This window comes from Meriones unguiculatus, chromosome 11 (assembly GCF_030254825.1).
Source record: "Meriones unguiculatus strain TT.TT164.6M chromosome 11, Bangor_MerUng_6.1, whole genome shotgun sequence".
Lineage (NCBI taxonomy): Eukaryota > Metazoa > Chordata > Mammalia > Rodentia > Muridae > Meriones > Meriones unguiculatus.
This window is the reverse complement of record NC_083359.1, coordinates 59,789,128-59,861,216: the sequence shown is the minus strand read 5'-3', so window position 1 is coordinate 59,861,216 and position 72,089 is coordinate 59,789,128. Positions and strand designations below refer to the sequence as shown.

Below are 72,089 nucleotides of genomic sequence, written 5' to 3'. Positions count from 1 at the left end.
AGGGAAAACAAAAGCAACTGCAACAACAAAGCTTTGCAAATGCCATCTTTAAAGACAAGCGGTGAGTGGTGAGTGAAGACTGAAAACCTGGCAGTGCTGGGTACCTAGCTCATGGAGGTCCACTAGAAAAGTGCCAGATCAAAACGAAGTAATGGAGAATCTCATCCAGCACAGAGTGGAACTCATGTCCTGTGGAGCCTCTGCCTTGCGGAACTCATGCTACTGAGCTCATTTACTGTGGAACTTAGGTCCCTCGGAACTTATGCCCTGCACACACAGCTAAGAGGAAGTGGAGAACAGAAAGCCAAAACATTTCTCCAAAATATACCTGACTAAAGGTTTCTCTTCATTGAGAAAAGATCGTCACCTGAAAATGTAAAGATTGGCACCCGAAATTGTACTGTAATTATAACTATTGATATATCTAACTTACTCATGTAAATATAACTCCTATTTGGTAGAAAGTCAGTGTCTCCCCAAAGTTCTTATGAAGAAACTCTAATCCCCATATGATTATATTTGATGGTGATGCCTTCAGGAGATGATTACTGTTAGATTAAATGATGAATGTGAGGTACCATAATATTACTATCATGTTCTGTCTCCAAGAGACCTTACACTAAGTGAAACAAGTCAGGGAAAAGCCAGCGACTCTAGGATCTCACTTACATGTGGATCTCACAGAACTAGCAACTACAAAGGCAGTTCCCAGAGGCTGAGGATGTGATGAGGTGGGGAAGGAAAGACCCGAGCAAACTGTATAAAGTTTCACTATGGCTACAGCAGTAGCTCTCAACCTCTCTAATGCTTTGACCCTTTAATACAGTTCCCCATAATATGGTGACACCCCAATGATATAATTTTGCTACTGTTATGAATTGTAATGTAAATATCTGATGGGCAAAACATTTGATATGTGACCCTGAAAGGGGTCACGACCCATAGGCTCAGAACCGCTGGACGGGAAACATGTCTTTAGTTATCTATTGAAATCTGTGGTGACCAGTTAGTAATAATGTATTGTGTATTTCAAAACTTCTAAAAGAATACATTTTAAAACATCCCCATCAACTTAGCTGTCCCTCAATGGAAGAAGGGATACAGAAATTGTGATACATTTACACAATGGAATACTACTCAGCTATTAAAAACAAGGAAATCATGAAATCTGCAGGCAAATGGATGGAATTAGAAAAGATTATCATGAGAAAGGTAACCCAGACCCAGAAAGATATGCATGGTATATACTCACTTAAAGAGGATATTAGCCATATAATACAGGATAGCCATACCACAATCCACAGACCCACAGAGGAAGAAGATATAGGCAGTCCTAATGAGACTTGATAGGCTGGGGCCAGATGGTAGGGAGGAGAGCTCACCCTTTCTGGGGACTATAGAAGGGAGATACGGGGAAAGAGGAAGGGAGAGTGGGATTGGGATAAGACGAGGGAGTTGCTACAATCAGGATATATAGTGAATAAATTATAAAAACGAAGCAAAATAACAACAAAATGCTCTCATCAAGGACACACATACACAGGAATGTAGGCTAAAATACAGTTATAAACTTTTAAAATAATAACAGGAATAAAAATAGAAGAGAAAAACAAATGAAGGAACAGAGACCCTCTTTGCTCTCTGCAACTGAGCATGTAAAAAGGACTTCAAGCCAGGAGGGAGAGCCCTCACCATACAACAAATGAGCTGGAGTCTTGATCTTCAACTTTGCAACCACCAGAACTGTGAGAAACAAGCATTTAAACCATCATTTCTCAGTTTCAACCCCCTTTTTTTAATTGGGGGAGAGGGGTTGTTGAACCTTTTACATGGGGTTGCCTAAGACCACAAGAAAACACAGATATTTAGATTGTGAATCATATCAATAGCAAAATTACACTTACAAAGTAGCAACAAAAATAATTTTATGGTTGGGATCATTGCAACATGAGGAACTGTATTAAAGGGTCTCAGAATTAAGAAGGTTAAGATTAAGAATCACAGCTTTAAACCAACCAGTTTACAGTAGTTTGTCATAACAGAAATAAAATATCATTAATAAGAATTAAGTCCCTCTACATTCCCAGATGTAATAAAACAGCAAACCCAATACATAGGAACATTGGAGAGAAAGAGTCCAGGCTCCTGAGAAACAGTTAAAGAAGTGTTCAGCATCTTTAGTCAGCAGAAAAATGCAAATCAAAAGGATGCTGAGATTCCATCTTACATCTGTCAGAATGGCTAAGACTCAAGAGATAGATCATACTGGAAAGGATGTAGTGCAAGGAGCACACTCCTTCATTGCTGGTGGAAGTACAAATTTGTACCACAACTTTGGAAACCAATTTGGCAGTTTCTTAGAAAACTGGAAACAGTTTTATCTCAAGACCCAGCTATACCACTCCTGGGCACAGAGCAAAACGTTGCTCCACCATACCACAAGGACACTTGCTCAACTACGTTTAAAGCAGCTTTATTCTCAATAGCCAGAAACTGGAAACAACCTAGATGTCCTTCAACTCAAGAATGGATAAAGAACATGTGGCACATTTACACAATGGAATACTACTCAGCTGCAAAGAACAAGAACATCATGACATTTGCAGGCAAATGGATGGAACTAGAAAATATCATCCTGAGTAAAATAACTCAGACCCAGAAAGACTCACTTATAAGTTGGTATTATAACTTATAAGTTGGTATTTGGTATTATGGTATTAGCCATAAAGTAAAGAATAACCATCCTACAATCTACAGACCGAAAGAAGCTAAGTAACAAGAAAGACCCAATGAAGGATGTTTGAATCTCAGTTAGAAGGGGAAATAAAATAGATATGGGGGTGGATGGATGGAAGGAGCTGGGTGAGAGAGGGAGAGCAGAGGGAAACAGGAGGGATCAAGCGTGGGAAGGATGGAGGGAAAGATAACTGGAAAAGAGAACTGAGATTCGGGGGACATTTTTGGGACAAGTTTGAAACCTTGGACAAGAGGTTAGGGAATCTCAAGTGGCCACATTCTGTAGCCAGGTAGTACTTCCAGTGTAGAGAAAAGGTCACCAACCCATCCACAAAACCTTCAACCCACAATTTTTCTGTCTCTAAGATGTGCAGGTAGAAAGATGGAGCAGAAATGAAAGAATATACAACCAGTGACCAGTGACTGGCTCAACTTACGACCAATGCCCTGAGAAAGGGCCCACCTTTTCCCCTATACTTGCAGACAGAAGACTACAATAACTGCTCTCTGAGAGGCTTCACCCAGCAGCTGATAAAACCAGATGCATAGCCAAACATTAGGCTGAGCTCAGAGAATCTTGTGGAAGAGGGGGAGGGAGGACTGAAGAAGTCAGAGGGGTCAAGGACACACAAGAAAACCTATAAAATCAACTAACCTAGGCCAATAGGGGCTCACGGAGACTGAGCCACCAACCAAAGAGAATGTGAGGGATGGACCTATGCCACCTACACATATGTAGCAGATGTGCAGCTTGGTCTTTATTTGGGTCCCTTAACACCTGGAGCAGGGGCTGTCTCTGATTCTGTTCCCCGCCTTGGCTCCCTTTCCCCTAACTGGGATGTCTTGTGTAGCCTCAATAGGAGAAGATTCACCTAGTCCTACCTCAAATTGATATGACAAGGTAGGTTATATTCATGGGTACCCCCATTTCTCCTAGGAGAAAAGTGGTAGGGAGAGGAGAGGTGAGAGGGAGAAACTGGGAGGAGAGGAGAAAAGGGGAGCTGCAATCATGATGTAAAGTAAATAAATAGATTTAAAAAGGAGTGAGAGCCTGGCCCCAGGAGGACTCAAGAAGCTGGGGTGGAAGCCAGCTAGCCAGTACCAACTGGTTGTTCCATACACAGCACCGTGTTATGCAGTGTCTCTCTGCCCATCACATCTATCACTTTATCCTTGCACTGTCAAGGCTCCGCCACTTTCCATTTCTCATTCTTTAAAACGTGAAGCAGTTGATTGCCTCCTGTTTTCTGGTGCTGCCTAACATCAATGCTATACTTTTCTTTATCAACAACCCCCTCCCCAAAGGGTAGTTTCCATGTTTGGACATATGTGGAAGTATCTCTTTTCTTCATTTTGCAAGCACCGCCTTGGCTCACCTTGTCATTTCTTTTTCATCCTCTCAGTGATGAGAGGATGAGGACATAAAAGCTCCGGTGCAAGAAAAATTGAATTCCAAGTCCTTTCTTTTCTTCTTACAACCTGTGAGACCCATTTACAGTTTTCCTATCTGAAAATGGAATTAGTAATGGCTGCCTTCTAGTCTAGTTTCAAAATTAAAAGATAAAAAAGTGGATTATGAAGATTCCTTAGACTGTTACCAGAAAGTTCCACATTTGTGTTAGTTCCTTTTCTGTGAAGGAGCCCCACCCAAGTGCATGTGTCAACTCTCTAGGCCTAATTACTTACACAAATGAAAGGGAAGAGAAACAAGAGCATGATTTGTCAACTGTATAGGTGGTCAGCTTCTCTCGGGGAAACAGAAAACGCTATGTCATAGGCCAACTCTTTAGTAAGAGAGTTTGAGACATATTAATCACTAGAGCCAAGAAGACACATTCTGAGAAATGTTAGTGAGTTCTTAACCATGCATAAGAGGATGGCATTTTATTCTCTGGAATATCTCTTGAGCCTGATAAGAGCACAAGGTGGATATTTTGAAAATATAACATCATCATATTTGTATAAAGCATTTTAGAGATCACAGAATCTCCTTTGCTTTTCTATGGCTCTGCCTAGGAGAACAAAAATATTTCTGTTTTACAAAGATTAGATGTTAAAACATAATATTGTTCTTTCTCAGATCAGAAATTTCAGCAGTGGAATGCATTGAGAGATAGGCAGCTGCATTGCTCTGTCAGATAATACAATATATTAAAGTATTACTGTAGTTTTCTTAAATTGTGTTTCTTCATGGCATGAAGAATCACTGGTTAGGCATTTATGTATTCCAGGAAAGGAAAAAATAGTGTACTAGGAAGAACTTAGCACTGGATTCCCCCTTCCTCCGGTTGTTGGGTTTAAATAGCCATGAGCAAAAGCAGGTGGGACTCAAGAACAAAATGTACACAACTGATTCTGTAGGAGACACACTGCAAAAGGTAGCAAGCTGAGAGGTGAAACCACAGCCACTCTGGGGACCATTTGCAGTAGGAATCCTTCAGGGCTGCTAAGGATTCCATGGGTTTATTTTGGCTAACAGTTCATGGGATACAGTTCAGCACAGTAGGAAAACTGTGGCAGTAGATAGCTTTTTGCTTGAATGACATTAGATCAGAAAGCAGAGAAAAGGGGAAGACTAGTGCTCGTCTTGTTTTCCTCTTTCTGTTCAAACCAGAACCTTAGCCCTGGGATGGCACCACTCACATTCAAAATAAGTCATCTTTCCTCAGTTCATTTCTGGAAATGCACTCATTGGCACATGCAAAACTGTATCTCATTAATGTTTGAGGCATTTCTCAGTCCTTTGAAATTAACATAAGATTAATCATCCCAAGCCTACCCCTTAGCAACGTGACACCTGAACACATCCCTTTTAAACCACAATATTCTACCATGCTCCCTGTAACTTCATTGCCATCAATAATGCAAAACACATTCAGCCTAACCTGAGAAGTACAGGTAGATTTGAATAGTCCCTATATTGTTCCAAATTTCAAAGCCTCTTTTGAGATTCAAGACAAATGCCAAGTAGTGAGACACTATAGATAGCTTTTTCTTCCCCCCAAATGTTAAAATCTCTCAATGTAGGATATCAAGCATAAACATTCCCAACCAAATAGACAGGGAAGACTGGACCAAAGCAAGCCATAAACCCAGAAGGCGAACACCAAATCTCACAGATCTACATTCATCAACTGGGGTCTCTGTGGTAATGTGGGGACTCCGGTGAGCTTTTGTAGCTCTACTCTCCCAGCCTTATCACTTGTAAGGCTTGGGGCCCCACCCTTGGGCCAGCTCCATGTCATGCCTCATACATATCATGCCTCACCCGTAGGGCTCACACCCTCAACAATGCAGCAGTTGAGAGTAGAACCTCAAGCTCAGGGTAGGAGGGTGATTTAAAAAAGGTCACAGTCCCTCCCAGCATGCCCAAAGCAGGGGAGTTCCAGTCTGGCAAGCATCTATTGGTTGAAACACAAAAGGGGATGTTGCATTTTGAACTGATTGGCTGTGGGAAGGTGCCAAAACCATTAATGATCTGGCCTCCTTTGTTTGGCTGTCACTAGGGGAGAGGGGTGATCTGGGCTGCTTTTCCTAGCAACTGTATCTCTAGTGGGCAGGAAAGAATGCAGTAAGGCTGGTTCCTCCCCATAGGGTGGCCTAAAATGTCTCTACCTGTCTGGCCTTTGTTCAGGCTTATGCATTAAACTTTAATCCAATAACCCCCCAAAAAATGAATTTTTAATTCTTTGGTTTCTCACTAACCCTGCAACAAACTTCCTGGCCTCAGAAGCTTTCTGGAAACCCGACAAAAGCCTCCAGGACACCCTTCCTTCTTGTTGAATGATTACAAAACCAGCACCACAAAGATGTCACTGCTGAGTCTGGCTGTCAGCTTCAGATGACATCTGGCCCCCTTCTACTATCACTGCAGTGACCTCTGTGTGTTGAGGTTCCAGGACCTTTAAAACCCCTTTCTCAGGAGTTTGTTTTCAAACAGGGTCCTTTGGTGGCATTTTGAGTTCTCCCTTCCAGATAAGGTGGTAGGAGCTTTCCCTGATGTGCGAGGTTTCTCTTTCTCGGTGGTATTCAGTTATGCAGTCACCTCTACTCTGTCTGGAGGTGATTTGTCTGTAGTTTTAAATTAGTCTGTGGATCTTTCCTTACCACGTTGCACTCCCCACACACATTTTTTTCTGCTTTTGCTCCTCTTCTAAATAGGGTTAAGAACAGCAAATTCTAACACAGCTTGAATGCTATAAGGTCTTGACATTTTCTCCAACAAACTAGCCCATTGTATTAGTTACTAATCTCATTGCTGTGACAGAACACCTAACAGAACCAATTTAAAGAAGCAAGGGTTTATTTTGGCTAGCAGCTCGAGGTGGCCCATCCCGGCAGGATGTCACGGCTGTAGGAATGTGAGGCAGCAGGCCACCCTGCGTCCATAGTCGAGATGAGAGAACGAGGAATTCTAGGGCCCAATTCAGTGTGTCATTTTTATGTAGTCCATGACCCCAGCCTAGGGAATGGTACTGCCTACAGTCAAGTGTTTTTTTCACTTCGAGTAACATAACTTAGATAATTCTAGATAGTCCTTCAAGGGCATTCCTAGAGGTTTAGCTCATAGGTGATTCTAGAGCCTACCAAAATGGCAATATTAACCATCACAACTCCACTGCTTACTTGTCAATTTGATACTCAAATATATTAATTTTAATCCATAATTCTAAGGCATTGTCCCCTTGTCCGAACAGGCTCATGGCCATCTCAATAATGCAAAATATATTCAGTCCAACTTCTCCATCTTTAATAATCACAATACTTTTAAAAATATCAAAATATAAATTTCACCTGAGACTCAAGGCAATGTCTTAACTGTGGCCATAAAATAAAATAATAATAAAAAATATGGTTACATAGGTCCAGTATATAAGGGCACAGTGTAACTAGTCTTATTTCAAAAAGGAAGAAAGATGCTGTTATAATGGTGGCAATAGCTGCCTTCCAAAGGGGAAAAACAAAGGCATGGCATAATGGTTAAGATCAAACTCAGACCTTAACCCAACAGGACAAGTCTTGCAACCCCATGTCAGAGATCTTGGCTCCAAGATCTAGACCCTTCATCTTTTGTAGTAGTCTAGACCCTTCATCTTTGCTGCTGACATACAAGTTTCCACTCCTGAAGTGACTCCACTATCCACCTTTAGCTTTCCTTGTTAGATATCCCACGGTTCTGGGATCTCCAATATCCTGGGGTTTCCACTGTAACTTAGGTTTCATGTTCACAGAGGCCATTGAGGGCCTACTAAAATGCGACCTCATTCTGTCACACATGGCCCAGCCTCAGTTGTTACTCAGAACTATGGTACAAGACTCAAAGATCCTCCACAGCCTTTTATCTTTCATGTCTCCAGAATTAGTACCTTGTGGATGCCACTGTCCAGCTCTGCTGCCCACTTGTGATGGAGTCTGACTGCCTTGGAGCACAGTTGCCACTGCCTGCTCTGGGTGCTGGCCATGGAGAAACACTTTCAACACACTCTCTCTCTGCAACAGGAAATCTTTAATAGGATTCTCAGTTCTCTCTTCTTTCAAATGAATTTATGTTTTCACAAGTTGGAGCCTTTGGTGAGTCTTGTTCTTTGGGTCCCTAGGAAAAGACCCTCAGCATACAGGTGGGAGAGCAACCAAGTTAAATTAATTGAAGTGGAAAGACTCAACTTGAGCAATTTCATGCTATATAGTGTGTTTCTAGACCACATGAAGAGGAGATAGAAAACTGGCCGGCTGGCACAATCCCCTGCCACTATGGCTTTCCTACTGTGATGATTGGATTGAAAAGTCAAAGGAGACCCTTCTTTCCTTGAGTTGCTTTTGTCACATATAATGTCATGAGAAATAGTAATGAGAAAAGTATCTCTACCTTGCCAAGCTGATGGCATCAGCCATCATATCCATTCCTTTAAAATTCTGCCTCATTTACATTTCTTATTTTTTATTATTTAAAAAGATTACATGTATGAGTGTTGTGTGGATATGTGCATGAGAGTACAGATTCTCAGAGTGGTCAGCAATATCTGCTCCCCCTGGAGCTTCAGTTACAGTTGATTGTGAGATACTCAATTGGGTGCTGAGAACTTAGAGTGGGTTTTCTGCAAGAGCAATAAGGTCTCTTAACCATGGAGCCATCTCTCCAGATGCCCCATTAACATTTTTAGAACATAGGAAAGTGCAGCCAGATTCTTTGCCAGAATATAATGCTACATCTTCTAGTCCCATTCCTGTTACAGTCCTCGTGCCTATTGGGAACAGCTTTGATTTTCCATGTTAGTGTTGGCCATTGGGGTCTTTTGAACCCAAGCCCACCTCCCCCCCCAGAATAACCCATTATACTTAGAACATTCCAGTGCTTTTTTAGCTCACACCTCTAAACTCTTCCACACGCCTCCCATAAACCTGTTTCAAAAGCCTCGAAACCATGGAGTCAGATGTCACAGCAGTACCCCACTACTCTGTCCTACATTTCTGTGCAGTCATTTTTCCCACTGTGGTTAACACATGCCTGAGAAGCAACTAAAGGGAGGGAAAACTGTATTTTGGCTCACAATTCAGGAGCCATGGGGCAATATGGTGGTGAAAGTGTGGCAGAGGAGCCACAGGAAGCAAAAGGAGGGTGACATTGACACTGTGGAGTGTGCTCATTACCCATGAGGGTCCTTTCTGTGCCCCATTGCTGTGACACTGACTGCCAGACCAGATACTAGGCATAAGAGCTGGAAACATCAACAGCTTTTTGTAAATGCCTCACTGGATTTGGGACCTTATTTCTGCCCATCTTTTCATTATCATCCTCTCCTCTGCAGCCCGTCTGCTCTTCTCTCTTTGTCATAATCACTTGCATCGTGTCTCTCCATGCAGCTGGTCACTCATGACACAGGAGGCTTTGTGCTTGTTCTTCCCCAGGTCCACAGTTGCTGGAACACTCAACCATTCAGTCTATGAATCTAAATTTACCTTTTCAGTGGGGTGGTTTTTCTTCCCATCTCAACAGAAGGAATTCCTTCCAGCCTCTCATCTATACCAGCTGAAATTACCCTGTATCTTTCTTCTGGCTCCTCTCCTGATCCCCACTAGAACAAAGACAATAGGGAATCAGAGATCCAGTCTCCTCCAGTGCTGAGGCAGTACTCATCTCAGCCTTTCACATGCTTACACAAAGTGTGTGTGTGTGGGTTCAAAACAGTTCCTAAAGGAGTTAATGAAGCTGAAAGCTGGCCTATTGCTGTAACAAGGCAGCAAAAAATTTGATTGGCATTCACTTGTCCATCATCCCCCCCCAAAAAAAAATCACTAATGAAAGAAACTGTATTAACAAAACAAAACAAAACAGACAGGATTCCTAGTAGAGAGAGGGAAACACCAACCCACCCTCAGAAACTTCAATGCAAAAGGGATTACCCACAAGATAGAGCAGAGATTGAGGTAATGTCCAACCAATGCTTGGCCATACCATGGGAGAGAGCTAGCCCTTGACACTATTAATAACACTCTGTTATGCTTGCAGATGGGAGCCTAATACAGCTGTCTTTTGAGAGGCTCCACCCAGCAGCAGATTGAGACAGATGCTGAGACTCACAGTCAAATACTGGGCTGAGTGCAAGGGGCCTTGTGGAAGAGTGCGGGGGGTGGGGTGGGATGATACAAGGACCCAGAGGGAACAAGAACTCCACAAGACAAACAGAGCCAACTAACCAGGGCCCAGGGGGGTCATGGGGAGACTGAAACACCAATGAAGCAAGGCCATGTGTGGACTGGACCTAGGCCCCCTACACATATGTGCACAATGGAGAGCTTGGTCTTCATGTGTGTTCCCTAGAAAGGGGAATGGGGGCTGACTCTGACAAGGACTCTCTTACATGCTTTTCAATCAATCCCCCTGGTGGGGCTGCCTTGTCACTGTGGTACAGTATGCTCTCAGTTCTGATACATCTTGATGTGCTGGGATAGGTAGGTGTTGGGAGGCTCCTCTTTTCTGAGGGAGAGGGGAAGAGGGATACAAGGAGGAGGGAAGAAAGGTGGGACCAAGAGGAGAGTGTGGAGGGGACTATGATTAGGATATGAAGTGAACAAATAAGTAAATAATTATAATATAATATAAAAATAAAACCAAAGAAACATAATTTCAGCAGTGAATTTTGGAGGATAAGAGAACAATATTCAGTTATTGGCAAAGAAAATGGATCAGAACCCCATTCCTAGCTATATGAACTGGACAGAGCCTGGTTGCTTCTTAAGAAATTGTAAGTGACATCTAAAGAACAAATCACATTATTGGTAACTGTTTTGACCATTCCTTTGTGCAACAGAAAAGGAAACTTGTGTGCATTGGGTGACAGTTAAGTAATCACATTTAAAGATGATGAACATAGTCACCTCCCCACGACTCCCCATTGCCAAGTGACTGAAACATTTACATTGGCTCATCCTGAACCTCTTATGCAGTTGTAGCAAGAGCATGCCTGAAAATTTAGTTTGTATCTGTTAGGTATCAACAAGTAGTTTGGCAAACGAGTTGGAAGACATGAGAGGGCTGTTCATTTGCTGGCAGAAGCTGGGGTCAGGTTAGAGGACACATAATAACTGGTTCTGACTAAACATTAGTATTGAATATTCTCACAAGAAACCCGAAGTGAAAGTGTGATGTCGCTTACAACAAACTATGCATGTGCCATCTGTGTAGGTTTAGTGGGAAATAATTCCCCTAAAGTATTGTAATTTGCACTATTATCTTTTAGGAACTACAAAGAGTTGAAATTTTCTAGTGAAACTTTGGAGCTTCAGAAGAAAGCTCCAGAAACAGAAGTGGAACTTGTTGTAATTTGAGATTCTCTTTACACTTTTCCTGGCCCTTTCATATTTCCTTTATTTGGTACAGAACAATGCTTTCTGCTTTTAGCTTGATTTTAATTATATATAAGAGTTTGGATGCAGCTGTCTAGTACATCATTTACAGATTGTTCATTGAGACCTACTACACACCAAGAATGCATTTATAATTTGAACGTAATAATAACTTAATATTGGAGGTTCATATAAGACAATACATATAAGACAATACAAGACAATACAGACGAGTAACAAAGATGGTTTTAAACAAGCACTGCACACGAGAAGAACAAAGCAAGGTAGCTACAGAAGAGGAACACATCCAAATGTCTCATCTTTAGGGCATGCTAATGAAGTATAAAATAACAGCCTGTGTGTTTGAATAATGAGAAAAATCTAAGATAAATAGCACCCATGACATAAGGATAGAGTCACACATGGTTGTGTGTTTGCCGGGAGCAAGTCAGCACAGTTCTTACCAGTGAGCCCTCGACATCGCTGACAAGGAACAGTGAGATCCTAGACACAGCACACTCTCCAGAGGTGCTGGGACACTGCATGTGATTGTCCTCTTACCAGTGCTTCAGCATTGATGTTCTAAACCAGATTTGCTAGGATTTTACAATAGCGAGGTTTGGATCCTATATCCATAGCCAACGCTACCACTACCATTCATTCAGGAATTTTGTTGTTCTTTGAATTGCCTTTACCATTCTGAAATGAATGTTAAGCACAACGAACAAAGCAAAAGCTGCCATGACTGTATTAAACAGTGGAGGTGAATGTTTAGCAGAAATCACCACACTGGTCCTGAAAAATGTGAGAAACTAAAGCTGACTATATAACAATATGAGTAAGTAGATAAGAGCCAGCTCATAATTTAAGAAATGTAAAGAGAATTTCATATATAAAGTGAAAACACATCAAAGTACATTAATTTTATGACATTAATTAGCTTCAATCATAAACATGACTCATATAGTTTTAGAGTTGAAATCAAAATAACATTTTCTCTACTAATAAAATCAGGACACTAAACATTTATCATTAAAATTCAATTAGCCCTAGAAGGTTAATAGCAGTGTGTCTGTGGCTAGTCCCATTTTCAAGACCACTGCACATGATGGACTATGGATTTTGAGAATTATAAAAGCAACATTAAAGACCAGCTGAACTGTAAGTGTAGTGGTTAGAGAATCTTGTTTTGAAATCTATACATCTCATGATACGCACGCCCAAAGCATTTGGTAATTTAACAGATCAAGAAGTTAATGGCTCACAATATGTATCAGCCCTGTTTCACAGGCAAGGTGTTATGCTACGTCCTGGGATAGCAGTCATCTTTGGAGGAGGCTTACCACTTCATTGGAGAAGAAAACACATACAAATCCGTGCACACACACACACACGTGTGTCATGTGATGCAATCCTGTGTAACACGTAAAGGCACCAGTAGAAACATTTGTACAGGTATGGCATAGTTAGACACGGACTGTCAGGGACCCTTCTGGGTGGAGCATTTCTTTTCTACTATAATCTTGATTTAGATTTTGCTGGGTGGGAATCATATGCTTCAGAGACAGGTCTACTCTATTTTTCTAATTTTATCCCCAGCTCTTTTTAGCTTAACATTTTACTGCTTACTAAATATTTTCATTGGTTATTTTGAAATGGTTTCATCCTTAGTATGTTTAAAAAAATTTTTTTTACTTGTAGTCTTTAAACATCCTCCTCCTCTAAAAACTCCATTTTTTTTCTTATTTAATTGGAATCCAGTGTTCATCATCATTAACCAATTTCTATCATGACTAACAATTACAATATTCAGAATTCATCAGTTTCCTTTCCTTTTCCTCATGCTATCCAGTTTAGTTTTGATTCCTAGTCTTTGTTACCGGGTTTATTAAGATAAATATTTAATTGAATGGGAAATCCTTTTTCACATTTTATTTAGAATTCTGGAGATAGTTTTGAGCATTTCACCCTATTTCACCACTGGAATTAGAGTTTCATTTATCTAAGAATAATAGATTAAACAATAATTGAACCAATATTTACACAGTGGAATATTCATGGCAATTAGTGATGTGTGAGTATACTAATAGCCTGGGGTATAAAATTGTTCCAGCAATATAATCTCAATTTTGTTAACATAATTACTTATACAAAAATAGGAAATCTGTTTAAGTAGAAACAGCCGTTATCTTTATTATCTATGTTATAATTGATTTTATTTTTCTTCTTATGTTGTTATTTATATATATGATATGATTTTAATTATATATATTATAATTAAACTAATAAATTTTACAAATTTAAAACAAATATCTAGTGGTTTGTACGCTCAGTAATAAAATTTAGATTGCCATGGCTGGCTATTAAGACTTATCTCTGCTCAGAGATCTACCTTGAGATCTGGCTATTCCATTCTTGGGCATAGATCCAAAGCACTCTAAATCCTACTGCAGAGACACTTGTTCATCCATCTCCATGAACAAGTGGTCTATTCACAACAGCCAGATTAGAAACACCAAGGATAAATAGGTGAAGATAATGTGATGCATTTGCACAATGGAATATTGGCAGTTAAAAATGAAATTATGAAATTTGCAGGTAAATGGATGGAACTGGAAAAATCATCTCCAGTGAGGTAACCCGACCTCAAAACACAAATATGCTATATTCTTGTTTATACGTGCTTGTTGCCTGTTAAGTTTTCACTAAGGAGAATGCGATCCACATTGCCACAGAGGATAGGCATAGAGTAAGAGACTTGGAGGAAGGACCTTCCTAGGAAGGGGAAATAGAATTGATAGAGAGAGATGGACTAGAATGGGAGGATAAAAACAGAGTGATGAATAAAGAAGGAGGTAATGTAAGGAATATGTGGAGGACAACAAAAACCACAGGCCATTTGAGGGGGCCGTATTGAAGCCTACTACAGTAGAAGTTCCTTAAGATATATACATGTACAAAAATCTACATGGAACCACCAAATAATGGAGGAGACGAATCCACAAGTAGACTTTCCTCGCCACCAAATGAGACTTCCAGTGCCAAGAATTGGTTATGCACATCTAATTCAGTTGTTGGATGAAGGAGTCCCATGGGACTCCCAAACAACCCAGGCTATAGCAAAACTATTGGTTGCCATCTACAAACTGATGGTAAGGCCGTATTGTCATTGAACATAGAGAAATTGAGCTTCTGCCTACCTAGCTCCGATATCCCTACTGACTAGTGTTCACAGCCCTGGAAGCATGCTACCAAAGCAGAAAGGCAAACACCAAACCATCTACAAATGCTTAAATGTACAATGGTGCCCTGCCAGCAAGATACTCTGGTGCAAAAGCAGCACATTGTTTGTGGAAATAACCTGCCGATACCTGCTGGATTTAAGGTCCAGTCTGGTAGAGCTTACTCCCAACACTGCTTCGGTGGCTAAGAACCTGAGAGTACGGAGGGCAGAGACCGAGGGAAAAATGAACTATTACTGTTTTGCCAGGAATGCAGATTAAAAGAGCCCATGAATAATGCAGGACTACCTCTTTACAGAGTATGTGAAGATTCATGAGTCCCCAGGAGAAACATGGCCCAAACGTTGGAAGCAGGAACTCTAGCTCACATCCCAAAGCCAGTTTGGACCACCACTTCTCCTTTTAAATAGATTCTCAAAGCCCCAAGATTGACCATGTACCATTAATACAAACCAAGTGTCATTTTTGACATGTGACCTAGGGTTATAGAGGAAAGTCTGAGAATAAAGAAAGTATTCTTGAATTAAGTAAGATAATTGGTTTATCAAGGATCAGAACATCAAGTTGAGAGAAGGCTTAAGAAAGAGAAGGAATTAGCAATAATCAAAAAGAGAGAGAGATTATAGGCACTAAGAAACTAATTCCAAGTCACTCTCACTTGAGCAAATAGAACTGTTCTGCCCTTCACAGGGCTGAGTGAATATGCTCCTCCAGCTGGGAATGAGGTTATTATTATTTGGGTCTAGACAGCAAGGATATAGTAGAGTCCTTTGTCAATATGATACTATTTGTAACCTTTATGGTGAAAAGGGACAAATTTCCCCACAGCTTTTAATAAAAGGTGCTCAGAAGTAGCTATACCCTCTTTAGGTCTTGGAATGAAAGAGACTGATAAAAAAAATACTGTAGCCAGTCCTGTCATCTCGTCTGAGTGCAGGGAAGCCCTGGGGCCTGGAAGGGAGAAAGAGAATGCTGGAAGAGGGTAGGTTTTGAAGTGCTGTGGGTGTATGGGGATAAAGAATATGAATTCTGGTTGTGGTGGAACAACAAAGGAAAATGGAGACAATGGCAGAGGGTAAATAAGAGGATGAGCCAAAGGAGCAGTGGGGAGAGGATGGCCCACGGAGGTAGAGAGCACTTCAAGAGAGAGAGCTTTGTCTGAGTCCCACATGAAGAGCCAGAAGGAGGGAAACATCACAGAACTGAATAGAGGGGAAAGCAAAGGGAAATGAGTATAATAGGTTTCACCAGATGGGACCCAGCCCTGAGACAGAGAAGGGGGGCGCATCTAGCCTCAGCCTAGGGAAAGGCATCACACCTAAGGAGTGAAAGGAAAGGATCCTTCAGAGAATCAAGCCTGAGAGTTCACAAACATGGAGTCAGTACAGCTCAGAGCAAGAAGAAACACATCCTTGCACCCAAGCAAGCAGCCACTAGAAGCGAGACCCTGACACTCGGAATGGGGAAGAACATGGCCTGCATTTAGCAGGAGTCAAGCAGCTAAAGGCAACCAGGAAGAACTACTTTAGAGTGAAAAAAAAAGGCGCTTTCTGGGCAAGGGTACTGTCAAAATAAATGTTTTCAAAGTGTGCAAACATGAGGTGCGTAAGGATGATCAAGTGAATGTCCTACCTCCCAGCCATGTCACAGGGCTTGGAGTAAGTGGGAACAAGGGAGGGCTGTTCCTGGTTTTCTAGTGAAGAAGGAGCAGTGGCACCTGGCATCTTCAGGGTGTAGACGCCTTGTCTGTGTCCTGGTTGTGCCAGTTGCTGGCTTTGAGCAGATTATTTTAACCTCTGGGCTTTCACTTTTTTCAATCAGATCCACAATATGACACCTTCTCTGCTGGATTTTTCTGGAGATTGAAAACTGCAATGCACCCGAAGTACTTGATTCTGTGCCCAGCCGATAGCACGATGCTGTCTCTGTCATCTCATGAATCCTGTTAAAGTGTCGTGTTAGACCAGGCTCTGAAAGGCCAGACTCCTGCTTCAGGGTCATTTCTACCGAACTGTACAGCTAAATACGACACCGGGCTGGAAACGTGTTTAGGGAGCCGGCGGGAGAGATCAGAGGCCACCAGACTCTAACATGAAACATAAGAGGGTGATTTTTTTTTTAATGGCATGGGAAAGTATTCTGCTTACAACTCATGTGCACACTCACATGTATACACACATCTATCCACATTCCCACACACACAACAGCCATATATACAATCACACACACACACATGCATAGATGCATACATATACACATGGGGACACACTCATACACATAAATACACACGTCTGTGTAATGCGTATAAGCACACATACACACACGTGCATACCCATAACTGCGTACACATGTTCACTTGTATACACACATGTAATAGGAGGAAAGTCCGAAGTAACCAGAATGTGATCTGTAGATTTAAATATCGGTAACTGAAGAACAGCAAGGCTGTTCTAGGGCTTCTCTGTCTGTGGTGTCTTTGCACATGAGCTGTAGGTGAGTTTTTGAGAGGGGAACGTGAGTCACAGGGCTCAGAGGTGTAAGGTGAGTCCTGCTCTGTTCTGTGGTTTTGCGTACGGATGAAGTAATTTACAACTGTCACAAGGGTTTCCATTTCTCTATGCCCAGGCCAAAACTTTTCTTTTAGATGTGAGAACTGGGGAGGGAGGATAGTGGTCGATTTTACATATGTGAACGAAGAGCTCATGATTCTTAATTTTTATTTCCCAGATAGTTATCAATGTCAAGTTCCTTTTCATTTACTTCTCAGCTATTTGTATGTCTTTTTCGTGGCGAGATGCCCTTTCAAATCTTTCACCTATATTTTTAAAATTACTGTGTGATAAGTGTTCTCTACATGTTTCGGATATTAACCTCTTCTTAGAATATGCTTTAAATGTGTGTTCTCACACTCTACCGGTCGGCCAATCTCTCCACTGGGGTTTCACTTATTCTATAGAAGCCTATTGGTTTGCCACAGTAATTAACAGTAATTTTGTTTCAGTTATGGATCTCCAAGTTAGGAAGAGGCATGTTACAAAGCACGTCTACCATGTTCCGGCAAGGACTGTGGAGTTGTAGCCTTACATTTAAGCTCTTCATTGTTTGAGGTTGTTTCAAGAGATGGGCCACCACTGTACCTCCCAGGCTGGCCTTGACCCCTGGGTTCAATGGACCTGATCGTCTCAGCTTCTCAAGTGACTGGGGATGCAGGGCCATGTGACTGTGCCCAGCACGGTTGGATTTTGGTGTGTGGTATGAGCATCCGTATTTGTTAGCATGATCTTCTACTACCACCATTTGTTGAGAAGTCTGCTCCCTTTCCACAGAAGAGTCTCAACATCTGTATTGAAGATGATCTAATCATGTGTGCTTGAGCTTATATTTTTTCAAACATCTATGACTTTGATAATTCTACTAAGCTTATTTTGTTTCTCCTAACTTGGCAATTTGAGTCCTTGTGATTTTATATGAATTTTAGAATTGTTCTTCTATTTCTTTTCTTTTGTGATATGTACGTATGTACATATGTTAAGTATGTATGTGGTATACATGTATGCATGTGCTGTACTGCTGTGCCCATCTGTAAAGTCACCTGTAGAGGTTGGATTTCGATACTGGGATATCTTCCTCAATCACTCCTTTATTATTATTATTATTATTATTATTATTATTACTGTTATTATTCTAGTATATTATATTAATATATTATTACTATTATTATTATTATGTGTTTCAGCTAAAGTGGCTGGCCAGAGAGCTCCAAGGACCCACTGTTTCAAAGGCACTACATGGTGCTAAGGGCACTTTCACGCATCGTCACACTGTTCTGCCTCATAGATCCAGGGGAGTCACTTACCTGAACGAGCACAGTGAACACTTCACCCAGTGAGTCAACTCCTCTGTGGCCACTTTTTTCTACTTTTTAATTTTATTATTTTTAAAATTTTATATTAGTTTATTTACTTTACATCCTGAGGGTCCCCCTTCCTCCTCTTCTCCCAGTTTCTCCTCCTTCCCCCTTCTCCTCTCTCTTTCTCCCCAGAAAAGGGGAACCCCTCCTCTTCCCCAGCACATCAAGTCACATCAGGACTGAGCATATCTCCATCCCCTGAGGCAATGCAGCCCTGCCATGGGGAAGTGATCCAAAAGCAGACAATAGAGTCCATGTTAGAAACAGCCTTCCTCCTCTGTCCACTTGCCAGGGGCCGTGTAAGAAGACCAAACTGCCCATTGGCTACATGTGTGCAGGGGGCCGATGTCCAGATCATGCATGCTCCTTAGTTGATGTCCCAGTCTCTGAGTTAGTCGTCTCTTTTGGTCTTCTTGTGAGGTTCCTGTCCCCTTCAGGTCCTCCCATTTCCCTCCCCCCCAACACTTCTGCAGAACAAGCAGAATTCTGCCCCATGCTTGGCTGCAAGTCCTGGCATATGTCTCGACCTGCTGTTGGTTGGTGGGTTGCTGATCTCCTCCTTCCACTAGTCCTGCATGGCTAGGAGGGAGTCACTGCAGTCTTCAATACCCCCCTCCCAGTTAGGAATCTTAGCTAGAATCACACCCATATTCTCTCTGGAGCCTACCTTGTAGCAGGCTCCAGCTTAACCAAGAGCTGTCCCTCTCCAGTCTCCCTTCTTCTCAGCCCTCTCCCCTCCCACCCCTATTCTCCCATATTTGATCCCACCTTTATTTCCCTCCCCATTCCATCCCATGCCCAGGTCCCTCTCTCCATCTACCTCTGCTGTCTATTCTATTTCCCCTTCTGACTGTCTAATATCCATTTATAGGTGAACACATACCAAGTGCATCTTTCTGGGTCAGAGTTACCTCATTCAGGATGATATTTTATAGCTTCATCCATTTGCCTGAAAATTTCATGATTTCTTTTTTTTTTTTAATAGCTGAGTAGTGTTCCACTGTTCAAATGTACCACTATTTCTTTATCCTTTCTTCTGTTGAGGGACATATAGGTTGTTTTCAATTTTTGGCTATTATGAATAAAGCCACTATGAACATAGGTGAGTAAATGTCCTTGTAGCATAATGGAGCATCTTTTGGGTGTATGCCCAGGAGTGGTATAGCAGGATCTTGAGGTAGTGCTATTCCCAAATTTCTGAGAAATCACCAGACTGACTTCCAGAGCGGTTGTACAAGTTTGCACTTGCACCAGCAATGGAGTTTTCCCCTTTCTCCACTTTTTAAAAGTGCCATTGGAGGGCAGCCAAGAGCAATTGTGGTAGCTTTGGTAGTTTGTAGGACTCAGAAAACTTTGTTGGGACCACCTTGACAATAGCTCACCAGGAAGTATCTCATGCCTGACACAGATATTTTCATTTAACAACTCATGTCTTCTCTGAATAAAATTGTTCCCCATCCAGGGTACTTCTGTCAAATTTCCTTTAAATTCTTTAAAAAAAATAGGTTACAATTTAGTTGGTTTCAATACCTTTCATATTGGTTAGCCCACTCTCTAGCCTCTCCTTTCTCCCATTCCTCTGTTTTCATCTCCACTTAAACCTTTAGCTCTCATTTTTTCCCCTTCTTATATATCACATGTATTTATTGTTCTCACTAGTTATATTTGATGTATTGCTGATCTCACACACATACATCAGTTGAAAGACGTAGAGAAATCAGTCTCAACCAACTAGGAAGCTTCCTCCCTATTAGCTAGAAACCCTAGTACCAGAAAGTGTTATTCAGGCAGCTGGAGGAGAAAAGACATCAGTGGTTTTGCCCGTGTGCTGATTAGATTTATGCAACTCCATACAAGCTAGAGTCCTTTAGAAGAGAGAATCTCAGTTGAGAAAATGTCCCCGCCAGATCGGTGTAGGAGCAAGCTTGTGGTACATTTTTCTTGACTGATGATTGTTGTGGCCTGGATTACTGTGGGTAGTTCTCCTCCAGTTTGGTGGTCATGGTGCTATGAGAAAGCAGGCTGAGCAAGGCAAGAAGAGCCGTCCAGAGAGTGGCACCCCATGGTTCCTGCCCCTACCCCTGCCTCCAGGTTCCCGTGCTGTTTGGGATTCTGCCCTGAATTCTTTCAGTAATGGCGTGTGACTTGAGAGTTGTAAAGTGACATAAACCCCTTCCTCCCCATGTTGCTTGTGGTCATGATGGTTTATCACAGCAGTAGAAACTCTAACTAAGATGTGAAGCATTGGTCTTTGCATGCTATAATACCAAACATGTCAGTCATGATGATTTCACTGTTGCAATAGTGGGATGACTATTGCAGAGTTAACAAACAATTTTCTGATAGGCTTTGAGGCCTGCTGCATATAGCAAAGAATTCATGCCTTGTCCTGTAAACTTTGTTAAAAGAACATAGCATAGCAGGTCAAAAACCATATGGGGAAACTACCATTGTGGCTTTTGATAAGTGGTTATGTTGTCAAATCACCTCCCCATAGAGTTCTGAGGCTCACATCCTTGATCAGAGAAGCTTCATTTTGCAATGAAAAATAGTTAATAAAGAATCATAACTGGTCGAAGTGTAGAAAACTGTGAGTGTTCATCCCTAAATGGAATAGCTTTATCACCCCCAAGGCTCAGGGAACATCTCAGAAGAGGAGTCGAAAAGAATGCAGCCGGTCCTGATGAGACCTGATAGGCTAGGGTCAGATGGAAGGGGAGGAGGACCTCCCCAACCAGTGGACTGGGGAGGGGCATGGAAGAAGAAGAGGGGAAAAGGGTGGGGTTGGGAGGGGCTAAGAGAGGGAGCTACAGCTGGGCTACAAAGTAAATAAACTGTAATTAATAAAAAATAAATAAATTTTGAAAAGAATGAAAGGAGGATGGGGAGAAGTGCTGTCTAATGCCATCTTCTGGGTGTGATATGGACTTTACGTACATCAATGGCACAAACCTATACCAGCAGAGATGGGGGAAAAAAGAAAGCTTGTCAGCCTGCATCCCCAGTGAAGGCACTATTGAAAGCTATTGGCTGCTAGGGGAGAGAGAATCCTTTTTCCTTGGGTATGTGGCTACTTTTGGATTGTCAGCACTCCAGTCAACGCTAATTAACCTCAGTGGGTCATTTTTTAAAATGAAGAGAAAAGATGGTTTGGAGGGGGGTGTATGAGGACTGACGTCCATGAAGAGAGGATGGTGGGAGGTGGATATGATGCAAACACATCATGTAAAAGTATGGATTTTCAAAAGGTAAGCATAAAAAGCTATAAAACTGCCACTGGAACTTGGGGATATAATTTGATCTGTAGATCACTTTGAGTAGTAGGGGCACTGATACATTAACTACTCTGATAAGGAATCTGTTTCTACTTTGTTGTGTGTGTGTGTGTTTGTCACAATCCTGTTGTGGTTACAGGTGTGTGCTGCCATACCTGAATCATTGTGTAACTTTCACTATATGCTTATGCCATTTACTTCGTTGATTAAGCAGACTATTAAGTATTTTATTCTCTTTTGTATTTTTACATAAAGGATTGTTTCTTAATGTATTTTAAAAATTATTTATTATTGTATGGATACAAACTGTTTTTGCTTACTATGTATTTTACAGATATGCTGATTTTGTATTATTATTTCTGTGGGCTTGGAGGGTTTTCTATGCATAATCTTACATGATGTGCAAGTATAAGAATATAAAATTTTACTTTATGATTTGAAAGTCTTTTATTTCTTTTCTTTGCCTAATTATGGCAACTAGGGCTATTGATACTTATGTCCAAAGGAAACTCTATTTTCCCAAATTTCAGAAGGCAGAAGGGACAAATGGCTATATGAGGTGCCTATTAGCATATGAAAGTTCATGCTGGCCTCAGGCTCCCTCAGTATCACAAGTATCTGTTACACATTTCTAAGTCCATGCTAGCATCCTAACTTCTCACTTCCCTCCCAAACTATGCCAACTCATGGGCTTCCTTCCAAGCCCAAGAACTAATTCTCCTTAAAATGCTGCTATTTGGCTATGTTCTCTCTTTCTTTGGCTCCTTTTTGTCTTCCTATATGTCTTTCTCCTTCCCATCTCTTTGCACTCCCTTTCCCTACATTCCTTTCTCTGTCTCCCTGCTCTGATCTTGCTTATCTCATGGTCAGATCCAGTCTGCTAGCTTTGTTTGGTTTATTAATTTCTTTCCATGTCTCTGCTCTAGAGTCTTCTAGATACCTTTGGCTGGTCTCTCTGTCTCTCATAACTACAATAAATTCCTCACGTTAACCATATCACAGAGTGGTTATATTGCCAGTTTATACAATACTGTGCTAAAAAGAATCGGGGTGAGAGTTTGGGGATTTAACTCACTGGAAACATTTACTTATCAAATTAAAAGTTCTGGGTTCAGTCTTCTGCTCTAGAGAAAAACTGCAGAGATGAGTTTCCTTTTATGGCTGCTGACTTTTACCAAAACCATTTTGAATTTTCTAACATTTAGTATAAGGAGCCTTGCTCTCAAAGCTGCTCAATAAAGTCAGGGGAACAGTTGTGCTCTAGGACAGTTATTTCCACTGGCCTGGACATCAGTCACTATTACCTGGCATCATGGAGCAGAGTTGAACCATGGAGTCATGGCTGTGAAATAAGCAAAATTAACACTGTTAGGAAGGTTTGTGGTAATGGCAACAGGGCTGTTAACACTCTCTTATAAAAGGGGATTGGTGTCAGCAAACCCTCACCTGACTTCAGCCACAGCTCCTTCCTGCCCTGCAGATGTGGGGGTGGTGCCAGAGCACAGAGGAGGTGCAAGTTCGCCTGTGGTCGGGCTTTTAGTGGCACGGCTTTGGTGACCTATTCCCCATGGTGGCACTTTTCTCTGCTACAGCTGCTTCAGAGGCCGCCATATTCTCATGAGTAACCTCAACAACTGATTTGTTCACCAGTCTGGAAGAAAGTGGAACTGTTTTTCTGCTTTAGCATAGCCCTCTTTTGGTTGATGTCTCCTCATGCTGTCTCTAGCAAAAGCAATGCAGCAAATAGTGACGGGCTGGATCACCACGCAATCGTGATTCAAAAGAGATGCACTAAATACTGCATTAGCTCTTTAGCTATGCCAATAGCCTAAAAATGTCTGTAAAAGATTCACTTACACCTAAGATCAGGTGGAGCTTTGTTGCACTGCCCTGTGTTATATAGTAGGGTGATACAATAATATCATAGTGTTTCCTGGGTTTGGCTTAAAATGGTCTATCGGTTTCATTTATTCTAAAACACATGGGTAAATCTCGCCTATAAACCATTACCACAGGAAAAAACACTTTATCAAATTTTGCATCAGAGAACATATTGGGTTTCTTTTACTACATCTACAGTAATTGCCAATGCCTTCCCAGCTAACTGTTTAAAACAATACTCCATCTATCCCATAATTATCTCTGTGGTCATTATGAAGAATCAGTTGTCTGTGGTTGCTTCTTTCCATTAGAAATGTGTGGTTCTGAGCTGTGATCACTGGGAAGAGCTCTAACCCCAGATGACAACTGCAAGTGCCATGGAAGAGTAGGTTTTACCCCAAGAACCTTGTTAGCTCCACCTACCAGCAAGCACTAGCACCCTAGGAGAGGTCCCCAGAGCTACGGCATTAGACCCCTCAGCAAGGCCATCTGCAGTTCCTGGCTCAGGGGCATGTCTTCAGGTGTCTGGATATGGCCCACAGAAAAACCACAGCCCATTTCTTTAAGTGCAACGCCAGAGGCCTTCCTGCTATCCTGTCCATTTTTTCCTCTAGCCTGGTCAATGGAGCATGTACTTCTGCCTATATTCTGCCCCAGGTCTTCCTGATTATACTACTAGTTTTCAAGAAAATTCTCTGTTATTTGGGGGAGTGTTGTTTGTTTTGGTTGTTTGCTGTCTGTTCTGTCTTACTTGTTTTGAGACAGCGTCTCACTATTATTCCAGGCTGATTATGAATACCCTATGTAGACCGTGATGGCCTCCAGATGCGATTTCTCTTATCTCAGCCTCCCAGAAGAACTGTGGATATTTTTAAACAAATCTTGATCTTACAGTTTTGTTGTCCTGTAAATGCCAAAGAAGGGTGTTAAGGCCTTGGGGTATTACTTTGTACTCAAGTGTGAGGCAGATGTATCACAGGAGCTTCCTTACAGTGTTATATTCCAAGATTCAAACCAGAATGTGCTGGCCAGTTTTATGTTTGCTCAGCACAAGCTGGAGTTATTTCGGGAGACAGAATCTTAATTGAGAAAATGATCCTGTCATACTGCCCGTGGCCAAGCCTGTGGTGCACTTTCTTGATCGATGATGGCTGTGGAGGGGCTAGCTCACTGTACCACCACTGTGCTTCTGGTCCCGGGTGCTCTAAGAAAACACTCTGTGTCGGGTGTGGTGGCACAGTCTTTTAAGCCCAGCACTCAGGGAGGCAGAGGCAGGAGGATCACTGTGTGTTTGAGGCCAGTCTGTCTACAGAGCAAATCTATAGAGCAAGGACAGCCAAGGCTACTCAGAGAAGCCCTGTTTCACAAAACAAAAAACAAAAAACAACAAAAAAAGGAAAACAGGCTGAGCAAGCCATGATAAGTAAGCCAGTAAACAGACTCCTCCATGGCCCCTGCATCAGCTTCTACTTCCAGGTTCGTGAATAGCTTGAGTTTCTTCCCTGACTTTCTTTAATGATGGACTGTTATGTGGAAGTATAAAATGAAATAAACCCTTTCTTCTATAAGTTAATTACTGTCATGGTGTTTCATCACAGCCAAGGATACCCTAACGGAGATACAGTACATAGAAACTGAGACCCAAGTGCTCAGATAGCTGAAGTTCTCTCTCTGGGCCATTACGAATTGATCAAGAGCCAACGACTCCTAGTTATAAAATCTGTTATAATCTTATATATAATTATAAAGTTTTGTATCATATTTGAGTATGAAGTTCAGTTTCCTGACGTTGTTCACGTAGGTCTGGCCTTTTTGAGAAATCAGTGACCTGAAAGCTTTACAGGTTGTGTTTGTAAAGTTCATGGGATCATCACACAAATAGCAGCCTATGAATATTTTATTAGCCTCACTGAATCCTCCACTATCTGGTTAAGCAAGTGAAATTCTGCTTATGCACAAACACTGTTCACTTATTTAGTCATTCATCCTGTCAACTAAATTTAGTGAGTGTCTACCTATGCTAAGCATTGCTCTGCAAGACAGTACAGGCACTAGTGTGGGCTAATTTTTTTTTTTTAGCTTAGTGTTTCTGAAGATCCTTGCTAGATGTATTTCATTTGTTATTTATTCTTTACAATTACATATAAAGTAGGATTTCTTTTTTTTCTATTTTTTTTATTTTTAATTTTACTTTATTTACTTTGTATCCCCCCTCTAGTTCCCTCCCTCTTCCCCTCCCAATCCCTCCTTTCCTCCCCCTTCTCCACACACTTCCCTCCCCAAGTCCACTGGTAGGGGAGGTTTTCTTTTTCTTCCCTCTGATCCTAGTCAATTAGGTCTCATCAGGAGTGGCTGCATTGTCTTCCTCTGTGGCCTGGTAAGGCCGCTCCCCCCTCAGGGGGAGGTGATCAAAGAGCAGGCCAATCAGTTCATGTCAGAAGCAGTCCCTGTTCCCATTACTATGGAACCCACTTGGACACTGAACTGCCATGGGCTACAGCTGTGCAGGGGTTCTAGGTTATCTCCATGCCTGGTACTTGGTTGGAGTATGAGTCTCAGGAAAGACCTCTGTGCTCAAATTTTTTGGTTCTGATGCTCTCCTTGTGAACCTCCTGTCCTCTCCAGAGCTAATTATTATTTCCCACTTCTTTCACAAGATTCCCTGCATTCTTCCCAAAGTTTGGCCGTAAGTCTCAGTGTCTGCCTTGATAGTCTGCAGGGCAGAGCCTTTCAGAGGCCCTTTGTGGGAGGCTTCTAACTTGTTTCCTGTTTTCTTCTTCTTCTGGTGTCCATCCTCTTTGCATTTCGGAGTGGGGGTTGAACATTTTAGCCAGAGTCCTCCTTCTTGATTAGTTTCTTTAGGTGTACAGATTTTAGTAGGCACAACCACTCTGGAAATCAATCTGGTGCTTTCTCAGACAACTAGGAATACCACTTCCTCAAGATCCAGCTATACCACTCCTAGGCATATATCCAAAAGAGGCTCAAGTACACAATAAGGACATTTGCTCAACCATATTTGTGTCAGCTTTATTTGTAATAGCCAGAAGCTGGAAACAACCCAGATGCCCCTCAACTGAAGAATGGATACAGAAATTGTGGTACATCTACACAATGGAATATTACTCAGCAATTAAAAACAAGGAAATCTTTTTTAGGTGTATAGATTTCATTATGTTTATCATATCTTATAGGTCTATATTAGTGAGTATATCCCATGTTTGTCTTTCTCCTTTTGGGATATTTCACTCAGAATGATCTTTTCTAGATCCCACCATTTGCCTGCAAATTTCATGATTTCCTCCTTTTTGATTGCTGAGTAGTATTCCATTGTATAAAAATACCACAATTTCTGTACCCATTCCACCGTTGATGGACATCTGGGTTGTTTCCAGGTTCTGGCTATTACAAATAGAGCTGCTATAAACATGGTTGAGCAAGTGTCCTTTTTGTGTTCTTGAACAAACTTTGGGTATATACCTAACAGTAGTATAGCTGGGTCTGGAGGAAGCACTATTCCTATTTGTCTTAGAAAGCGCCAGATAGCTTTCCAGAGTGGTTGTACCAGTTTACATTCTGGCTCTTTGGTCTCCCCACCCCCGAAGGGAGGAGCAGTCCTGTTAGGCCACAGAGGAGGGCTTTGCAGCCAGTCCTGAAGATACCTGATGAAACAGGATCAGATGAATGGGGAGGAGGTCCCCCCTATCAGTAGACTTGGAAAGGGGCACGGTGGAGATGAGGGAGGGAGAGAGGGACTGGGAGGGAATGAGGGATCGGGACACGACTGGGATACAGAGTTAATAAAATGTAACTGATAAAAAAAATAATAATAAAATAAATAAAATAAAATATAATGTACAGAGAATAAAAAAATAAAAACAAGGAAATCATGAAATTTGCAGATAAATGGTGGGATCTGGAAAGGATCATCCTGAGTGAGCTATTCCAGAAGCAGAAAGACACACATGGTATGTACTCACTCATATAGACATATAATATAAGGTAGGATTTCAAAGCTCACCTGGTTTGAAAACTTACCTAACCAGTTGTGCTAATCATAGATCCTATTTTTTTATTTATTTTTTTTTTACTATTTGCCAGACACTTGGGATCTAACTCAACCTAGAATAACCTTCTCAAGGTTGCTAGGATGCAAAGTAAAACGTACTTCTAGGGGCGTGAAGAAAGTCTGTATCACAGTTGGAAGAGCAGAAGAAAATAGGCTATTGTCTTGGTGACATGATGGTAATAAAGCCTCCATTTCACCTCTAGATGGGGCTTCATTTAACTTAACCAATATTTCCTTCAGTTGCATTGCACAAAATGTTCCCCATGCATACCGATTTGACTGACATTTATTGCCAACCAATACAAAAGTCTTAAACCAACAGCTTTCAAATTCTGTGTTAGTGGCTTAGCCACAACTGAGTCTACATGTGTTATATTTTCTCAACTTTGGCCAAGTCTGATGTAGTTCTTGATCTCAAAGAACTTGACTGCTTGGTCTATGGAAAATACACACATGGGGACTGCCTTTCCTCTCTTCAGTCTGAAGGTGTTTGCTTCTTCTATATTGGTCTTTTCTAACTCTGACTTGTCTCGAGTTAAATTAGAAATCTCTCTCTCTCTTTTTTTCATCTTTCTCTGTCCTTTCTCCATTTCCCATAACTCCAGCTTCCGCTTCTCTGGCTGGATGCAGAAAAAAGGAAGACTCATTGCCACACTTCTGAGCCTGAGTGTGTTGACATTGTTTCTGGCATCTGATGCTTGAACTCAAAAAGTTCGCTGCGTGTCAGTTACATTCAGGAGCTCCACAGCCATCCTCAGCCAGACACTCTTCATTGCAAACATAGGCTGCACCTCAGAACCATGGAATTAACCTCTATGATGGTGGTCCCAAATCCACACCTTTAAGGAGGTCTGAGCTCAGGGTTTTCATTCTTCTCTGGAATTTTAAAACAATTTCAACACAAGTGAACTCTCGTAGGTTATCCTCAGAAGCTGTGGAGTATACATAGCCTACGATTGGAGTCTTAGTGCTTACAGTTCCCCATGGGATGGTTGACATCCTATAGTACAGCAGTTCTCTAACTGTGGGACACAATCCCTTAGGGGGCTGAGTGAGCCTTTCACGGGGGTCACCTAAGACCTTCGAGAAACAGAGATATTTACATTACAGTTCACAACAGTAGCACAATTACAGTTATAAAGTAGCAATGAAAATAAGTTTATGATTTGGTGTCACCACAGCATGAGTAACTGTGTTAAAGAGTTTTAGCATTAGGAAGATTGAAGGCCACTGCTAGAGCAGAATAAGTGTTCGCTCCATAAACTGATTAGGGGCATGCTACTTTTGGGAACAGAAGCTGGTACTGTACCCAGTTATACTTCTTATTCAGGAGTATACACAGGAACAGCGTGTGAGTAATGGGTAATGGAAGATAGCATAATAAGAGCAGAATATCCAGGAGGCCCAGTCGCTGGTGTCTAGTGTATCAAGGGTATCAAAGCAGGATTCTCTGATGGAGTGGCTGAAAAGACTTGGGAGAGTCAAGTATACAAAGATTTCCCAGTTTAAATACTGCAGACCACCACATATTCCTTAACATCAGGGATATCAAAACAAGCAAACAAACAAAAAACAAAACATATTATATGCTTGGAGAGGAGAGGTAAGCTTTCCCAAGGAGCCTGTGATGCTGTAAATAGTTGCCATTAGGATGGATACCAGCCCACACACATGTGTGAGGTGGCAGCTGCATGTCCTGTGGAAAGATGAAAACATAGAGGCTACAGGGCATTTCTCAGAGCTACCACACATTTCGTGTTTCCTAGTGATCTTTATTGTTTTTGCAATGCATTTGGGGGTGGAGCCCTGTATGGGAAAGAACACAATGGTCTATGGCAGAAAGAACTGAAATGGACCAAATGGACAAGAAGTTGGGGCTATGATCCAGATTCTAGGCAGAGGAAGAGGTAAAGGCAGAAACAAAGTTGGATTCATTATAAGTTCATTCACGCTAAATTAGAAACATCTCAGTTTATTCTTAGCTCTGTACATGTTGATATCCTTGGTCGTGAATGAGGAAACTAATAACAGTTGCACCTGTTAATGGGTACAATGTGGTTCTGTTCCCTGCAGTGACATATCAGGATGTAGATGTACGCATGCTGAACTCAGCTTATGTCCTTAGTCCTCATGGCAGGCAATTTCTTCCCCCTGACTGCGGTCCTTTCATTTTGTTTAAGATGTACTGTTCTTGAGTATTCTGCAAGCTTAGCTAGCCCCACTAATGAGGCCAGTTCTACCTCTTCTCATCTCTCAACCCAGCTCTTATTTGCAATCTAGCTGTAGATAAGGACTACTTAGCACCCACTTGGCTCACTACAGTAGCCTTCTATGTGAAGCCCTTATCTCCGGGTTTGCCCTTTCTTGCAAGCTTGCCAGAGGGTTGCATTCAGTACCTGACACTGCACCACTGTGCTCCTTAAAGCTCCTCACTGAAGCGCCATCCATTACAAATGAAGGGCACACTTCTGACAACGGCATAAAAGCCCTTTCACGACCACCTCTGAGCTTTTCAACCGTGTGAGCCTTCTCCCTAAACAGGGTCCTTTAGTTTCATCTCCTTCATAGGCTCTGTATATGGACATGGTTAGTGCTCTCCTCTCTGGAAGGATGCCCCTTCTTCCCTACCAAACACCAGGTGACTCCTGCTCCTGCTCAGTTTTAGGTCCCTTAGTTGTTTTCTTAAAGGTTTATTTATTTGTGTGTGTGTGTGTGTGTGTGTGTGTGTGTGCACCCGAGTGTACGCACACTATGTGGGTGCAGGTAGCTACAGAGGCCGGAAGAGTGCTTCTCCAGGAACTGAAGTTGCAAGTGGTTGTGGCCACCAGGAGGGAGCCGGCAGCCAAGCCCGGGTCCTCTGCAGGAGCAGCAGATGCTCTTACCCAGTAAGATGCTTTACCCTGTCTAGCTCTTTCCTAGGTTTTCTAGCCGAACAATTGGAAATTCTAAAAACGTGTGAAGTTTTAACTACTTGAGATTCTTGTTTGACATTTTATAATCTCTGATATCCTCATATCATAACAATAACAATTGTACCTGAGTAACAGTAAACCAATTAATTAATCATTTACCGATATTATGTTCCAAATGCTAAATTAGGTGTTAGGAGAAAAAGATGACCTGAAGTTATTTTCTGTCAGTATGGAAGTCACAGTTGTGACAAATAGAACTAAGAGCCATGTAGGATGCCAAGTGCCATTAAAGAACTGTAAAGCCACATCTAGCTTTCCTGGGGACCAGAGGAAATGAAAAAAAAAAATTGCCAGGCAGAGAGGGGATGAAGACAAACTTCAGGAGGGAGAAGTAGCATATCATATATCAACTGGCCTTGATGCTAATATTTCACTTACTTCTGTTGCCGATAGTACTGATGTTTTAAGGTTTCCACCTCTAGCAAAGTTAGACTTAAATTAATGGGAAATATGCAGGTTAGTGCATAATCAACAGGAGTACTCATTCCATGTCAGGGGTGGGAGTGTTTTCCTGTTGATTCACATTCAGTGTCTGGTGGTTTCTCTTTCCTTTCTCTGTGATCACATGCAATCTTGAAAGTCTTTTTGAAAGCAGCAGTCTACAGAAGTTTCAATTAGCACAATCAGAGCTCTCTAAAGCCTTGCTGATTCCAGTGCTATTACCACACGAAGCTCCTTGTGTTGACTTAAATTCACATAACATTCGGCGCTGATGGGTCTATTTAGGGTATTTGGACATATTTACATTTGTGCTTAGGAAAGCATCTTTCTGAACTGTGACAGCAAACTGTGAATTCCACCAGGAAACAGGGCTTCAGAATATTGGCAAGGTTCTCATGTTCACTGGAATCTCTATTTAAATATCTGTGGGGCCTGTCTTGTGGGACACATATGTTCCTATTAATTGATTGCATGTTAATAAAAATAACAAGTTAACAGTTTTAACACTTTTTCAATGGAAGTGCTAGCATGATAAAACAGGCTACCCTAAACTTCTGTTTCTTTGGATTCTACGTAAGATGAAGAAACAGCAGAGTTTGCTTTTAAATGCAATACTCTTCTGCCATCGCAGGACTCAGGAGACAGAGGCCAAAGGACCAGTTCAAGGCCAGCCTGGGCTGTATAACACCACTGTCTCAAATGAGCAAAGAAACAAGTACAGGTGTCAGTACATGCACACACATACACCTCCACACATATGCATACCCATTGAGTCACTCACACACATGTGTGCACACACACACAGAAATCTATAATTCTTCATATATACCAACTGTAGAATATTTCCAGGAAGGCTCCACTCCTCCTCCTCCTCCTGCCTGACAGTTTTCTTTAACAGACATACCAAACCAGCTTTTTTAAAAAAATAATTTCCATTCTAATTACAGAGACTCTATAGCTACACATATATGAACTCAGACATTCTGATCCAGTTTGTGTCACTTTTTCTCTTCAGCAAAAGGCACAACATTTATTTTCCTGCTTACAACACCAAAGCAGGAGTTTAGTTAATCCGAGGATACTAGGAGCCTGATGCATTCAAGGTCTGCCTGATTATTAACCATCGAAAGCTCAAGTCCCTGGAGTGGTAGGCTGCAGAATACAAGCTATATGACAGAGCAGATATGGATAAGGCAGAATTCAACAAGCTCAGTTAAATAATTGAAGATGAATGAGTAATTAATACACTCACGCTGCAAGATCTCTGAGCTATTTAAATCTTTAGTAAGTGCGCCTCATTACTTCTTAAAGAAGGAGATGCTAGTACCTTCTTGCGCTGGCAGATCTAGGTGGCCTTAAGAGAGGGTGGATCTGAGAACAGGAAGTAGGAGAGCCATGCAGAGTTGATAAGAATGAATCATTACCTTTCAATAATCTGTGCACTCACATGTATTTTTATTTTAGCACGTGACGTCTAATAATCGTATTTTCTTTTTATTTAGAAAAATGAACTTGTTGCCTTGTTGAGAAGCTTCTAGCTTGGTTTTAGTGCTGGAAGATGCTGGCCTGAGGTCAGCTGGTGAGTCCAGAGTTGTAAGCAGCAGATTATTTGCCTGTCCCCTGCCTTCACTGGAAACTCCCACCCTCCCCTCAAAATCGTGACGCTGGTTTAACTCCAGGTGCAGAACCAAATCCTGCTGAAAGTAGTAGAGGATAAAGCATTGTCTGTGCGGGCACTCAACATTGATGGTAATCCTTTTATGGAGCCACCATAATCATCTTTTCACTTTCTAACTCTGACCCTTCTCTTTGCCTGTCTTGGAAAGTTCCGTTGACTCTCTGGTATCATTTCACTCATATTGTATTTGAAGACTCTAGCTCCAATGAGAACTTTCTCCTTCCCTCCTGCTGATCTGCTGAGCCACTGTTCATCATCCTGTACCCACAGTGGACTTCCTGTCAGTGTGAGAATCCCTATCTCTGTGTGTGACTGCTACACTTCTGATCTGCATCCTGGGTGTCCCTCCAAAAGACCCAATTTTGATAAGTTTCTCTCTCCCTACTCTTCATGCCAAATAGAATCTCGAATTGTAGCTAGTTTATGAATGTGATTTAAAATTCCCATTCCTGCTCTAGTTACGAGCTAAGCCAACCCAGGCATCCCTCACACATGTCTCCCTCACTACAGCGCTGATTTTGTGATAATTTTTACACTTTCAGAGCTGTGCACAGCAGCTGCTCCCTACCTCCCACATTGTCCTGTTGAGGTTGTGGGATTCCAAATCACACATCTACCATGTTATACTTAAAGATTTAGCAGCATTCAGGACAGTCATCACCCTGTCCCATTGGGTTAAACTCAGTAGCTTAAAATAGCATTTGTGTATCAATCAGAAGCTTATAGTCTCCTGAGTACTTAATTCAGCTAACATGTGGCTTTGCTGACTGAGGCTGAGCTAGCGCCAGAATGACTTAGGGTAAGCTAAAGCTTTGGCTTTGCATACTTGACCAATAGTCCTCTACTACTTCTTCCGAGCTAGAACCAGCACTGGTGGCTAACCAATGGGAGCTTTTGGCTCTTAAATTTTTCAGAGACACAGTCTCACTCTGAAGTCCAAGCCAGATGCCCAGTTCTCCCCTATGCCAACATTACAGACAGGAATCACCATCCCTGGCTCATTTCTGGCTTTGTGCATGCTGTGCTTGCTAATATGGAAAAAAATACTTTGACCTTTATATTTATATGTGTCTCCAATTTGGCAATTGCCAAAGTTCTGTTTTTGGGTGTAGTAAAGTTGAGTGAAAATTCAGTAGGGTCTTTTGCCATTTAGCATTGTCTGCACAAAGAATGACAACAAGAATAAGGAAGAATTAAAATATGCCTGAGATTATTCATCTCTTCGCATAGAACTGTGTGAACAGAAAAGTCCTTTTAGGATGAGTACATGATTAAGAAATGAAGCTTTTTGGTATGACTGGAAAGGCTTTCAACAAAGTGAGTTATCTCTGAAACACATGGAATCTTTTCATATGTAAATAGAGTAAAACTTGGCAGCTGTACCATCTGCGAGAATGTGAGAGTTCTGGGGAAATGAGTCATTCAGCGACAAATATATGAAACTGTTTCTGAATGCAAAACTATGTGAGCTACTTAAGAGCTCAGGATGTTGGTGTCAGCACTTGCTTCTGGCAGAAGCCTGTCTCAGATTGACAGGGGGCATCAAAAAATTAACAAATACTACAGGCGGTAAAGGGGAAAGCTCTAAGTCTTTAATACCATTATTACTGCTTCTAATAACTGATCCAATGTGGAACCTAATATTAGAGTGCTTAGGAGAGACTCCTTAACTGTGCATCATCCTCTTGGTGGAGAAGAGCCTGAGGTACATGGATAGTGAGCAGTTTGCCAGCAGAACATGTGGAGCAACAGGTCCATGCAGGACAGACACAGCTTGCCAAAGCCCAGGTCTCGTTTCTTCCTTCTCCCGGTGGCGCTGCCTCACTTGTGAGAAAAACTGTGTGCTAACGTTCATGTTTTTAAAGTGCTTGGGTCCCCCAAATAAGCTCGTGTGGTCTCAGAAACTTGTTGATATGTGTTTAAGATAATATGCTTAAACTTCCTTATGGAGAAAATTGACTTTTCTGTTTGTTTGTTTACTTGGGAGGAGAAAGAAGACGAAATCTCGCGATGCGTTGCAAACCGCAGGTTGTGCTCAGAGCTGTCCGTATCGGAGCTGGTGGCAGCTCTCGTCACTTTATATGTCTAGCACTCTTCCCCACTTTCCCTCCATATTTACGTCCTCCAAATCTGAGTCAAGTGAAAATTCCGGAGAGGGAATCAAGAAGGTCACCTTTACTAGATGTCTAGTCTCCTCAATAGTAGAACATACATTAGAGATAGGCTTCCTTGGAATGTTTTAGACTTTTCCATTTATTAAGGGGTAAGTTATTTTATTTTGCAATTGAGAAATTTATCACATAAAGCCGAGAAGTTGACTTGTTAATTTTCCTTATTCATAAAGTTGGGAAATTAAGGAACCAAACGGAATTTCTATTTTCTCTTGCTCATCAAATTTGAATATGAAATTGTTCATTTCTGAGATTCTCAACTGGATACAAATAATGACAATATTTATTAACTTCTGACTGTATGGGAATTAAAATTTATCTACATATCAGGTTTGAAAATCTAATACTAGTAAAAGGTGTAGTGGTGCAAGCCTTTAATTCTGCACTCAGGAGGCTGAAGCAGGCAGATCTCTGTGAGTTTGAGGCCAGCCTGGTCTACAGAGTGAGTTCCAGGACAGCCAGGACTACAAAGTGAGAACTTGTCTCAAAAAAAAAAAATCCACTAATACTGTTAGTGTCCAGTATCCTCAACAGTACCTGTTTAGAGACCTTCCTGGAGGGCAGCTTTGTAGTAAATGAAAGGACCAAACACTGGTGTCACATTTCCAGGATGAAGCCCAAGCTGCCGCTGTTTTCCAGGCAACTCCAGGTCAAGTTCTGCGGCTCTGGTGGCCATTCATGACCAGGGACTTTCACTTTTCCCACACCAGGACTAAGGTACTTTATACACTGAACTAAACAAGTACCCAGCTCTCAGGACTTTAGATCGTTTAATATAGAGACCAGGATAATGGCATGTTAATTCTTTATGTTGGGGATTCACTTCTTTATAAACTACAGAATTTGTCCAGCTATTTGTACTTTCAGATTATCACCTTTTCTTTTAAAAATGTACTTAAAAGAGAATAACATCATGTTACTTTAGTTTAGAAAGGTATAACAATGATGGGATCCATTTCTTCTAAGGTCACTTGTAACATTATTTTCTGTCTATGTTCTCACAAGATTTCAGAAATGTTTTTTGGATTAAGAGTGAGTGTACTCATATGGTTTTCTCATTGACTATTAAATAAAGTCTTAGCATATTCATTTTAGATGTATATAAGAATCATGGCCAACTGTTGATCAGTGTGCATAGATTCTTATGTAAGAAGTAGGAAATAGTAAGATCTGGAGAGGACAGGAAACCCACAAGGAGAGCAAAAGAACCAGAAAATTTGAACACAGTGGTCTTCCCAGAGACTCATACTCCAACCATGCATGGAGATAACCTAGAACCGCTGCACAGATGTAGCCCATGGCAGTTCAGTGTCCAAGTGGGTTCCATAGTAATGGGAACAGGGACTGCCTCTGACATAATCTGATTGACCTGCTCTTTGATCACCTCCCTCTGAAGGGGGAACAGCCTTACCAGGCCACAGAAGATGACAATGCAGCCACTCCTGATGAGATCTGATAGACTAAGATCAGAAGGAAGGACAGGAGGACTTCCCCTATCAGTGGACTTGGGGAAGGACATTTGTGAAGAAGGGGGAGGGAGGGTAGGATGGGAAGGGGAGGAGGGAGGGGCTTATGGGGGGATACAAAGTGAATAAAGTATAATTAATAAAAAATAAAAATAAATAAAAAGAATATAATTATGTTCTCCTTTTAAAAATTATTACATGGGAAATATACCTAATAAAGCATCTTCTAAGCCAATAAAAAGAAATATGGCTGGAGAGATGGCTCAGAGGTTAAGAGCACTGGCTGCTCTTCCAGAGGTTCTGAGTTCAATTCCCAGCAATCACATGATGGCTCACAACCAACTATAATGAGATCTAGTGCATATGCAACCAGATTGATAAATCAATCAATCTTTTTTTTTTTTACTTTTTTAAAAATTAATTACAGTTTACTCACTTTGTATCCCCCCTGTAGCTTCATCCCTCCTCCCCTCCCAATCCCATCTTCCTTCCCCCTCTTCACCCATGTCCCTCACCGAGTCTACTGATGGAGGAGGTCCTCCTCCCCTTCCTTCTGATCCAAGTCTATCAGGTCTCATCTGGAGTGGCTGCATTGTATTCTTCTGTGGCCTGGTAAGGTTGCTCCCCTCTCAGGGGGAGTTGATCAAAGAGCAGGCCGATCAGTTCATGTCAGAGACACTGTCTGTTCCCATTAGTATGGAACCCACTTGGTCACTGAACTGCCATGGGTTACATCTGTGCAGGGTTCTAGGTTATCTTCATGAATGGTCCTTGGTTGGAGTATCAGTCTCAGAAAAGATCCGTGGGCTCAGTTTTTTTTGGTTCTGTTGCTCTACTTGGGGAGCTCTTATCCTTTCCAGGTCTTACTATCTCCCTCTTCTTTCACAAGATTCCCTGAACTCTGCCCATAGGCTATAAGTATCAGTGTCTGCTCTGACATCTGCAAGGTAGAGCCTTTCAGAGGCTCTCTGTGGAAGGCTCCTGTCCTGTTCCCCCGTTTTCTCCCTCTTCTGATGTCCATCCTCATTGTCTTTCTGAATGGGGATGGAACATATTAGCCATAATCTTCCTTCTTGATTAGTTTCTTTAGGTATACAGATTTTAGTATGTTTATCCTATATTATATATCTAATATCCACTTATGACCTGAGTGACCCCAAAAATTCTACCAGGGAACTCCTACAGCTGATAAATACCTTCAAAAAAAGTGGCTGGATAAAAAATTAACTTAAAAAATCAGTAGTCCTACAGTATACAAAAGACAAAATGACTGAGAAAGAAGTTAGGGAAACAACACCCTTCACAGTAGCCACAAAGGACATAAAGTACCTTGGTGTGACCCTAACCAAGCAAGTCAAAGATTTGTATGAAAAAAATTTCCAGTCTCTGAAGAAACAATTCAAAGAAGATATCAGAAGATGGAAAGATCTCCCTTGCTCATGGCTTGGCAGGATTAACATAGTAAAAATGGCCATCTTACCAAAAGCAATCTACAGATTCAATGCAATTCCTATCAAAATACCAACAAAATTCTTTACAGATCTGGAAAGAAAAACTCTTAACTTCTTATAGAATAACAAGAAACCCAGAAATGCTAAAACAATCTTCTGCAATAAAAGATCTTCTGGAGGTATCTCCACCCCTGATCTCAAACTGTACTATAGAGCAACAATACTAAAAACTGCATGTACTGGCATAGAAACAGACTGGTGGATCAATGGAATCAAATAGAAGACCCTGACATTAATCCACACACTTATGGACACCTGATTTTTGACAAAGATGCCAAAACCATTCAAAGAAAAAAAAAAAAAAGAAAACATCTTCAACAAATGGTGCTGGTCTAACTGGAAATACATCCATAGTTATCACACTGCACCAAACTAATGTCCAAGTGGATCAAAGACCTCAATATAAAACCAGACATACTAAACCTGTTAGAAGAAAAAGTGGGGAAGAGCCTTGAACTCATTGGCACAGGAGACAACTTCTTGAACAGAACACCAACAGCACAAGATCTAAGGTCAACAACCAATGAATGGGACCTCATGAAACTGAAAAGCTTTTGTAAAGCAAAGGACACTGTTGTCAGAACAAAATGACAGCCTACAGATTGGGAAAGGATCTTCACCAACCCTATATCTGACAGAGGGCTTATATCCAGAATGTATAAAGAATTCAAGAAGTTAAACCGCAACAAATCAGTTAATACAATTAAAAATGGAGTACAAAGCTAAACAGAGAATTATCGATAGAGGAATATTGAATGGCAAAGAAACACTTAAAGAAATGCTCAACGTCCTTAGTCATAAGAGAAATGCAAATCAAAATGACCCTTAGATTTCACCTTACACCCATCAGAATGGCTAAGATCAAAAACTCAAGTGACAACACATGCTGGAGAGGTTGTGGAGAAAGGGGAACCCTCCTCCACTGCTGGTAGGAGTGTAAACTTGTACAACCACTTTGGAAATCAATCTGGAGCTTTCTCAGACAATTAGGAATAGTGCTTCCTCAAGATCCAGCTATACCACTCCTAGGCATATATCCAAAGATGTTTAAGTATACAACAAGGACATTGGTCAATCGTGTTTGTAGCAACTTTATTTGTAATAGCCAGAAGCTGGAAACAGCCCAGATATCTCTCAGTTGAGGAATGGATACAGAAATTGTGGTACATCTACATAATGGAATACTACTCAGCAATAAATCTTAAAAAAAAAAAGTGAAAATATACCCCAAGAAGGCTACAGTCATTGTTTTCTGATTAAGTGTCAAAATCAAGTTCCTCCCTTTCCTTAACTTGCTTCATATAAATGCCAGTTATACCCATTGCCAGGAGAGATCACACTGTGTTATTTATGTTTTAATTCAATGCTACACATGAAATATGTGACATGAACATTTGCAGAGATGCAGTAAACTTTAGATGCACAATCCAGCCTTAAATGTTAACAGGACATATCCCCCACTCTCTCTATTTGGAAGTCTGGAGACCCCTCAGTTGGTGGCTCTGTAGTTCACATGCACTTCTGGTTTCAGCTCACACACCATGCTCAGCAGCTGCTTAAGCACACTCTCCATACACCTGTTGTAGCTTCCATTCAATTCTTTTATCTTTTCCACTGTTTGTTCTTCTATTTCATCTGAGAGGTGGCTCTGAGAGCCCATTATCTATGAAACAAAAGGTGGGATTTATCTTAACATATGCCAGATTAAAACAGTTAAATTGAATTATTTTATGAACTTCAGTATATTTTTTGATGGTTGTTCTATGGTGTGATTTTTTTGTTTGTTTGTTTTTTTGCCAAAATTTTTTCTTCTGGGAACAGAGAAGATCATGAAGACCCTGGTTGTGACGGCTGAACATCCCTATTAGCATCTTCATCAAGTCATTATTTGACTAAAATCTAATGTAACGAAGAAAGTTATCAATTTAAAGGACCACTACGGTGAAACATTGAGACCTATTCTTTTCTAAAAGGCAATGGTTTGCTTATAATTTATTTCTCTTTAAATCGGTGATTTTTAACCTCTAGGTTTTGACCTTTTCACAGAAGTTGCATATCAGACAATTCTGCATATCACATATTTACATTATGCTTCACAACAGTAGCAAAATTACAGTTATGAAGTAGCAATGAAATAATTTCATGGTTGGGGTCACCACAACATGAGGAACTGTATTCAGGGTCACAGAATTAGGAAGGCTGGGAACTGCTAATCTAGAGTCTAGAAATTTTCTGGTCCCTAAGCTTGAAATAAAACTTAGTACCAGACTTTGGGTCCAAGTTCTTTTCTGTTTATATTCCAGGTACCAGGAGAACAACTCAAATCATCTAGAAATTCTCTGGTCCCTAAGCTTGAAATAAAACTTAGTACCAGACTTTGGGTCCAAGTTCTTTTCTGTTCATATTCCAGGTACCAGGAGAACAACTCAAATCAAAGTATAACTCCGAGAAGCTGCAGTTCTGGAGAGCCAAGATAACTGTAACTCAAAGGGATTGTGATAAAGGATTGTGTGTAAAAAGAAAATTTCACATAGAGTTAACTCTATGTTTAAAAATAGTTGATAACTAGTTAACAAAACAATTCCATGAAATGTAGTTTTTTTTTTCTAAATTCCATGTCTTAAGTAAAATCTTTTTTTTTTTTTTACAATGATTAAGAACTAAGTATTTCCTATATCAGTTTTATTTAAAACACAAATAAGTATTTCTCTTTCGGTAATGGCAAATGGTTCAAATAATGCTGAACACAAATCATTGACTAATACATTAAATATGAACAGACTTTTTTTTTAAAGCAAAAGAATAGAGGTTATATACAAAAGAGACCTACAATCTACAGGCCAATTCAAAAAAGGAAATGTGTTTATAAAATGTGTGGTGAAACCAGAACATTCCACCTCTGCTTTGGAGAGGGTTATCATACAACATTCAGTCAGCTGAAGATGGATTGGTACAAATGTCTATACATAAACTTCAAGTCATTTTTTCATGTGCAGAATCATCCAGGTCTTCCCAGACTGACTGGCAGTCCTGTGGCTTTCTTCCTTTTCCATACTCCCAACAAGGCTACATGAACTTCAACTCTTGATGAGCCGCTTACAACAGCAGTTCCTTAGGAGCCAACAAGACAGGTGATCCAGGATTTCCCTATGAGAAACAAACTGGCCACCTACAGAAAGTATCACAATGAACAAGTCTTTCTTTCCTCCTCCTAATTCTGTACAGTGTCTCTTTTGAAGACTTATCCTCATCAGACTTGTTCCTTTACAAGTCTAAACCTTGAGGTGATATGAAGAAGACCAACATCAAGAAAAGAAAACTCAATCCAGAAATGAAGAAACTGGAGGTATCCAATACACCCCAGTGCATCTTGCCATCCCGTGCAACAGTACAGCCCAGTGTACCGCTCCAGGTTGTAGATAAATACTGGCAGCTTGAATGAGTTCCCCCTGCCACCCCTCCTCCCATGGTTAAAGCACATCAAATAAATACTAGGCAAGAGGAGTTTTCTGGGAGAGTTAGAAATTAAAAAAATTACCAATTTTCTGTCTCTGTGATAATTCAATGCCAGTAAGAGAAAAGTATTGAAGGGACAATTTTCAGTAAAATCTTATAAAAATAAAACAAAAATTCAATTTATTGTCTTACATGGTTAAAAACTGTAGCAGAAATACTTGTGAAACTATTGCCTATGCTCAGTGTATATATTACTGAAGTCAGTGGCTCTCCAGTATTGCAGAGAACTCAGTTCTTGTGTTCTCCAGTTCAAGTAGTCCAAAGCCTGAACACTTGAGGCATATCATAAATTGGAAGTTGATCATTCCATAACATGCTATAATACATTTGGGCTAAGAATGTCATGTAACTTATTTTTAATTAATTAATTAATTAATTAATTAATGTTTTATTATTATTTATTACAATTTATTCAGTTTGTGTCCCAGCTGTAGCCCATCCTCTCCTCCCAGTCCCATCCTCCCTCCCTCTTTTCCCCTTGTACCCCTCTCCTAGTCCACAGGGCAAACAGGATAGACACTAGCAGTAGGAGAAGACTGGGAACAGAACAGGAGCCCTCCAGGGATCCTCTGAAAGACTCTAGCCATCAGGGTATCGAAGCAGATGCTGAGACCCAGACGAATTTTGGATAGAGTGCACGGAAACTTATGGAAGAAGGGGGAGATAGAAAGACCTGGAGGAGACAGGAGCTCCACAAGGAGAACAACAGAGCCAAAAAACCTAGGCCCGGGCGACCCTGCAGAGACCAATACTCCAACCGAGGATCATGCATGGTGAGGACCTGCTCATATAAAGCTGCTCAGTTTCCAATTTGGTTCCCTAGTAAGGGGATCAGGGGCTGTCTCTGGCATGAACTCAGTCACTGGCTCTATGATCACCTCCCCCTGGGGGAGCAGCCTTACTAGGCCACAGAGAAAGACAATGCAGCCAGTCCTGATGAGACCTGATAGACTAGGGTCAGATGGAAGGGGAGGAAGACCTCCACAATCAGTCACGTAACTTCTATGTGCCGATTTTCAAACCTTGCCTTGTGTTGATGCTAATGGTAAGACATTTTAATGCTTGATACTTTCCTTCATAATTGAATCATTTAAGGTGAAGACACAGACCAAGCTGCTGACACCAGGAGACCATGCCAGGGAAGATCTGTAGTAATGCTTTTATACTATGTTTGATGTCACACCAGCTCTGGTTACTTTCATATGTGCATCTTTTATCATTTAACTGTGAAAATGCCTTCAAAGTCTATTCTCAAAGTGATAAGGAGTTTCAATTATTGTCCAAAGCAGAGAGCAAATTTCTAGTCGGATCTACATCTGACTGGATCTTTCCCATTAAATAATGCTTATGAGGTTTAAACCAACCAGTTTCTAAAATCATGGTCAGCTTTGTTCTTACTTTGACTTTAGATGCAGTGGTCATATCAGAGGCACTTACAGAAGATAATCAGACTGGCCTGTTGGTGATAGCTGTCCTCTGGGTTCTAATATGTCACTCTCATGACAGGCTCTGCTAGCAAGGACAAGAACACAGAGAAATGCTTACTGATTTGTTTTCAACAAAGGTCTATTGAGTGTCTACTGTGAAGCAATAGTAGGAAGTCTAGGGAAACAATAGAGAACACAACAATGAATCCATGTTTTCTAGAGTTATGGTCTAGGAAGAATGATGGACAACCACAATAAATTCAAATATGCACTATATCACACAGTGATAAATGCAATGGAGAAAAATCAAGGACCATATTATTATCCTTTGTTTTTAAAAGAGAGGTCATTTCAGATAATGTGGTCAGTGAGAGAGGCTAACAGTTAAACATGAATAAAGAAAGATGTCTAAACAGAAGAGGCCCAGAAAAAGTATTAGTGATGGCCCCGTGGAGGTAGGATGCCCTGTCTCCTAAGGAAGAAAAGAGTAAGTGCAATTATAATAGAAAAGATTTAAAAATGCAGAAAACATAAGCACCAGTCATGAGGGCTGCACCTATATGCATAGATGAGAGCTTAGGAATTTGGTTTCCAAACATTGATAGAAAGAATTTATTTTCTGAACTCATAGCTTAACCCCTGCTAGTTAAAAACCCTACCACTGAGCTATGCTCCTAGCCTGCAAAGGATGATTATTTGAACAAAGAACTTATTGAGAAAGTTTTGTTTTCCTTCTTACAACTGGGACCAAAATCTGAATTTTCATTATTTCTCTACGTATTCCCCCTTAAGATAAAAGTTGCAAACAAAAACATCTAAATTCTTGTGCTTTGTTTTGCAATGAATGCCTTCTGAATAGTATTATGTTAATATTTAATGGTACAAAGTGTATCATATAAATTCAGTTTTGATACATAGAGCTTAATATTTTCTTCTAGCCCTATTTGCAACATGGCATGGTGACCTTTCTGAGAATATCATGCTCTTGTTTTTATTTATTATTTTATTTTGTTATTTATTTATATTTGTATGTACATGCAGAGACCAGAAAAAAATGCAGATCTCCTGGAACTGGAATTACAGGTGGTTGTGAGGCACCAGATATAGGTGCTGGGAATTGAACCCAGGGCCTCTGGTAGAGCACGAAGTCTCTTGACTACTGAGCCATCTCTCCAATCCCATCATGCACTTATCTTTTACTACAAACTGCATACACTTAAAAATGATAGTGTGTTTTAAAAAGCCAGATGTCTTTAAATGTTTAAATAAAAAATTTACTGAAGCAAAGTATCCAGTTGCCAAGGAATCATAAGGAAAGAACACCAGCTTTCTTGTTTCTTAGTTTTTGAAACAGGGTCAGGATACTTTGAGCTCAAGTCCTCTTGCTTCTACCCCCACAGTCTGGGATTACAAGGTTATGTGGCACCAGTTAGAAGTGTCTACCTGTATCCACTAAAAGAGAGCTGCTCCGACAAGTCCATTCTTCATCTTAGCCATTGATAATGTTATTCATCTTAGTCATTGATAATGTTATTAAACATGAATCCATGAGAAACGCATTTCTGCGGTAAGCATACTTTAACCCTTTCAGTTGTGTGAGGGTATGAACCCAGGTACTCAGTATCCAACAGACAGCAACCGAGTAGCCTTTATGCATGAAAGTGAGATTGGTAAATCGTTTGTTTAAGATTTAGTTGTACGTTCAGCCTTGGCCGGACAGCGTCCACGGAAGCCCAGCGGATTGCTACAGTATTCTGTCTCACCCTTTGGCACAGGACCCCACCTGAGCCCCTGGAAGTCAGGGCTGGTGTCGTCCTCACCTTCGACTGCTTCATGCGCAGCTCCTTCTCTCTCTGCATTCGGTACTGGTCAGTCTCGGCCACAGCTTCTTCCTTCGCTTGCTTCAGCCGCTTTCCTTTTCCTGGGAATTAACAGCAGCAGAGGAACTTTATTTATTTATTTATTTATTTTTGATACAGTATCTGCTATGTAGCCCTAGCTGGCCCGAGACCTGCTTTGCAGTCAGGCTGGCGTCAGACAATCTCGGCCCTCCATGTGCTGGCACTAAAGGTGTGCACCACACCTGCAGCTTTCAGTGAAGAGCTAAGACTGGTCTTGTAGAGGACCTGAGCTCAGCTCCCAACTTTCATTTCTAGTGCCTCCAACTGCCTGTAACCTGGTGAATGTTCACACTCACACAGATATACGCACTTCAAAGGTAGTAATAAAAGTAAACATTTGAGCTAGAGAGATAGCTCAGCCGGTAAAGGTAGCTCATTTACCTGCTAAGGAACACAAGTTAGGCTCCCAGCAAATGACTTTTCTTTTAAAGTGCATTGATAATCCCTCACATTTTTAGATATAATTCCCAGCATATCAAGCTTCATTAAAATAATATTCAAATTTCTGTTTTCTTTTCTTCAATTGGTTTCTTTAGAGCATGGGGTGACAACTTTCTTTCACACATAAATGTTAAAGTAAATTATCTACCCCTATACTCACAGCACTAACAGCCAGAGAACATCTTTTAGCTGTCACTTACTGAGAAAACACATTATTTGGTCAGTTTTTTTTTGTCCTGACTGGTGGCCAGGCATCCTTCGGTCCACACCAACTGGATCCTATTTAGCGCTGGCAGATCTCCAAGATCGCTGCAGACTGCAGCTCAGACTCTATCAAATGACTTTCAATTTTTAAAGCATTTTATTGGGATTTTTCTTTCTTCTCATTTGCTACTCTAAAATGTCTGATTAAGCCCCACAACACATCAAAGTAGTATTTTTCTTCTGGTAGCTTTCTCTGAGGGGGACTTGAAAGAGGCTGTAAAGCCAATTGTTTTTAATGGTTGGGAGATTTAGCTAAGTACCCCCTTTCCTTTATTAAGAGCAAAGGTGTAAGCCTTAAGCCACAAGACAAGGTAGATGAAAGTCTTAGACAGACATGGCAGTAGGAATCATTAGTGCCAATTGTACGTTGTAAAGGCTTCGGACCTCATGGCTCTTGGTGGTAATCACACCCTGTTCACGGAGATTCTCTTGTCACATCTTATCACTAACATCAGTGTAAAAATACAAAACATATCAGTATTTTCTTAGTGATAATGACTTGTATTTGTAATCACCTTACAAAGAGAATGGCGCAAAACATCCTTGCTCCCCATCTTAATCCATAATGTGTAAAACTACCAGTCAAAGCAAGGCCTCTAGTACATTTTTTAAAGTGGTAATAAGAGGAAAAGTTCTGCGTGTGCTGCCCTCGAGCAGAGTCGGGCGCTACTCTGAGAGGCTCCATCACACAGTGACAGGCTTGGACTTGTCTGTGATCACCCTGCTGTGGCACCAGTCACCTGCTGGTTCTCACTCGGTCGTGGAGGAGAGCCACAGGGAAACCACTGCTGGCACAGAGAGGTTTTGGATGGGCTCAGCAGCCGGCATATGCTACACCTGATTTAACCCAGTGGAAGAAATGGAGGCCCAAAGCCGATGGTTTAGTTAGAGCATGCATCAAATCCACTCACATTAACCTCCAGCTCGCTTCTCTCTATGTATGGGATGAGTGCCAAATTTTGAAAGACTACATTAAAACATAGTTCCTATAAACTAAAAGAAGTTCGTATTTTTATCCCCAATATACCTTATTTATTTATTTATTCAGTTATTCATTCATTCATTTATTTATTTTTCTACTTTCTTACTACTGACAAAAACAAACAAAAACTTCACATTAAAGATTTTTTGTATGTTAGTATAAAAAGACCAGGATTTTTTATGTGAATAGTAGGTCAAATAAATATTTTACATAAACTTACACTTTAGCTCAGTATCCAAGTAGGTACCCTAATAAGGGGAACAGAGACTGTTTCTGACATGAACTCAATGGTAGGCTCTTTGACACACACACACACACACACACACCCTGCCGAGGGAGGAACAGCCCTGCTAGGCCACAGAGGAGGACTTTGCAGCCAGTCTTAAAGATACCTGATAAACCATTATCAGATGAAAGGGGAGGAGGTTCTCCCCTATCAGTGAACTTGGAAAGGGGCAGGGAGGAGATGAGGGAGGGAGGGTGGGGTTGGGAGGGAAAGAAGGAGCAGGATACAGCAGGGATACAAAGTTAACAAACTGTAACTAATATTAAAAAAATTAAAAAAAGAACTCATAAAATATTATCAGCAAAACATGGAAGGGGCTAGAAACCATCCTGCTATGTGAAATAAGGCACAGATAAACAGTCAAGTGTGGTCTCACTCCACATGAAATATACAAATGCTCCTAGAACCAGCAAGAGTAATGGTCAGCAGCAGCCAAGGAAGTCAGAGAAGAAAAAAGTATGGGGAGAAACTGGATAATGGGTCCAAAGTCAGTTACAGCCAGATATCACAAAACAGTGGTAAATGTTTAAGGTGACATGTGATCTAGTCATCTTCAATTGGTCAACACACAGTGCAGAAATTCCCAGACATCACACTGCTCTATAGAAAGATGTGTTATTTATTATTTTAGTAAAATCTGAAAGTGTATTTAGGAAGAAAAGGGAATCAGATTATCACTACTATGTTTGACAACAGTTCTTCCATGTTTAAAATCAGCAATTCTAGTTTCTTGACTGGTGTCATAGCACCTGAAAGAAACACATACAAGAATTGGAGATTAAAAAAAAATAGGTCAAGTATTTACCCTTTATTTCTTTGGTCCACTAAATGGCCATTTATCATCCTGACATTACACTGGACTGTAACACTCCGCACAATCCCATGTGCATGGCTGAGGCAGGCTGCACATGGGTGCATGCTATGCACGTATGAACTTAACTAACATTGCTGTGTACTTCCGTAAGTGGCTTCCCCTTGAGGAATACAAACCCTCTGTACTATCTCTGTCCCACTTCTGGGAAAGAGATACTTGTATAGGCGCTGTGGAAATGGGGAATTCACTGGGCTTTCCAGCCCCAGAGCACACTGAGCACAGAAGCAAAGTCGTCTCACCCACAGGCTGGGAGTTGGGAGAAGCAACGACACCTGACTGTCCGAGTGCTATGGAGCCCTGGCTTAGCTGTCTTTTTCTGTTGTCTCCTTCTGGTCTTGATGGAGATTTAACAAGGTGACTTTTTTTTTCTGTTCTAAAACCAACTTTAAGAACAGTGTAGAAGGTGCCATATCCCTTGGAATTCATGAAATTTGCAGGTAAATAAATGGTGGGATCTGGAAAAGATCATCCTGAGTGAGCTATCCCAGAAGCAGAAAGATGCATGGTATATTTTCACTCATATAGTCATATAATATAGGATAAACCTACTAAAATCTGTACACCTAAAGAAACTAATCAAGAGGGAGGACTCTTGCTAAAATGCTCAATTCCTATCCAGAAAGGCAAAGAGGCTGGACATCAGAAGAAGGAGAAAAGAGGGAACAAGTCAGGAGCCTGACACAGAGGACCTCTGAAAAGCTCTGCCCTGCAGACTATCAATGCAGATGCTGAGACTTATGGGCAACCTTTGGGCAGATTGCAGGGAATCTTATGAAAGAAGTGGGAAACAGTAATATCTGGAGAGGACAGGAACTCCACAAGGAGATCAACAGAACCAAAAAATCTGAGCACAGGGGTCTTTCCTGAGACTGCTATTCCAACCAAGGACTATGGAGATAACCTAAGACCCCTGAACAGATGTAGCCCATGGCAGTTCAGTATCCAAGTGGGTTCCATTGTAATAGGAACAGGGACTGTCTCTGATATGAACTGATTGGCCTGCTCTTTAATTAGTTCCCCCTGAGGGGGAAGCAGCATTACCAGGCCACAGAAGAAGACAATGCAGCCACTCCTGATAAGACCTAATTGACTAGGATTAGAAGGAAGAAAAAGAAGACCTCCCCTATCAGTGGACTTGGGGAGGGGCATGCATGCAGAGGGTGGAGGAAGGGAGGGATTGGGACTGGAGGAGGGAGAGAACGACAGGGGGGATACAAAGTGAGTAAAGTGTAATTAATAAAGAAAAAAAAAGAACAGTGTAGAAAAGTATCCACACCCTTAAAGACTTTCAATATCAAACAGCTCGTTTGATATTTTCGCTGAAAACAAAACTGAATTATAGTTTTATTCATCCCATTCTAGCTCACTTTTTATCAAAATGTTATAAGGCAAACCCAGCAACACTTTTCATTTCTGGTGACCCAAGAGGTAAGTTCACATTTTCAAAAATCAGATACAACTAAACGAGGCTGAAGATGGAAAGAGCAAACCCTCAAACCAAAGCCAAGCTCGCAAAACCCTGAAACACCAGCACTTTCCATCCAGGGTAGAAAAAATGAGCATCCGAAATAAAGAGAGCACAGGACTGGTCAAGCAGCCACTCAGACACCACCTCGGTGTTACTGGGGCTGAGGGTCACTCAGAGCTTAACTCTCCTGTCCGCACTGTTCCTAGGGGCACAGTTTCAGAACCTACATACACAGCTTCAGAATGGTTTGCAGTACCTTGAACTGGAGCTTGTAATCTTGGGCTGTAAAACCATCATCCGCCTTACACCATGGTACTATGATGCCTCCAGGTTTCTCCATTAGTTTTTCAATCTGTACTGGTGGGGGGAAGCTATTGTTCCACTACTAAAAATGTCATCTTTCACTAGTTAAGAATAGAACCACCAAAAAGACAGCATCTCCAACAAATGGTGCTGGTCTAACTGAGTGTCAACATGAAGAAAAATGCGAATAGATCCATACTTATCACCCTGCACAAAACTAAAGTCCAAGTGGATCAAAGACCTCAACATAAAACCAGACACACTAAACCTGTTAGAAGAAAAAGTGGGGTGGAACCTATAACTCATTGGCACAGGAGACAACTTCCTGAACAGAACACCAACAGCACAGGCTCTAAGAGCAACGATCAATGAATGGGACCTCATGAAACTGAAAAGCTTCTGTAAAGCAAAGGACACTGTTGTCAGAACCAAACGACAGCCTACAGATTGGGAAAGGATTTTCACCAACCCTACATCTGACAGAGGTCTAATATCCAGAATATATAAAGTACTAAAGAAGTTAAAAAAGCAACAAATCAAGCAATCTAATTAAAAATTGGGATATAGAGCTAAACAGAGAATTCTCAATAGAGGAATATTGAATGGCAGAGAAACACTTAAAGAGATGCTCAATCTCCTTAGTCATCAGGGAAATGCAAATCAAAACAACCCTGAGATTTCACCTTACACCCTTCAGAATGACTAAGATCAAAAACTCAAGTGACAATACATGCTGTAGAGGATGTGGAGAAAGCGGAACACTCCTCCATTTCTGGTGGGAATGTAAACTTGTACAACCACTTTGGAAATCAATCTGCTGCTTTCTCAGACAATTAGGAATAGTACTTCAAGATCCAGCTATACCACTCCTAGGCATGTATTCAAAATATGTTCAAGTGTACCAGAGGACATTTGCTCAACTATGTTCATAGCAGCTTTATTCGTAATTGCCAGAACCTGGAAAAAAAATCCAGATGTCCCTCAGTTGAGGAATGGATACAGAAATGGCGGTACATTTACACAATGGAATGCTACTCAGCAATTAAAAACAGGGAAATTATTAAATTGGCAGGCAAATGGTGGGAACTAGAAAAGATCATCCTGAGTGAGGTATCCCAGAAGCAGGAAGACACACATGGAATATACTCACTTACAAGTGGGTATTAGACATATAATATAGGATAAACATACTAAAATCTGTACACCTAAAGAAGCTAAGCAAGAAGAAGGACCCTGGGTAAGATGAACAATTCTCATTCAGAAAGACAAATGGGATTGACATTGGAAGTAGGAGAAAACAGGGAACAGGACAGGAGCCTACCACAGAAGGCCTTTGAAAGACTTCACCCAGCAGAGTATCAAAGCAGATGCTGAGACTCATAACCAAACTTTGGGCAGAGTGCAGGAAATCTTATGAAAGAAGGGGGAGGTAGTAAGACCTGGAGAGGACAGGAGCTCCCCAAGGAGAGCAACAGAACCAAAAAATTCTGGGCCCCGGGGTCTTTTGTGAGACTGATACTCCAAACAAGTACTATTCAAGGATATAACCTAGAACCTCTGCTTAGATGTAACCCATAGCAGCTCAGTATCCAAGTGGGTCCCCTGATAAGGGGAACAGGGACTGTCTTTGACATGAACTCAGTGGCTGGTTCTTTGATCACCTCCCCCTGAAGGGGGGTGCAGCCTTAACAGGCCACAGAGGAAGACAATGCAGCCAACCCTGAAGAGACCTGATAGGCTAGGATCAGATGGAAGGGGAGGAGGACCTCTCAGTGGACTTGGAGAGGGGCATAGGAGGAGATGAGGGAGGGAGGGTGGGGTATGGAGGGAATGAGGGAAGGGACTATAGCTTGGATACAGAGTGAATAAACTGTATTTAATATAAAAAAGAAAAATATAATAAGAAAAGAAGAGAACCATCTATTGGAGTAGAGAAACGGTACATCAACTAGAAAAGACACTTCTGGTAAGCTGTCCAACTGAATGTGTGAGGCCTTTTTGCTAAAGTTCAACAATTTATCTTATGTTCTTCTATACCACCAAGAATGGCTATCTCACCTTCTTGGGCCAGGTCCTCCACAGTGTTAACCCCAGCTTCTATGTGCTTCTGGTAGTTATCTAGTGGTTTGATGGTCTCCTGTTCAATGGTGTCCACCTCTTGCAAAAGGGTCACCAATTGCTCCATCCAACAACATTTTAGCATTTAAATTACTAAAATGCTATTTGAGGACATCTCTTATCTGAGCGACACTCTCCTTTATTTGCCTCTGCATCTCCGGCAGCCCCTGCAGCAGCCAGCCCGTAGCTCCGTGCTGCCTCCATGTTCTCAAGGGCTTCCTGCCATAGCACCTCAGGGTCCAGCTCCATCTCGCACTTCATCCGGCTGCACAACCAGCCAGGTTCCCGGCTATGCCGGGCTCATGTACAGACTTCTACCAGAGATAACCTGGGTTATATTTATATATATATATATATATATATATATATAACAGTTGACTTTATGGGCCCACAGTGCTTACAAGGATACACAGACCTAACAGGCCAAGAGTTCTGATTTGTGGCTCAGAAAGTGTATTCCTGGAAGGCATCATGTTTTAAAACAAGGCTTAAAAGAGTGACAGAGTGGTGTCAGAGGGATGGGCTGCTTTTAGTATCCAGTTATTTGGTGATTCTTGACTACCTCTTATATAAGCAGAGAGCCAGACATAGAGAATGCAGAAATCACAGCGCATACAGTCTTTGCCACGGAAAGGGTGATATTAATCGACATAGTATGGAAATATGTATACGCTGCCTCCACTTCCAAGAAGAGTGTTATCAATCATACAAAATTTCAAAGAATGTACAAGATCCTACTGGGAAAATAAAGACACATAAATCTCATTTCTATTTGCTCTACATTGGAAAAATCACATTTATAGAGATAAACATCTACTCTTCAGCTTATGGAACATGGGGGCTTCTCCTCAACCCCACTCCGTCATCCTGCCTCTTTATGCTAACACTGTAAGCCGGGGGTCTAAAGAGACAGCTTCGTTATGGGCTCCAAGAAGGAGGAGCTTCAGAAGAACCATGGAGGTGCCTGGACAGGACCATCCGGGCATTGGAAAAGGACAAAAGGTCTGTCCTAAGCTAACTTCACCTGCATAAAGTCAGTCGTTTCTACCTGCCTGGCCTGTGGAGCACACAGACCTCTTCTTCATATAACTTGCCATTACTCAAAAGGACCCTGTGTTGTGTTTTCTGTGGAGATGCAGGTATTTGGAGTGATGTTCCAATGTGTAGGCAAAGAATTAAAGAAAATTAACCAAGGCAAGACAAAAGTGGGTCTCTGTAGGAGATGGAGGGTAAAGCTCAAAGGCGGACTCCTTAGTTGTACAGTTAGGACAAGCCAAGAAACTGTGTCCTAAGATACGAATAAGTACAAGAGACACAAAGATATCTCTTTGTTTCTTGGGTTGCTATTTTTTAAAAATATTTTTTTTTCTTTCAGGGAGAAAAAAGGGATTTCTTTTTATATTCTCGGGAGGGAATCAGAATTACACAGTATATATCACACAGAAGACATTGAAAACTTTGAAACTCTGAGTAAGTCAGTTAGAATTTCTGAGTCTTTGTTCTCAACCAGATGAAAATCATTTACTATGCGAAGTCGTCCTGAAGATTACCAAATGATATTCAGGAAGTGCTGGGCAGAGAGTAGTTGTTTAACGATTCTGAATATTTTTAGGGAAGAGACTTTGATATGAGGACAGGTCTGAGGATGTCATTAGAGAGCCTCTTGAAGGCTCTCTCCTCTGAGGATGTCCAAGGATAATCAGAATACACCTATGTCTGCAGTTTAGGAGATAGATGGGGAGCTTAGCATTGAGTCATCCATGTCTTTGTATGTGCTAATTGTGACAACAGTGTTTGGGTAGAAATCAAAGGAGAACACACAATTTTAAGGTAGAAAAATAGCAGCCCTCTTTTAGAAGTAAGGAAAACCAAAAGAGACAAGAGGATATGACTACCAGCATACAAGCTACAGAGAACTGAAGCAAGACATTGGGTTGGTTAGAATTACTGAATATCTAGTGTGTGTCATTCACTAGTGTAAGGGTAGATCTTCGGACACAGCAGTGTAAGGTCACAAGCCTTATTGTCAGTCTGTATTCCGAATGTAACCCAGATCATAGCCAATGTATGTATAACATGACAGGATATGGAACACTATGAAGAACTAAGTAGTCTAAAATAGAGAGAAATGGTGACACATTGTCATTAATATATACATGGTCTCTGGGGATGATATGGCAAGTAAGCATAGGGTTAAGAAAAGTGGTCCTGCAGGGAAAACCTCATCCAGATAGAAGGGACAGCAAATATGAAAGTTCTTAGGTAGGACTCTGGAGTGCTCAAGGGAGAGGTATTCCACCTGGAAAAAACATTCTTGGTTTGGGGTCCTTGTTAACATGGTGATAAATCCTATTTGACTTAAAGAATGCTATTATTTTTCTCAGTCATTAAAACCATTGGAAAAATAAATCACCAGGGAGAAAAAAAACATAACAAAACAAACAGCAATAACATCTTTGGTGACAGTGCTTGTTACCAAGCCTTCATCTGATTCTCCCCCTTCACATCTATTTTCCTTGATGCCTTAATGTACTTTTATTTTGGTCATATTTTCCTTTTAAAATTATAACACAAAATTATAACAAAAATCTCAGATTAAATTTAATTAAATGCTTTTAGGAGACAAAAATATTCTATAGTTTTATATGATCTACTCAAAGATGTGAGGGTACAATATAGTCCAGAAATACTTCATTAGTGGGTGGATCATAAAGAAAGAGGAAGTATTTACAAACTTACAATGTATGTACTGTAAGACAGGGCCATGTCATTTTATATAAGGTTTTTATTTTATTAGTTTATTAAAAGTCATGTATTCATGAACCAAAATGTCTAGTTGCAGCATGAAGATTATATTAAGTAAAGAAACTTGTTTAAATAACCTGGTTATCTTCAGATTTGGAAACAAATGGAGATATGCTGCCTTACAAAAACTCTTATACCTATAAAAACAAGACTGAAGGGCTATATGAGCTGGTGTCACCTAAGTAGAAAGCAGAGATGATTTTCAAGTATATTTTGTATCAAAATGATTTAATGAGATACTCTGATGACAGAAGATCATGAAGATAAGCATTTGATATTCTCTGAAAGGCAAATTATGATTATTCTTTAAAGGAATATTAATAGACATGATTTCCTGGGCTCTTGTTATATAGAGTGAAGTTTGGAATCTTTTGCAAGGGTTAGTTCAGTCACTCAAGACCACGTCATGAGGTGCTGTTCACAGAGCTATTCTGAGATGGAGGAAGTGAGCACAGTCAGGTGAGGATGTGACCTGCAGAAGCCATGCAGGCATTAAGAAGCAGAAGTTGGATTTGTACCAGGCAGGGCAGTTCCAGGCAGAAGGCACAGCATGGTTTAGAAAGCAGGAAGGTGTGTCCCTTACTTACTCTGATTGTCTGTAGCTTCGGGGAAGTTTTAAAAGGTCTTGCTTGTTCAGTTTTTCTCATGTGCAGATGTGACTTTATATATTTATCATACATTTTGGTGTACACCCTATGATGAAGTTTAAATGATAAATTACAAAATTTAAATTATAAACCTTATAATTGAACACATAAACCATTCTCTATAGCTTGAAACACTTCAGGAGATGATTGAAGTGTTTGTAAAAGGTCATGGCACATGTTATAAAATAGTTTCAAAACTCAGGCCATCTACATTGATAGTCTGCTGGGCACAACTGATTGGCCTACTCTTTAATTACCTCCCCCTGAGGGGGAAGCAGCATTACCAGGCCACAGAAGAAGACACTGCAGCTACTCCTGATGAGACCTAATTGACTAGGATCAGAAGGAAGGAAAAGAAGTCCTCCCCTATCAGTGGACTTGGGGAGGGGCATGCATGCAGAGGGTGGAGGAAGGGAGGGATTGGGACGGACGGGGAGGAGGGAGAGAACCACAGGGGGGATACAAAGTGAATAAAGTGTAATTAATAAAGAAAAATAAAAACAAAAACTTCAGGCCATTTGTCTGATGCTGAACTTCATGCCTGTGAACATTTCGAGAGAGCAACCTTCACACGGAGATCTGGAGTATTCTCATTTGCAAGGGCAGAATGCTCTTAAAACACCACATATTTCAGAAGAGGACAGGTCTCCTGCCCTTCTGTTGAGGCTGGTGTTTTGGATTTCTGTTTTAATTCTGACCGGAGCTTCTGCTCAATGTGCAGATCTGGACCTCCAGCACAAGGATATGATGTTCCCTTATTTTGTAAATTGTCTTGAAGCAATGTATGGCTTAGGTTTGATTAATGAACACACACAGAGCTAATTTTGACTCCAATTATGACAAAGGACAGTGAGCCTGTTAGTCCTTTTACAAGCATCATGGCTGCTTGGCAGGTAAGAGTACGTAGGAGAGCCTTAGCCGACAGGCTTACACTTCTCTGTCAGGGTTTCCCTGCCTAGGAGGTGTAGACTCAGGCCTTGCAGCAGGACCGAAGAGAGATGATTGGACTGCTATACCATTCTCTATTGTCTCCACTTACAGCACTGTACATCTAAAATGCGTATTAAAAACATAATTTTATGTATTCAGTTTGCAGTCTAATATATATATTATAGATTTTTCTTGCCCTTCAAATATCTTCTATACTAGACCGATTATAGATTATAGAGGCAAATACAACACCTATTTGTATAGATGACTGAATCTCAGAGATGCAAAATAATTTTTTAATTATTTTTATTTTTATATATTAATTACAGTTTATTTACTTTATATCCCAGCTGTAGCCCCCTCCTTCATTCCCTCCCAATCCTACCCTCCCTCCCTCATCTCCTCCCAGCCTCTCTCTAAGTCCACTGATAGGGGAGGTCCTCCTCCCCTTCCATCTGACCCTAGCTTATCAGGTCTCACCAGGACTGGCTGCAATGTCCTCCTCTGTGGCCTAGCTTGGTTGTTCCTCCCACAGTGGGTTGGGAAGTCAAAGAGCCAGCCATTGAGTTCATGTCAGAGACAGTCCTTGTTCCCCTTACTAGGGAACCCACTTAGATACTGGGCTGCCATGGGATAAGTCTGAGCAGGGGTTCCAGATTATATACATACATGGTCATTGGTTGGAGAATCAGTCTCATACAAGACCCCTGTGCCTAGATATATTTGATCCTTGTGAAGCTCCTGTCCTCTCCAGGTCTTACAACTCCCCCTTCTTTTATATGAATCCCTGCACTCTGCCCAAAGTTTGGTAATGAGCCTCAGCATCTGCTTTGATACACTGCTAGGAAGAGTCTTTCAGAGGCCCTCTATGATCGGCTCCTGACCTGTTTCTTGTTTTCTCCTACTTCCAATGTCTATCCCATTTGTCTTTCTGAGTGAGGACTGATCATCTTACCTCAGGTCCTCCTTCTTGTTTAGCTTCCTTAGGTGTACAGATTTGGTATGTTAATCCTATCTCATAAGTCTAGTATCCACTTATAAGTGAGTATATACCGTGTGTGTCTTTCCTCTGTTGAGGGACATCTGGGTTGTTTTCAGGTTCTGGCTATTATGAATAAAGCTGCTACAACATGGTTGAACAAATATCCTTGTCATGTACTTGAGCATATTTTGAATATATGCCTAGGAGTGGTAGAGCTGGATTTTGGGGAAACGTTATTTCTAATGATGCAAAATAATTTACATCAAGAAACACAGCTTTCTTTGTTTTTCCCAGGGATAATTTTTTTCTCTGCTGCCTTATAGCTGAGCTTTTTCACCCGGCCTACTGCACTGCTTGCTTTTCTCAAACCATCTCTGTCATTCCCCAGTGAGGTCCTTGAAAGCTGGTTGCTACAAGATACACCAGCCTTGGAAGAATTGCTGTTGCACTATGTCTTTATCTGTGCAGGGGTACAGTCCTTTATCTGTACCCCTGCAGGCATTTATAAACTCTATTATGTATCGGCTTTGCTGGGGTCTGACTGAGCCCTTCTTCATGGACTAGATGATTTTTTTCTCCAGCATAATATAACACATGCCATCACCTCTTGGCTCTTAGATTTTTCCTAAAACAGTGAATAATGTTAATTATTTTTGCTCACCTTTTCTTTCTCCCTTCCTTATCAGTTTTTATCTCTTATAAATGTATAGTTTGCAATCCTACTAAAGCAGCTTCCTGAGTTTCTTGCTTTCAAATAAATGGATTTAAGAAAGAGCAGATCCTTTGGTCACCTCCTCCTGAGGGGGGAGCAGCCTTACCAAGCCACAGAAGAAGATAATGCAGCCACTCCTGATGGGACCTCATAGACTAGGATCAGAAAGAAGGGGAGGAGGACCTTCCTTTTCAGTGGACTGGGAGAGGGATGGGTGGGGAAGAGGGAGGGTGGGATTGAGAGGGAAGGAGGGAGATACAGAGTGATACAAAGTGAATAGACTGTAATTAATAAAAATAATTAAAATATTTTAAGCTACTAGAAAGTGAAAGAAAGAAAGAAAGAAAGAAAGAAAGAAAGAAAGAAAGAAAGAAAGAACAGATCTATTACAACCCTTATTCCAAATTTCTATTCTACCTATGCAACACATTTTCAGATAAACATTGTTATGGGAAAATGATGTATAAGTGTCTATTAAATTGATGACCATAGGTTCCTCTGTCCTTCCTTTGTCCCTCTTGAATGGGCACTCATTTAGCACTTAGCTCACCTAGTAGCTCATTAAGGACGAACAGAAGTCTATTCTTGAGGTTGTATCAACAGATCCCCATGAATTCTCAGCCAACTAAATGAGTGGAATAAAATCTACTGGAACCCAAGAGAAGGGCCAACATACCACGGGATAAAGTGGTATCTTTGCAGATCACTCATGGGCTGAGTAGGATGGGTGCCGCTGTAATGAAACTGCCACCTGCTGACAGCGAGGGTAAAACAACTGTGCTAAGCTCAAACTGGGCCAACGCCTCTTCATGATGCTCAGAGACACCCTGACATGCTCTGAAAGTCCTAGCTCAAAAATGCTCAGAGTCAAAATACTGCTCAGAATGTTTTAAGACCTGAGCCATTTACATATAGGCTGATTAGCAGATTATTACTGGTTATTAGGTGATTATTGGCTTGGATACTCGTGAGCTAAGATACAGTATGTAAAATAATACACACACGGTTATGAGTGAGTAAAATGGCTTTGTGGAGCACAGATAATAAAATATGTATTCTCAATATTATTTCTGAGGAGTGATTACCCAAAATGAACATAGTCACTGAGAAAAGAGAAAGACGTTTGGCTTTCATCCTCATTATGAACTCAAGGCCACAGTGTCCTCAGTAGCGCTCACCCATGAACAACTTGCATAATTAGTAATTTTTTTCTTTAAACACTTTGAATAGAGTTGGTAAGGTTTATTGGAATCACAGAATAATATTGATCAGACATCTGCCAAGTACCATCTTTGAAGCAAAATCCACATAACAATTGTATTTTATAATAGTTTGATCCTCTAGATGTTTAAATGTGAGTAGAGAAATTTGAGCACAAGACATGAGAATTCTCTAGACTGTTTCAATCCGTAGGCTTTGGGTGGTTTGGTTTTCTATAAAATTATGGCATTCATGCTATCTTGCATGTTTCAAAATGCCTTGTAGCATTGTATCCTCTCTTTCCCCCCCCCAAAAAAAAAGATCATTGTGAAAAGTAAACAAAATAAACACAGAGCACGGTAGCTGACACCGTGTTTTTGATTTTTAAAACATAGCCTTGGGCAAATCATAAAACCTGTGTTTTTGCATGCATGAAATAGGAATAATATTGATGCCCTATTCGTATTATGTATGCCAATGAAAGAAGTTGTTTATTGAAGACACTCACATGCAAATATATAGACATATGACTAAATAAAGAGGCATCGACAAGATTAAAACAGAAACATTTAAAATGTTGCGTTGTAAAAGCTATCTGGAGAGGGAAAAGAAGCTGTTAAACATTATTCCTATTTCATGGAACGATAAAAGGCTGTTCACAAAGCATCAGCAGTCTGCCTAGTGATAGACTTGATCTCAAAGTTGCCTGTCTCTTAACCACTTCACAGTACTGTAAAAACTGAGGTGATGGAATGTAAAGGAAGAGGTAGAGGCAGCCTTAAGCCCACATCCATAACCTTATTGCCTTGGAGCTGTTCATTTAGCACATGGCCTCTCAAAAGCACCCACCCCAATTAACAAAACCCCACCCCTGCTGGAACAGTGTGAAACATACAGCAGTGCAGTTTCTGCAAATGTCTTAAACTTTCATAGGGAAAGTGGTAATATCGGTTTACATGCAGGTCTGCCTGAGGAGGAGGCCCATTTTCCTCTCCCTCATCCCCCTGCCTTCTCTGACCAGCCCCTCCTAGGTGAGACTTACTCTTCTTTGCTTCCTCTAGCTTGTCCTTGGCCCTTTTCTCTGCCTGCAGGAGCTGTTGGATTCCCTGAGACTGGCTGGTCATGGTGCCCAGCTCCCAGCAAGATGACTTCTTTGGAAGCTGGGACACAGAGATCCTTTTATCCTCTAATGGGCCACTATAGAACTCAGCTTGTTTTGTCAACAGTGAACACATAACTGTTTGTTCCAAACTTGCCTGATTAGACCAGAGAGTTAGGTGCCAAGGTGAGCTCAAGGAGGAATCCAGAAAAACAACTCCAAGAAGTTGAGAGTTCACTGTCTCTGACTTCAACTCTTTTTTTTTTCACTTTAGAACATGAATATTATTAATTTTTGACTCAATCACTGAATGCATATATGCTTTCAATTACTGCAAAATACTGTTTATGAAGGAGTGTTCAAGTATACGTATCTATCTCCAAAGTATTTTTTTCTTTTTTTAATTAAATTTTTATTTTCTTATATTTATTACTGTTTATTCACTAGAGTGGACAGGAACTCCACAAGGACATCAACAGAACCAAAATATCTGGGCACAGGGGTCTTTTCTGAGACTGATACTCTAACCAAGGACCATTCATGAATATAACGTAGAACCCCTGCTCAGATGTAACCCATGGCAGCTCAGTCTCAGTATCCAATTGGGTACCCTAGTAAGGAGAACAGAAACTGTCTCTGACTTGAACTCAGTGGTTAGCTCTTTGACTGCCTCCCCTGGATGGGGGAGCAGCCTTGCCAGGCCACAGAGGAGGACAATGCAGCCAGTTCTGATGAGACTGGATAAGCTAGGGTCAGATGGAAGGGGAGAAGGACTTCAACTCTTTTTATAAACAAGGCAACTCTAATGTGCTATTGGGTTTACTTACAAAGAAATGAGTAAGACACCTCTAAATCACCAGTTTTCATCAAAACCCCCACCCCAATACTGACTTTCAAATTATAATGTTTCCCCCTGCTCCTGTCCCTGCAACACTTGTCTCAGGCCTTTATCTGTCTCCATGATTGAATTATCTACTTGAGGAAAATAGATTTTCCTTTTTCAAGGAAGGAGATTCTTCTGGCTTTGTGAGAGATCTATTCTGTCCCTGCCTTAGGCCTCAGGTGACAGAAAAGAAAGAGCATTGGGACATAATGTGTCGTTCTTTTGTAATACTTTGTTGCAGTTAAAGATGATCTTACCACAGTGTCTAAGCCAATAATAAGAGACATCATTAACATGCACTTGGGGTCTGTTTAAGCATGTCTTCTCCATTAGTGTCTATGTACATCTATGTACAGTGAATGGTGCCCACATAGTTCACCTGATTCTGTCCAGTAATAGACAAATAAGAAAGCTACTCCCAGTAAATATGCAGTGCAAGACTTGCACGCACCAAACACTTTTATTGGAAAGGGGAGGTTGATTTCTTTTCTCTTAGACTGCATGAGCTACAGATTGGCTCTGCATGGACTTTGGTTCTCACATGTAAAACTTCTGCCACCTTGTCTGACAGGTTCAATTTCTTTCAATAGGCTCCAGGATTTAAGACAAATTCAAATCAAACTTTTTTTTTCAAAGATGGCTTTTTTTTCTAATCATTTCAAATATTTCATCTATACTAGTATCATTGCTTTGCGTTGACAAATCTTCCAGTGTATTAAGCTTTTTTCCCACATGATAATTTTTCTTTCTTTAGGTGCACTACTGAATCTCCTGATTTAGTCTCCTCCCCCTCTCTCCTGCCTCCTTTTGATTGTGATGATGATAATCTTTCTTTCTTTCTTTCTTTCTTTCTTTCTTTCTTTCTTTCTTTCTTTCTCTCTCTCTCTCTCTCTCTCTCTCTCTCTCTCTCTCTCTTTCTTTCTTCCTTTCTACAAGATCTCATGTAGCCAAGACTATCCTGCAACTCACTATGTGGGGTTAACTCTGAAGTTCTGATCTTCCTGCCTCCTGAGCACTGGGGTTGAACACATGCACTCGTTTAATGACTATTGGGGACTGAGGCTAGAGCTTTGTGCGTTCAATAAAAGCCCTCTGCCTACCAAGCCACACCTCTAACCCCTTGAATCAACTTCAACAATACTTAATCGTATTGCTTAATATAATAATTAGTACAAATAAGATAACTGATTGGTAAATGATCAAGGCTCTTGGTCAACACATGTTCCTACTGAATTTCAGCCTGTCTCAGCCAGAGGCACCTTTCACTAGCTGAAGTGTTGGAAATCTTTAGTTGTTCTGAGAACTGTTAAGTGGAGATTGTTATGAGAAAGCCTTTTTGCTCTTATGCCAGGCAGCTTTATTGAATATCTCAGCCTGACAGAGAAAATGTAATTTACAGGGATTGATGCTAAGTCAGACAACTTCATGAAAAGGATTCTTCATGTCGTGTAGAAAATATTATGTGTCCCCAAGGCTTTCCTAGTCCCCAATAAACTCCTTGCTGGTTCAAACTTAATCAGTGTATGCTTCGTTTCATGCATTAAAGTAAACTACCTAAGAGAATAGAACAAGTGGTCATGGATTTTCATATCATCTGAAGGGATCTTATACTTTTACATGTAAGAAAGTTTATGATGGACATACAAAAGACACATAAGTGGTAGGTATCAATCCTCAAACCTACAAAAATGTCAGTGCCACTGGCATTGTCCTGAAAGACAGAAAGACAGTCTGTGAAGAAGTTGAACTCTGACAGGGTAAGCAGCAGACTTTCTGGAGGGTAGATAAAAGCTAACACTGGGTGTTCCTCAGAAGTCTGGGCAAAGTGTTTCTGTCTGCCAGGAAGGGCCACTGCTTCCTTATTTCCCCCTACCTCCAGCAAATGGGGCATCGAGCTCCTTATTGGCACATGTGAGCAGCACATATCAAAGCCCCTGGTCTCTTCTGGCCTGCAAACCTGCCTCCCTGTGCCCCCCCAAACTCCCAGGCTGTTCTAGTTTACAGGTTTTCTCCTTTCCCTGCCTGTTTGTTTTATAACTAGCAAGGTTCTCTCTGTCTTCTTGCTATTTTCTCTGCCTCCTGAGGGGTAGCAATGGCAGTTTTGGACTCCCTGAAACACCTTCAGTTAATCATCTGCCCCAAATGGCAGCTTTGAACTTTCCCAAATAAACTTTCTTTTCACCCATGGAAAGGCCTAATTCGTGGTTTCATTGCACCCTCCCTTGCAGGAAGATCCCTTCCCCCCACTACCACAAGATGATATATGTGAGTCACTCACTTTGGGACTAATTATACCAGAAGTAAATTTGAACTAGGAGAACTCGGCATTGACATAATTAAATACTGGTCTGACCAAATTGTCAAACTTCAATCGGCATGATGTTCTTATGCTCTGGTAGCAGTGGTAGCAATTTTTGAAACTTACCTGTTAAATTAGAGGGAAGGAATTTTACAATTAATTGTTGGGCCATTTCAAAATACCTGGAATTTTCCAAGAACACTTTAATGACAACCGTTACTCCTTTAAGATCTCATGCAATTTTACAATGGAAGAAGTTTGTTTCTCAATTGTTTATACAGAGAAGCGTCTTCTGTTTGAGAATTATAGACAACAGTGAATGATCCTTTGTACAGAAAGATGTAAACGGGGAGATCTACAAAGGAAAAGAAGGACCAATTCAAAGTAGGAAGCTTGGGTGGGCTTCCTCCTCTCAGGCCCTCTCAATTAACAAGAAACAGGGAGAGGGTGGAACAATTTGCCTAGGAGTAGAGAAAGAAAGCAATCAGGGCCAGCATCTTTTTTTTTAATACTTTAAATCAATTTTTATTTTATTTTATTTTTTGTGTTTGTTTTTATTTTATTTTTTTAAATTAATTACAATTTATTCATTTTGTATCCCACCGGTAGGTCCCTCCCTCTTCCCCTCTCTAACCCATCCTCCCTCCCTCTGCTCCACTTATACCTCTATCCCAGTTCAGGTCTTCCTCCCCTTTCTTGTGATCCCAGTCTATTAATTCTCATCAGGGGTGGCTGTGTTGTCTTCCTCTGGATGCATTCAATGACAACCTAAGGAAGAAGACAGTATCTTGTCTCAACAGTCCACTGCCCATCAGAGCAGGGAAGGCATGCTTCCTGTGGTGATAGGTGCTAAGTGATCCTGGCACTGTGGTGGCAGAAGAAGCAAAGTAGAGAGACCAATGGAGGGCAGAGGGGCTGGGCTATAACCCCAAGGCTGAATCCCCAGTGACACGGTCCTTTCTCCTTGTCCCACTTCTTAAAGGTTCGAAACAGCCCCACCAGCTAGGGACCAAGATGAAACACAGTAGCCTATGGTGAATATTTTCACTTTGAAAGCATCATAGTTTATAAAAACACACAAGCATAGCTAAAAGTGTAGAAACTATGTTACAGAAAATCTGATGAACAGGCCCAAACCTAGGGAGCTTTTGAATGATGGAACCGTCTTGAGAAGGATTTTATTGCTACACATGGCCTGTTCACTTCCTCGAAATGATTTTCTTCTGTGATTTTCTTTTCCTGGTGAGAAATATGAAAAGAACAAACAAATATTACCAATTGGCACTTTGGTTTGGGTAAAACTACTTAAAGTCTAGATTAATTAAATTCTATGTGCTAAGCTATCAGTTTCATTCATTATGAACTAGGTAAAGGCTTTTCAGTGGTGTCTGTGTGTAACTGGGTGGTTTATTGTTTTGGGTCTTTGATGACATGGCATGAAGAGAAATGACAATGTAGCAAAACTGCTTTCCATGTGGCTGGGAAGAGGAAGAAAGAGAGATTAGAACCCACTGTCACCTATGGAAGGACCTAAGGTCTCCTTGTAGACTTCACTACTGCCTTGCAGTAGTGCCAAGATGGAGACCAAACTTTAACACCTGGACATTTGAAGAACCTTCCAGATGGAAAAATTAGCAGTTTTGATGGTTGGTAATAATAGTATCACACAGAATGATATTTGGCTTCAGATAGGTGCTGAGTTCTTAACTGTTCTTCCTCGAGGGTCTCACTTTAAGCACCTATAAGTCTTCTTGTCTGTTTATTTGACCTCATCAGTTCTTCTCTTGGTGCCAATGATATTGCATTCCATTAAATAAAGAAATTAAGCTAAATAATAGTAGTTTCTTTAACTGATGTGGCTTTAGGTACTTTTTGGATTTTGTATTAATGATAATGTTGGTTTCTATGTGTTAGAATATTTTTAAAACATGCTATTATTTTTGTTTAGTACTGCTATTTGATTTTTTGGTATTGTTTTGTTTTTCATTCTCTTAAGTGCTGAACAGTGTTAGTAGCATCTTTTTGTAACAAATCAGAGCAGTAGAACGGGTTGTTATTAACAGATACAGAAGTGGGAATGTCAGTCTCAGCCGCTTTTCATGAAGTACAGTGTACATTTAGGCCTATGCTCTTTGATTCACTTTTCTAAACTCATTCATATTTTATCTTGTTAATATAAAATCCATGAAGTGGTATGAAAAATGATAAAGTCTTAATCAAAGTCCATGCCCTAGTGTGGGAAGATGCTAGCATTGAATTCTGAGGAATTTACAGTGAAATCAGCTCCTATGAGTGCTCACATTCAGCTTGGACATAGCCCTGACTGCTCCAAATAGCTGTAACTACAAATTTAGCAAGTGCTCAGGATAGATCTAGCTTCTCTCCATTAAAGTTTCATTTCTACTAAGACTTCCTCTTATTATCTCTTCCATAATGCTTCAGCTTGTCATATGGCCCTTCCTCCTGCTATATCAGTTTGACCCTTGAATTGGTTTAATTGTGAAAATGGGGTTAATTTCTGGTTTTCCAAGGGCTTGAAACATCTAGGTAGCTCATCGGTGTGAACTTCACTCCTTAAGCACAGCTCCGCCACGTGCTCCTGCATAGCCCAGCACCCTTCTCTCACTTCCCTTGCTCACTGTAGTTGGGCAGTAATAGATGAAAATATGCAAATAAGGTACTGATGAGTTGCTATTTTCATATCTCTATAACTAGATGAGGAAATAATGGTTCACATCCATGTCTTCTGCTCAGATTTTCTTCTCTACTCTCTCCTTCATACTTTTCTACCAAACTATGGATATTTCTACTACATCTCTTTATCCAACATCTTCTTTCAACCTTGAATACTTTCTTGACTTTTATTGGCTTCAGGACAAATCACTGAGAGTCCATTTTTAGTGACTAGTTTAAAGAATATTTCTAGTTTCTCTTCATCCAAATTGACCTTTTATACACTCTATGCATGTTACAGCATTTTTGCATGTGCATGTCACAGGGCAATTTTGAACCATCACTCACAAGCTATGAGCCCTATGTGAAACGTTGAGAATGTGCCTAGAAATGTGCCACTTTGTACACAGTGGGTAAAAACATTTAAAGGAATCCTTGACAATTTCATTCAGGTGAAAACTACATAGAACTCTATTTCTTATCGGACACTTAAATGAGTATTCTAACTAACTGTCCTTTGGAGAAACAGGGCACTCTGTATAGACTAAGATGATCAGCATGAATTTAGCAAATTACTACAGAAGGATATATTAAAGGCTTGCTTAAGTTCATTAGATTCTTAGAGCTTAAATGACGTACTGCAGCTTTTTGAAGTTACATGAACTCCTGACTAGATCCAACAATATCAAGTCTCAGAACTGGAGTGTAAAGATTTCCTTTTTCCTTTTGGGTTTCTAAAATCCATTGCCTTTCTGATTTCCCCCTACCTATAAAACACGGCATTCATTGATACCTTCTGTCTATTAATGTTTTAAAGACTAGTCCACCACTGGATTACCTGATGATTTCAAAACTCTGCTCCTGCCTTCCACATCAACTCTTATACAAATGACTGCAATAGAGAACAGAACACCAGTATTCCAGGAGAAACTGCAAATGTAGTTGAATTGAATTTTTCAAGATGATAAATAGATTCACTTGAACTGATGCTATTTTCTTATTCCCAAAAGTGACAGAGACATCTGTTTCAGACCCCTATTTTGGCTTCTCTTTATGCTTAATGGACCCTATATATTTAGTGACGCTCCATTTCGATCCTGGGAACTTGGATTGTTTGGACAATCTTAGTCTCCCAGAATTATTTAGAGATTTTTGCATAATTTCCTAGTCTTTCCTAATCCTGGTTCAGGTATATTGCTACCTCAGTTTTATTGAGTTATTGGCTTAGGAGAGAAGAAGGAGGCTGTGATCTTGGTCTAGGTATTGCAAGGTAGGAAAGCAATACCCTGTTGGCTCCGCTTGTAATGTGTCTACTCCAAACTGAATGTTGAAGGCTCCACTCTCATAACTTTCAGGATTCTGAGTTCAGGACATTTTGTTGGGTCAGTTGTTTTCCTCCTTGTCAGAATGCTTTTCTGATTATTTTTCCTTTTTCATTTCTTCTACAAAGTTTGGAGTTTCCCAGAACTAAATCTTTGGAGCAACTCTACCTTTTTTTGTTGCTGTTATTTATTTTTGTTGTTTGGTTTTGTTTCTGTGTTTACTGCCTGGATGTATTTAGCTGGTCCTGTGGGTTAAGATGTCATCTCTGTGCTGTGAACTCAAAAATTAAATCTGCCCTTTGTATATCTCCTCAAAGTGGCAAGATGACATCAACTTAGACATTAAGCAGAATTACAAACTTCTATGATGCAATATGATATCTAAACATCACCATAGTCATTACCACCATCTGACATGACCATTTACTGTCCATTGTTCTTTTTTTAAATGGTAGATTTTCATTTCTTACTTTTCCTAAGGCCAAATTTATTAGAGTCTTGTGTTTTTTAAATCACTACATCCAGTCAAAAGAAAAAAAAACTGTTTAGTCTCTTTTCAAAAGAAAGTCTAATTTGACTCCTCACTCTTTTACACTGATTGCCTGTCAGAACCTTCATGGCCTCTTTAGTAGGTAAGCCACAATCTCCTAAGCAGTCTCAACTACCATTCTTGTCCTGCTTTCAATGCAGTAATGAAAATAAACCTACTAACGATATTCACATGAACCCACACCTCTGGTCGGTGCCTCTTATGACTATCTGGCTCATGTGATAATCAAGCACTTCTCTATTAAGGAATCAAAGATACCGACTGATTATTCCATTCCAGCTATGCTCCCTGCGCTGTCTCCAACAGAGTGGGCATACAAACAGGTTTCCATGGTGTCCACGTGAATTGTTTTCTCTCCACTCTGTTCTCCCAACTCAGAGATTTTCCAACTACTCCATTTAAGACTGCAAATTCTTCCCCTCATTGGGCCCAATCCTGAACAGTCACTATTTTGACTCTGTTAATTTTGCTCCAAAGCTATTATTACCATGTGACATTTTATTTTACTTATTTCTTCTATCTGGCAGAGATAATGCCAGAAAGCTAGGTAGCTTTGACATGGTATAAGGAATTGCAGTAATCTTAACTCTCACATATCTGAGTCTCAACATTTCCTGAGTCAACATCACACAGTCTGATGTAATTTGTTTGATGTTATGTCTTGTAAAGTGGAAGAAAAGTCTCACAGAGTCAGGGGAGACTGTGTACATTAAACAGTTTTTGTTTCTACTAAACATGGAACTTCCTGACCCGTTCTCGATGGGAGTCTGTCCAGAAGCATCACTGAAGACTTCGAGTCAATACAGTACTCTTTACATAGCACATTTCTTTACACTCTGACTCTCTTGCTGTGGAGTGAGCAATCTCTTCAACCAGCAAACAAACAAACAAAACCTAGAAAAGCCACGTGGCCATTGTCCCCATCAGGGTCTGTCTAACGTTGAAGAGATTTTCTTTGAATAACTGCTCAGTGATTATTTTGTTATGCTATGGTTAAACATATCTGTGTGCACATACACACACATGCGCCTCACATAACCCCCACATGTGCACACGCATCCCACATGCATGCACACACATGCACACACTCACATTAGCGCCACATTGGGTTTAGGTTTTGGTGATGCTTATGTTGACTGAGTTTTCCTTCATCTGCACAACTACATGTTTTTATCTTTTGCTATTTTTCCAGAGATAACAGATAAATTATGCCTGTTATAGTAGCTGGAATGTTGAGAATGCTGAACAAGTAATAATTATTAATATCAATTGTTGGATTTGTGGAAGTGATGGTAATGGTAGCACTCGGATGGATGAGGTGGACTTGCAGCTTATGAAACTTCTGTAGGTTTGAAAGTCTATAGTTTGCCCACAACAAGGCAGAGTGAGTGCTCTTTGAAACCTTCTAAAGTTTGTTAGTCTTGCATTTATTTATTCAAAAATATGATGATTCAGATGGTCCAGGTTAAACTAAATATCTCCCAAAACCAGATTCAAAATCATGAATCTTGGAAAATGATTGGTAGAGATGAGGGGATGAGAGGGCTGGCAAGGAGATAAGAGAGGATTTTGGGGAAAGTGTTAATAATGCATTACATACATGTATGAAGTTAACAGAGAAGAATATCCACTTCTGTGGTTGATAATTTTTTGGATGCTGAAGTTTGGAAAGAGTGAAATGGAGGAATAGGAAAATTATGGGGACCTTTTAGAAAATCCATCTCTGGCCACAGCTTATTGGGTTTTGCTCTTGGTCTAAAACAGTGACACCTACTATATGTGCATATTTATTCTGAAAATGAAACAGGGCGATTGAGTTAATGGAGAAGCCTTAAGTTTAACTTTCACCCTTCATCTTTGGGATTTCTAGAACACCATGAGAAAAATGATAAGAAGCATATTATTTCATTAGAAACATTTTATGTCCATCTGAAGCTTATAAAAATGTGACAGAAAATAATTTTTTCTCTATAGCACTTTTTGAGATACAAATTGGTTGAACTGAGTGTTCAGTTATGTGGTATTGGCAACTGCACGCAAAACTAACAACACAAAACATGTTTTCATGCAATCTCAAAACTCGTAAGGAGCAGTATATCAGTAAAGCACTTAGCACGTTGCAAAGCAATAGCATATGTAGTCTCAAGTTTGAGTATCACAAAACACTGAGGCTGGAAAATTAGAAAGACCTACTACAGAGACACTTTCTTTTGCATATTGATTGTTTTTCTACTCATAATGGTAAAAACAGGGAAAAGACTATTTTTCAAAAGATCAGTCATTGATGAAAATGTGAAACATCTATACAACGAAATCTTATCCAGATGTTTAAAAAGGGAAATTATGAAATTCACAGTTAAGTGGAAGAGCTAGAAAATAATCATCCCAGTAGGTTGCAGTGGTACACACCTGTAATCCCAGCACTCTGGAAAGTAGAGACAGGAGAATCACTGTGAGTTTGAAGGCAGCCTGGTATACAAAGTGAAACCAGGACAGCCAAGGAGACACAGAGATACGCTGACTCAAATAAATAAATAAATAAATAAATAAATAAATAAATAAATAAACAACCAAAGAATCGCATAGAGTGAGGTAACACATATCCCCAAAGACACATACTGTGTGTATTCTCTTATATGTCTATTTTAGTTTTTAAGACTGTGGTAGGCATGTTACAATCTATATAACCAGAGGTTAGACATAGACTAAGGGACTAGAGATGAGGGAGATCTTGCAAGGAAGAGGAAATATAATTATAGTTATGGAGAAACATGGAGGAGACTGGAATGGTAGACTTGAATATGGAAAAGAGAAGGAAGGGGCAGAAAGGGAGAAACAGGGAGGTAAATCTAAAATTAAGTGCCATTTGCATGAACAGATGTAAACCTACTACTGTAGAAGCTTTTTAAAATATATACACATATGAAAAAGATCTATCTGGAGTCACCAAGAACAGCAGAGGGGATGAGCCAATTAAACATCTCCCAACATCAAGTGAAACCTTTAGTGCTAAGAATGGGTGATTGGTCTGTAACTGAGTTATTAGTCATAGGTGCTCCATGGAAAGCCCTCTAAAACAGACTGTTCATTGCTCTCCACAAACTGATGGTAAGGGTCTCTTGCTGAAGATAGAACTTACATATCCCATTAAACATGATGAAGTCAAGTTGGTGCCTAATTAGAGCTTTCCCCCATACTGACCAGTGTTCATGTACTAGACTGTACTGTGCATGTCACCAGAGGAGAAAGATAACCACTAATCTATCTTCAAACCCTTCAGTTTTTAATAGTTATCTGCCAGTATAATATGATTGCTCAATACTGGCATGGACATTGTGGGGCTAACCCACCAAGCTCTGATTGGATTTAAATCCCATTCCACTAGATGGAATCCATGCCTAACACTGCTTGGGTAGTAAAAAACAAAACAAAACAAAACAAAACACAAACATACACACACAAAACAAACAAACAAACAAACAAAATACCCAAGACTAGATAGACCATGGTCCTTGGAGAAAATAAAATACTAGTATTCTTCTAAAAGAGCTTTGCAGAACTCAAATTTGCACTACAATGTTACTGTAGTGACATTCCACTACAACCATAGATCCATGAATTGGTCAGCCATAATCAGAGAAGTTAATTAACACAGAGACCCACAAATAGACAATTTGTAGAGTGTCAGAGACTTTGGGACAGTCACTCCTACATGGTATGTCTTTACCAACCCCCTCCCCTGAGAGCTCTGGGAAAAGAAGGCAGAAAAAAAGGAGGCAGAAAGATTGTAGGATCCAGAAGGGATGGAAATAATGTCTCCCAGGTGCAACAGAACTGATGTGTATATGAAGTCACAGAGACTGTGAAAACATTCACAAAGGTTCACAGCAGACAGGGTCTCAATTTTGAGAAGGGAAAGAGAACATAAGCTTTCATCCCTAACTGCACCAATTGATATCTACTTGTAAAGGAAAAATTAGTGTTCTCTAATGCAGTCTCACTGGATATATTAACCACGTAAGGTTAGGCCTCATGCCCAGCAGTACATGGCCAACACATAATGAACTCAATGGTATTTTTGTCGATTTTTTGTCTCATACAGCTTTGTTTGGGCATGTTTTATCTTACTGGTGTTTTGCTTGCATATTTTGATTTCCAATTTTGTGTTTTTATTATAAAGGTGTGTGTGTGTGTGTGTGTGTGTGTGTGTG

At 40.6% G+C, this 72,089-nt stretch overlaps 1 protein-coding gene and 1 pseudogene across 1 annotated transcript; both read right to left on the bottom strand.

Moving 5' to 3' along the window:
• Positions 1 to 39,271: 39,271 nt before the first annotated feature.
• Atp6v1g3 (ATPase H+ transporting V1 subunit G3) lies at positions 39,272 to 60,220 on the bottom strand. Its single transcript, XM_060364382.1, has 3 exons — positions 60,095 to 60,220; positions 44,960 to 45,060; positions 39,272 to 39,859 (listed from the first exon to the last, which is right to left on the bottom strand). The coding sequence occupies exons 1-3, from the start codon at positions 60,174 to 60,176 to the stop codon at positions 39,686 to 39,688; spliced, it is 357 nt and encodes a 118-aa protein (XP_060220365.1). The 5' UTR covers positions 60,177 to 60,220; the 3' UTR covers positions 39,272 to 39,685.
• Positions 47,754 to 52,037, bottom strand: LOC132646450 (cytokine receptor-like factor 3; annotated as a pseudogene).
• Positions 60,221 to 72,089: the final 11,869 nt, after the last annotated feature.

Bases quoted from the DNA above. Each gene is read 5' to 3' on its own strand.
- Atp6v1g3 (XM_060364382.1), bottom strand. From the start codon at position 60,176: ATGACCAGCCAGTCTCAGGGAATCCAACAGCTCCTGCAGGCAGAGAAA. The intron at 45,061-60,094 runs GTAAGTCTCACC...GTTAATTCCCAG, and splicing joins GCTAGAGGAAGCAAAGAAGA to GAAAAGGAAAGCGGCTGAAG. The intron at 39,860-44,959 runs GTGAGGACGACA...TTTGTTTCATAG, and splicing joins TGCGCATGAAGCAGTCGAAG to ATAATGGGCTCTCAGAGCCA.